At 41.0% G+C, this 72,089-nt stretch overlaps 1 protein-coding gene and 1 non-coding gene across 5 annotated transcripts; both read left to right on the top strand.

Annotated features, from left to right (window-relative positions):
* Positions 1-30,313: 30,313 nt before the first annotated feature.
* On the top strand, positions 30,314-30,420 carry LOC111920994 (small nucleolar RNA R71). The gene has a single exon (XR_002860042.1). It is a non-coding gene; the product is annotated as a small nucleolar RNA R71 (small nucleolar RNA).
* Positions 30,421-45,788: 15,368 nt separating this feature from the next.
* On the top strand, positions 45,789-51,199 carry LOC111920940 (E3 ubiquitin-protein ligase RING1). 4 transcript variants are annotated; one of them, XR_008225348.1, is made up of 3 exons: positions 45,789-47,025; positions 50,233-50,316; positions 50,939-51,199. XR_008225348.1 is itself a non-coding variant. In XM_023916504.3 (2 exons), the coding sequence occupies exon 1, from the start codon at positions 45,925-45,927 to the stop codon at positions 47,017-47,019; it is 1,095 nt and encodes a 364-aa protein (XP_023772272.1). In that variant the 5' UTR covers positions 45,789-45,924; the 3' UTR covers positions 47,020-47,025; positions 50,233-50,469. The 4 variants fall into 4 exon arrangements, 2 of the variants coding, with proteins under 2 accessions (XP_023772272.1, XP_042752933.1); XR_008225349.1 differs by lacking the exon at positions 50,939-51,199 and adding an exon at positions 50,483-50,621; XM_023916504.3 differs by lacking the exon at positions 50,939-51,199 and having other exon boundaries at positions 50,233-50,469.
* Positions 51,200-72,089: the final 20,890 nt, after the last annotated feature.

Raw genomic sequence — 72,089 nt, 5'->3', positions numbered from 1 at the left:
ACTTTGACTTAGGGCATGGTCAGGGGTAAAATGGTCATTTTACCCAAAGGTCAGCGAGCAGTGTTTGATTGAGTATGTTGTGGGAATTGCAGCCGGAGGATTTCCGGAGCAGCAGCAGCAGCAGTAGGCAGTCAGTTTCCGATCATATCAGCAGCTACTTCGAGGTGAGTTACCTTCCAGTAGCGGTGGGTCTAAGGCCACAATGCCGACCCACCAGTAGGAGATGTATGATAGATGATTGTCTTTGTGATATCATCTAGGTTTACTACTACCTGATATGTTATACGCTAGCATGATATGTTATATGTGATAGTAGTCGATTTCGGTTGTTAGGACCGAAGGGTAGTCAGACACCCCAGATACGTCTGACAGTATATGATGATATGTTTGCATGCTGACTTGTTATGTTATATGCGATAGAGGTAGTATGAGGGGGCCAGTCCCTGTGGTCGGTTGTTAGGACCGACGGGTAGTCAGCACCCCAGAATGGCTTGACATGGGCAGTCAGCACCCCAGAATGGCTTGACATGGGTAGTCAGCACCCCAGAATGGCTTGACATGGGTAGTCAGCACCCCGGAATGGCTTGACACGGGTAGGACGGCACCCCAGAACGGCCGTACCGGGTAGTCAGGCACCCCAGAATAGCCTGGCAGTATGTATGTTACGTGTTTGTATGGTATGTGGTACGATGGGGGAACTCACTAAGCTTTGTGCTTACAGTTTTCAGTTTTGGTTTCAGGTACCTCCTCAGCTAGGGGAAAGGAGCCGGCGCGGTAGTAGCATGTCACACACACACTCTCCGGTTTTCCGCATTTACGAGCTTCACTGGGATTTGTACTCTGATATTTTGACTGAATGTATGAATTGGCTTTTAGACATGGTTCACTTTGTGTTATGATTTGATCAGACAATATTTTTAGTTATTAATATCTGCTAAAGCAATGTTCTTAAAACAAAATTTTTGGTCGTGAAAATTGGGTCGTTACACCAAGTATGTGGAAGATATTCTTGAGAAGTTCGAGTTTCACGATGCTAAACCTGCGTCAACACTGATGGCTGAAAGACCTCTTTTGACTCCAGATCCTGAAGGCGAATCCGTAGATCAAACTCATTATCGATCAATGATCGGATCGCTAATGTATCTTACTGCAAGTCGACCTGACATAATGTTTGCGGTTTGTCAATGTGCACGCTATCAGGCTAACCCTAAAATCTCTCATCTTATTGCTGTCAAAAGAATTTTTCGGTATATCAAAGGAAGCCCTAATTGGGTCTTTGGTATCCGAAGAATTCTGAATTTGATCTTTATGCTTTTACCGACTGTAATTATGGAGGCTTTGAGCTTGACAGGAAATCAACCTCAGGAGGATGTCAGTACTTAGGTGACCGGCTAGTTTCGTGGCAATGCAAGAAGCAACACACTATCTCGACTTCCACAGCAGAGGCGGAATACGTTGCTACTCTCAAGTTATCTGGATCCAACATCAGTTGTTGGACTACGGTTTGAATTATTTTGAAACCCCCATCTATTGTGATAATGAAGCGGCAGTTCAAATTGCTAAAAACTCAGTCCAACACTCTAAAACCAAGCACATCGACATTAAAATTCACTTTATCAGAGACTGTTTTGAACGATCATTAATCCGGCTAGAACAGGTCCACACTGATAATAATGTGGCGGACTTGTTCACAAAGTCATTTAACAAAGCTCGCTTCGATGTGCATGTCGGATTTCTAAAAATGATACGTTTTGAGGATTAAGTTTTTTTTAATTATTATTTTTGTTTTCTCAAAATTTGTTTTCAATTTTTTTTTTTAATTTCGTTAAGAACTTTATTCTATTTCATTTTCTTTTGGTTTCCTGTTTTTTTAGGCTAGATAAAATTTTTGTTCTTTTACGTTTGATTAAATTTGCGCATCGTTTTTCATTTTACTTTTATTCTCATCCATGCACAAATTTAGGGGGAGAAATATAAAAATCAAAAAAATCCAAAAACAACAAAAATTCAAAAATTCAAAAACAATTTCGCTTGTGGGTATTATGATGGGAAATGAAATTACAAGTGATAACGAGCAATCTGAATCGGCGTAACGTACCTAAGTTGAATCGTCTACGCTCTGTGCTCGATGTGCTGGTAGGTGTAACATCCCCAAAATCGCGGCCAGAAAAGACCGATTTTCATTTATGCTTTTAAAATAATTTCAGAGTAAATCTTTTTGATTTGAAAGAGTTGCGGAATTTGTTCCCAAAAACAAAACATGATAAAGCAATGTTTACCAAAGCATTTCATAAAAGAAATGTATTTTCATTATATAATCAAAACTCGGGGTGTCATGTTCCGATACAGACCAATAAGCATAAACGATAACATTACAAGTCATTCAACAAATATATACATATACAGACTTGCAAACAAAACAACTTGATGGTTTATCCATCTTATGCCCTTGCGCCGCTTCCTGTAATACAATTAAAACTGAGTGGGTCAGGCTTGGGAGCCTGGTGAGCATATAGGGTTTTCAACCCACAATAAATAATCATATTTAATTTCCACCAACCAACAATAACCCAATTACCCATTCCCGTTATTCTCACTTTATGTCCCTAAGACAACTAACATAAGGGACCTAGTCTAAGAATATTTCATCGGGGCGACAACACATGCTTCGGGGGTTCCTCAGCAATATAAGTCAAATAAGGCAACCATGAGGGGGGTGGAGTACATCGAATGAACACCCAAGTTCATTAACACCTACAGGTGGTGAACCTGCTAATGTTCCACAAGACCGTCTAGAAAAGTCCGTGGTCGTCATCTAAACTCCGCTAGATGACTGAATCAAACAACAACGAGGCCTCTCATCTGTTTATTACACACCAACTATCTGCCCATGTTCTACCCAACATATTAGTAGATAAAATATACATTTTTATACATGGATAAAAACCTGTATAGCATGCTTTGATCAATACATATTCCACATAACAGATGAGGCACACACACATAACACATATTTCATAGAAAACAAATCAGATCCATGAGATAGAAGAGAGTGAATATACAATCACACATATAACACAAAATATACACATAACACGTATTTCGTATAAAATACTTCATAATTATGCATTAGAAGAAAGTAACCGCACACTCCCACCTATAAACAACAATATACTTAATACACTCGAACCATACTCGTATTATTATCGTGTTTATGAAAGGTAGTATACACTCACTTGATCGGAAGATGATCGGACAACACTACGACTTGCAGAAGTAGTAATCCTCAGCAGATCTGGAAGATCTTCACAAAAATCGAACTTCTCGTGGGCAGAGCTTCGGCTCGGGAACCGCACTTCTCGGGATCTTCGGGATCTCGGGACTTGCTTCGGGGCTTGAGAATAATACCGGGGATTCGGGGTATTTCTGGCATGCAAATCGATGCAAAACGGGAGAGAGAAGAGAGAAAAATAGCAAAAGAGTCGGCTGCCTTCAGATCCTATTTATAGGAGGCTGGAGCCTCGGAGTACGCGGGGTGTACTGCTCCGAAACGTCATCGCTTACGTATCCGAAGTGCTCGAGTGCGAGTGTCGACATTCCTCGGTGTACGCGGGGCGTACTTCGGATGAGTCCGATGACTCCTCTTCGGATAATGCCGGATTTTCCAATTTAATTTAAATACAAATTATTTAATAAACTTCGGAAATTCATATCTTCTTCATACGAACTTCGTTTTCGACGTTCTTTATATCCACGCGAAGGTGAGACTACGCTCTACAACTTTTGTTTAGACTCCGTCGGCTAATTTTAACTTTATTTTTATTATTTATTTTTAATAGGCCGGGACAGAAAAACTTCGTTATAAATTCATAACTTCTTCGTTTGACGTCCGTTCTCGCCTAACTTTTTATCGCTTCGATACCAACAACGAGACCTTCGATCCTCGTTTAGATTGCTTCGGCTAAAAACCCCTCGATCTCAACTCGAGTATAATAGGCTGCATACAGCTAAGCCGAAACTTCGATAAATCATAACTTCCTCATACGAAGTCAGATTTGGGCGTTCTATATATATTCGGAAACCTCGTTTCAACTACTACAACATTATCCAAAGATATCAAGTTTATTTTACACTTAAATTTTGACACTTATTTTTATTCCTTAATTAATCAAACCACATAATTAAGCAATTAAGCACAAAACACATAATACTCAAATAATACAATCTTATTATTTCAAAACGGGTTACAAAGGTTAACTTAGACGATTACATTGCTAAAAATGGCAAGCCCGGAAACACAGGCGTTACAATTCTCTCCACCTTAGAATGATTCCGTCCCCGGAATCACACATCAACAAACAAATGTGGATAGCGACTCAACATGTCACTCTCCGTCTCCCAGGTGAGATTCGACCCATTCGTGTGTTTCCATCGGACAAGCACTAACCCAACCATTTTGCGTCGCAACTTCTTAGTCTTTCGGTCAACAATTGCCTCTGGTTCTTCAATCAACCTTTTGTTCTCATCAATTCTCAATTCACAAATTGGAATTATATCGGGAACTTCTCCCGTGAACTTCCTCAAATAACACACATGAAAAGTGTTGTGAATTCCATTCAGTTCTTCGGGTAATTCGAGCTTGTAAGCTTGGTTCCCAACCCTCTGAAGAACTTTAAACGGTCCAATAAACCTTGGACTCAACTTTCCCCTTTTACCAAATCTTATAAGTCCCTTCCACGGCGAGACTTTAAGCAAAACCGAATCTCCAACCTCAAAAGTCATCGGTCTTCGCTTTTTGTCAGCATAGCTCTTTTGACGATCATGAGCTGCTAACATTCTTTCCCTAATTATTTTCAACTTTTCAGCGGTTTGATGGACCATCTCCGGTCCCATAAACTGCTTTTCCCCAGCCTCAAGCCAACAAGACGGCGTACGACACTTTTGTCCATACAAAGCTTGATAAGGTGCCATCTTAATGCTCAAGTGAAAACTATTATTATAGGAAAATTCTACCAATGGTAAATGTTCATCCCAATTACCTAGGAATTCCAAGGTACATGCTCTCAGCATATCTTCAAGTGTTTGTATCGTTCTTTCACTCTGACCATCAGTCTGCAGATGGTAAGCTGTACTTAAACACAACTTGGTACCCATTTCCTCTTGTAGACTTTTCCAAAACCTTGAGGTGAAACGGCTATCACGATCCGATACAATCGTTAACGGAACACCGTGAAACCTCACAATTTCCCTCACATAAGAATTCGCAAGCTTTTCCATAGACCATTTCTCCTTGGCTGCTATGAAATGCGCACTCTTAGTGAATCGATCAACGACCACCCAAATCATGTCGTGACCATTCTTTGTTCTGGGCAGTTTAGTGACAAAATCCATAGCAATGTCTTCCCACTTACCCATAGGCACAGGCAATGGTTCTAAACTCCCGTACGGTTTCTGATGTTGTGTCTTGACTCACGCACAAGTCACACACTCGACCACATACTTTGCAACATCAAGCTTCATCGTCGGCCACCAGTAGTAGGGTTTTAGGTCCCTATACATTTTAGTGCTACCGGGATGAATCGAGTACATGGTCTTGTGAGCTTCTTCCATCATAAGATCTCTGATTCCTCCTGTCTTAGGTACCCAAATACGATCTTGGAATACCTTCAGTCCATGACTGTTTATACCGAACACCAACGTTTTTCCCAAACGTTCCTCCTTTCGGTCATTTTTCTCAGAAGCTTCCTCTTGAGCTTTCTTTATACTTTCCACAATGGTCGAGACAACTTCAATTCTCAACGCTCTTGGCCTTTTCCTTTCAAGATTGACTTTCCGACTGAGAGCATCAGCAACAACATTAGCTTTACCGGGGTGGTAAAGTATCTCGCAGTCGTAGTCTTTAAGTAATTCTAGCCAGCGTCGTTGCCTCATATTTAATTCCTTCTGATTAAAGAGATATTGGAGACTCTTATGATCAGTAAAAAGTTTTCACTTCATTCCATAGAGGTAATGTCTCCATATTTTCAGAGCGAAAACTACCGCTGCCAAATCCAAATCATGAGTCGGGTAATTCTTTTCATGCTCTTTCAGCAGTCGAGACGCATATACTATCACCTTTTCTCATTGGGTCAAAACACAACCCAATCCAACACCAGACGCATCGCTATAAACAGCGAAGTCTTCAACTCCATCGGGTAAAGAAAGTATCGGTGCCTCGCATAGCTTCTTCTTTAGCTTCTCGAATGCTTCTTTATGCTTATCACTCCAAGCATAAGTAGCTCCTTTGTGACTTTCCGACATGGTACACAACATATGCAACTCTATTTCTCTGCAGGCTATATATGTGAAATACTTCTTATTTGTTATCCATATGCTGTCTCCTTTGCGTGACTTCTAATCCGACCTGGTACACAGCATATGCAACCTTCTTCTTCTCAACCCCTCTGAAGTAGTAAGTAATAGAATTCTGAATCTATCCTCTCTCTGAATGGTTGTCTGCTCACCCGGTGTAAGGAGTACTCTGGAAGTTCTTGACGGATGGGGCATATCAGGAAGCGGGAAACACGTTCCGGTACACTTAAAATTGAACTCATACAGATTGTATGTAGATCTCGCTGTTGGATTTAGGTGGACAACAATATCCCTAGTTGTAGTCAGTTAAATGGTCATAAGGTAAATTTATTTAAGATTTAGGAGTTATCATAATGACAGAAATTTACAATTAGATATGTGCCTGAATCATGTCATTGGTAAAATGTCCAAAACTGTCACAAATCTTTCGTGTTTAAGTGGACCACAATACTGGCAATCGATCAGACGAATATGTGAAGATAAGGGTACCAACAAGTGGAATAAGGCTGTCCAACAACTTTGATCCCAACATCACAAAAGGAGTTATAATGGTTAAAGTTTTGTTTTGTCAAATTATTTTAATTTGAATTTTATTTTTTCTTTTAAAATTTAACTTTATTTTTATTTTATTTTATTTTTAAATTTTTAGTTTTATTTTTTATTTTTTATTTTATTTTTACTTTCATAGTTTTTACTAGATTTTAATTTTTCAGCAATTAAACCTTTTATTTTTTTCTTTTTTATTGTTATTTTTATTTTTCGAAATTATTTCTAAATAATCCTCAAAGTTTTTATTTTTTATTTTTTATTGTGTTGGAAGTTGAAAAATACTGGGTAGTTATCAGGTAAGAGGGTAATTAGTGGTAAAAGGGTAAATAAGGAGTTCATTGCCGGAATCTCCTCATTCACGAGATTTTGGCCACAAACCCTATTCAAATCCTCTCAAACCTTCGAAATTTTTTTGTGTGATTTTTGGAAAACTGCTTCAACCATCACGTAGGTAATAACTTCTAGATCACATATATGTATTTTATTACGATTTTCACAGTGTAATTTGTCCAAAAATTGAAAAAACGTCTCCGACGGAGCTTACGGTCGTAAGCTTGGGCCGTAAACTCCGTTTTGCTTTCAATCTTTGTTATTTTGTTGCAATTCGTCCATTTATCTGCATCTGTTGGGGTATTATCTGTCAATTCGACGTAATGGTGTGATTTTTGCAATTATTTCGAGAATTTGTTCATCGGCCGTAAACTTCTCTTAGACCGTGAACTGGGAGTTTACGGCCCAAGAACTGGGAGTTTACTGCCTTCGAAAATTGTTTTTTTAAATACATGTGTTATTTTCATGAAATGTGTTTGTCGTGGTTTTAGGCCGTAAACTTCGAGTTTACGGCCCAAGAACAAAAGATATCAAATTTTTAATTAATTAATTTGGTAACTGGTTTTTGGCTTTAAACTCAATTTAAAAAAAAAATATTTTTAAGAAATCATTTCTCTTACAGCTTGTGGTTGAGTGCAGACAATGGCAAATTTGAAGTTTACAGACATGCACAATCTCGCCATCATACTTGCAGATCCTCCGGTGATTCACTCAGACATGCACTCAATGATTCATCGATTGCGGGAATGCTGTTTAGCGACTGTTATCACTGTCAACCCGGTTGTGTATCAGAATCTGATAAGAAAATTTTGGGCGACCGCCAGAACAAACATGGATGACGATGGCAACTTCACGGTGAAAGCTAGGGTCCAAGGACGTGAGATCGTGATCAATGAAGGTTTTATTCGAGAGGCTCTGCTTATTGATGATCAACCAAATTTCCTGATCGAAATTGGAATTGAAGATGCTCAACGAATTCTTCAAAGAATGAGCTACGAAGGAACATCTCCACCAACTCTGAAAAAGTTATTGCACCCGTATTGGAGGTTCCTGGCGCACGTGTTTGTTAGTTGCGCCCCGGGTAAGAGGTCGGGAGCAGATGAGATTTCTCAACGCACAACTGGTGCCCTCGTCTCTCTCGCTGCTGGAGGAAGGTTCAATTTTTCCAAGTTCATCTTGGACAAGTTCGTCATTAACATTAGAGCCTCCACCCAAGACACCTTCCTCTTATATCCTCGTTTTGTTCAGCTGTTTATCAACATTTAGTTTCTAGATGTGAGAAAGGAAGGAGAGACTCTCGATATGAAGTCTTTGGGTCCACACACCGTGGGACTCATTAAACAGAATCGCAGATGCAAAGTTGTGTTTCAGGGGTTATATCCACTATAAAAATTTGGAAAGTTCATAGAGCTAAATGAACCCACAGAGTCCTATGATTCTTCTGAACGGACCTCTTCTAAACCAGCTTCTGCTGAAAGGTCAACTCCTTACAATCCGGTTATTAATGTTTCTGAGGAAGAGAGTTCTGAGGAAGAAGATACACCAACTCTTGACGCTCAAATAGTTTCAGAACATGAACAGGAGTTAGGTCATATTCAAGATAATGCGGAAATGAACGTTGAGATGGGAGGGAATATTAGGGAAGACAGAAATGACTCTTTCGATGATCTTGACTTCACAGGGTTCGATAATGATGATATTGCTGCTTCATTAGCTAGCAGTGTGATGTGCACAAAAGTACTCACTAATTTTAATATTTATAACCTAACAAACTTAACTAACTATGCACTTATAGGCAGTATACCTAGTCAGATTACAGTATAGCTTGGGTAAGTCGGGTGTCGATCATAGGGGTGTTCTAATTAATTTACTTACTATTAAATTAACCTAATTTATTAACAAGTTTAAAAGGGGTTTTATCTAGTTTTACAAGATCAGATGAACTTAAATCAAATTCAATAAATAAAAATACACTCTTGTTTAGTTTGAATCCACTTCTCCCTAATGGCTAGCTAATGATTACGGATTATTGAGTTGGTTTTTAGTTGTATTAGTAATTTAGTTCTAACTTACCAATAATTAACTAATTCATGTCAAACCATGTATGTTCACACATAATTAAACACATAACTAATTATGAATGTAAATATGCTATGTAAGATTTGTTGTATAAACACAATTATGATCACAATACACGTTCTCTAGCGCAGCTAAACTTTATTTATTCTAATTACTAACTAAGATTGGTCAATCCTAGCTCTAACAATTCAATGTTCACTAAATCATTAGGTAAACAAGTTCATGCAGTTTAATGGTCACTAAGCTACACAGGACATGCAATCAAGCAATTAGATAAACAAATAATAGCATGCTAGGTTATTCAAATCGAACACAAGCAATTTCTACCAACTAAACTTAATCCATAAGCATATAACTATTCATAAGTTTAAAGCTTCATCTAGCTAAACAAGAGTAGCTAGATTCAACTGCTCATCATAGCAACTAGACCAACACAGCTAAAAATAATGAAAGACATGTTCTTATTTAACTAAAATATAAACCTTTACTCCTTTTGGTGTTGAAAACCCTCTTCCAGAACCTTTCTTTCGCTCTGAATCGTCTCCTGAAACTCTTTTCTTCTGCCAAAAGCTTTTTTCTTTCGTAATAATCAGGAGCACTTATATAATCTTCAGAAACCCGCGCCACGTCGTGGCCAGATGTGCCACTTCGTGGGCTTCAAGCAATCCGTATCCTCCAAGGAAATCCTCCGCGTCGCGATGTCTATCTTCTGGAACACTCGTGCCACGTCGTGGGCTTCATTGCCACGTCGTGAACTAAGTGTTTATCGTGAATTTATTATTTTCTTGTCTTTCAAGCCTCCCATGTTCCCCATTTTGTCACTTTTGGTCCCTCTCTTTGAGAATCCTTTATATTGACTGAAAATAACAATTTAAAATTATAAGTATCATTATTCTAAACATATTACCAATTTGTTAATAAAAATGTACCTAAATATTGCCTAAAAATAAGTATAAATATGGCCGTGCTTCAGGTAAAATCCACTATCTACCTCCATTAAGTTCCTATTCGTTGATTCTTAATACATGATGTGATAAGATTGCATTTGAATGTTTTGCAAGATCAGTGAAAAGAAAGGAAGCTTGATGAAAGAGCAAGATGAGTCTAATCACAAAGAAATGGATCTCGATCGCATGGACTTGAAGATTAGATTTTGAGCTTAGATATTTATGATAGAATTGTTAGGAATATTTGACTACATAGTTTTCAATGGATTTTGCGTTGTAAGGACAAATGTTTTCCGCTGCTTTTATAAATAAAATAAATTTTGGTTTGACTTATTTATTTATTTGTTTATTTCCTTGCAATGAAATCATTATGAAAAATTGATGTTTGCATATTTCTACAACTAATGGATATGATTCTTATTTATGTTAATTATAGAAATGTCTAGAATTTACCAAATAGGGAGAGTTTCTCATCGCCCAAGTTTCAATTGGACAAAAATTTGGAATCACGCAACTTGGTTGCATGATGAATGAGAAATTTCATATTTGGAATTTAGACTAATTCATTGACAAAGTGTCAAGTGAAGGACTAGGAGATCGAGCACACAAAGTTGCGTGTTGATCAAGTCCACCATAAGAGTAATAAAGATATTCGTCATGTTTTACTAAAAGTTTAGTAAATATGATTATACTCATAAGATTAAGTGTAATTATGAATAATAGCATGCTAGGTTATTCAAATCGAACACAAGCAATTTTTACCAACTAAACTTAATCCATAAGCATATAACTATTCATAAGTTTAAAGCTTCATCTAGCTAAACAAGAGTAGCTAGATTCAACTGTTGATCATAGCAACTAGACCAACACAGCTAAAAATAATGAAAGACATGTTCTTATTTAACTAAAATATAAACCTTTACTCCTTTTGGTGTTGAAAACCCTCTTCCAGAACCTTTCTTTCGCTCTGAATCGTCTCCTGAAACTCTTTTCTTCTGCCAAAAGCTTTTTTCTTTCGTAATAATCAGGAGCACTTATATAATCTTCAGAAACCCGTGCCACGTCGTGGCCAGATGTGCCACGTCGTGGGCTTCAAGCAATCCGTATCCTCCAAGGAAATCCTCCGCGTCGCGATGTTTATCTTCTGGAACACTCGTCCCACGTCGTGGGCTTCATCGCCACGTCGTGAACTAAGTGTTTATCATGAATTTATTATTTTCTTGTCTTTCAAGCCTCCCATGTTCCCCATTTTGTCACTTTTGGTCCCTCTCTATGAGAATCCTTTATATTGACTGAAAATAACAATTTAAAATTATAAGTATCATTATTCTAAACATATTACCAATTTGTTAATAAAAATGTACTTAAATATTGCCTAAAAATAAGTATAAATATGGCCGTGCTTCAGGTAAAATCCACTATCTAACTCCATTAAGTTCCTATTCGTTGATTCTTAATACATGATGTGATAAGATTGCATTTGAATGTTTTACAAGATCGGTGAAAAGAAAGGAAGCTTGATGAAAGAGCAAGATGAGTCTAATCACAAAGAAATGGATCTCGATCGCATGGACTTGAAGATTAGATTTTGAGCTTAGATATTTATGATAGAATTGTTAGGAATATTTGACTACATAGTTTTCAATGGATTTTGCGTTGTAAGGACAAATGTTTTCCGTTGCTTTTATAAATAAAATAAATTTTGGTTTGACTTATTTATTTATTTGTTTATTTCCTTGCAATGAAATCATTATGAAAAATTGATGTTTGCATATTTCTACAACTAATGGATATGATTCTTATTTATGTTAATTATGGAAATGTCTAAAATTTACCAAATAGGGAGAGTTTCTCATCGCCCAAGTTTCAATTGGACAAAAATTTGGAATCACGCAACTTGGTTGCATGATGAATGAGAAATTTCATATTTGGAATTTAGACTAATTCATTGACAAAGTGTCAAGTGAAGGACTAGGAGATCGAGCACACAAAGTTGCGTGTTGATCAAGTCCACCATAAGAGTAATAAAGATATTCGTCATGTTTTACTAAAAGTTTAGTAAATATGATTATACTCATAAGATTAAGTGTAATTATGAATTGATTGAAAAAGTTTAAATCAATAGCAGTACGAATAAGAAAAATCAAGTAGGCAGAAAGATAAAAGTTTCTCCATTCTAAAAAGAAAGGAGAGTACCTTTTATGCTTTATGATAGGTCTTAATGATTAAGAACCATATCTCAATTGATCCTCTAAGTACAATTGTATGTCTAACAAGAGGAATCAATAATTGAAGAAATGGTTAAATCAAGAAGTCAATTATATTTCGTTCCAAAACAAGTCTTAGAGTTAAGATTGTGACAATGAGTGACAAGTATTAAGAAGGTTTATAACATTCATCAAATGTGGAAAGTTGTGATGTCTTGGATAAGACAAAGACCAACTAGGACCAATTTATGAAGTGTTTTGATAAAAACTACACTAACTCTTGAATATTTGTTTGTCAAGAAATGTTTATTGACAAAAGAATCTTATATGTCAAGGAGCCAGTGGGAGTCTTAATGGTCATGAAAGGTTTCAAGAACAAATCAAATAAACCTTATCGGTCATCACTAGCACACGAGTTGAGGTTTACAACCTATCGTGTTGACATTATTTTCTTTCTATGCCATTCCAATTGAGTTAATTATGTATGTGAGTCCTATGAGTTCTCATTTGAATGCATAAAAGGAAAGGACCTTGATCAATGAAAAGGACATTGATAGGAAAAGGTGAGCTGCTTAACTACTTGGAAGACATGGTGGGCAGCTGTGCTACCATAAGGCAAGAAATCAAGATTAAGAAAGTTCGGTCCATATGAGTTTGAATTTGTCGTGAACTTTGGTTTTGAAAAATTCACATGGATAGGAACGCATACACCATTAAAATCTAAGTGTCATAAGATTCCCTCCTTCATGAAAATGACTGTGAGGAAATGCTTTCACTAAGAAAGATTTTAAAAAGGATAGTGACTGTGAAATTGTATTCTCGAATTCGATTATGGTTACGGTATCCCTTTCCATGATTTGAATTGTGAGGTTTGACAATTAGTCTGAATTGTTTAGACGCACATATGAGCTATCTAAGAAAAGGGTGTATAAGTTCAAGAAGCCTTGATAAAAGATTATCAAAGCATTAAGTATTAGAAACATGGACTTAAGAAATTCAATAGGTATTAATTTTCTGAAAGTTAAGATGTTTCTGAATACATGTCGAAGCTAGTGTAATAATCATCATGATAGTGGGAGCATAAATGTTATGATTGTATGATTATTATGGAAAGTATTGCAAGTTAGCAATATTAATTATAGAAAACAAAAGTTATATTTTGTAGAGTTGCAATAGTTGAAAAGTTGTTTTGCTATAATTAAGGGAGAGAATATTATGCTTCATTTCAAATCTAAAGGCTTAGGTTGTGGAATGTAAATAAATTTAGTCAAGGAAACATAGTATGTTCACAAATTTCGATTATGACTACGGCATTCCTCTTCATAGTTCAAATTTTGAGAATGTAGCACATAAAATATTATGGCAGAAGATTGATAAAGTATCAAATCTTTATGTAAGACATTATGCATCGTGTCCCATACGTTTCGGGTATAGGATGGATTGCAAATGCTATAATATTTGACCATTCTAAAATTTTCCAAATGTCTAGCGCATTTAAAGGGAAAAGGACAAGAATCGGTTTTGACTAAGATAATTAAACAACTATCAAAGGAAAATCCAAAGTTCGTCGAGGATTGGTCGCTTGTGAGTAGTTGGAAGTATAGTATTGGATGGAACATATCGACATTATTATGAATAGATAAGATTCTATTGAGAATGAGTTGTCATATGGCAAATATGGAAAGGTTTCCATATTAGGAGTTAGATATTAAGGGTCTATTTCTAGATTAGAAGTTTTATGCAAAAGGATGTTCAAAGGAATGTACTTTGAGTGAGAGACATCATATCTAAGGAATTGTAATGTAACAATCACCGATAGAGGACTTTGTAATATCGTTGGCAATAGTCTTTGTGACTTTTTGTGCTATGACATTACAAAAAGGATCACTGCATAAAATGTTAGAATCTAACGTATTCTATAAGTGGCAAGAATTCGATATTCTTTCACTTATGAAAAAGGATTAGGAGTTGTGAAATGAGAATGATTGGAAATGTGTTCAATTTGATCTATTTCACAAAGTAAGAACCATAGGTAAACATTGTGTGCATGCTAAGAGCATGGGACAAGCGTGATAATTCAAGTAAGAAGTTGATTACCCGAAACAACAAATAATGAGTAATCGATATGGTGATAAATAAAAGGTGTTTTATTTATACTCAAAGGTTTGAGGCCATATGGGATTAGTATTATCCTTGTGTTTCACTTTGCATGTTTTGACTTCCTGAATAATTTAATTGGTTGAGAACAGTCAAATTATTCGAACGGGCCACAGTCGTTCATATGTTGGAAGTAGGTATGAACAAAGATTGTCGTGAATTGGTGTGTGGAATGTCTAAAGAATATTAGACATAAGCAAATGTTTGCTGCAACGTTCATGAGTGCTTATGAATATGATTTGAGCATTGGATTAAACCCACGCTCACTTGGATCACTTCATGGATTGTTATCACGAGTGATTGGTGAGACGATAACATCTTATATTCTTGAAACCGAGATGTGTGAGTTGTATCTTGCGAATCGGTTGCACATTGATAATATGTAAACGCACCAGTAACTTGGTGTTATAAAACATATTGTTGTGTGTGATTCGGTGAGTGAGTGCAAGCGGGCATTGAATCAAAGTTTATCCGTTCCTTTTATCCAAAGAAGGATAAAAGCGATATCTTTGGGCCCTCGATGATTTAATGATGACAAACGTAAATGCTCGGCCGGGCTAGGGCTAATTTGATTTGTTCAATTAGTCAGTCGTCATAAATTGGAAGTCGAGAAATAGTACAAAGAGAATGATTAGAAATCATGTCTCACGATATCTAGAATGAAGGAATATATGATCCCTTATTTAAAGGACACGTGTATCTGATAGGATCAGAGTTGACAGCGGCTTTGGAAAGCTACGATTGCAGATCAGGATCTGAAGTCATACGCATAATAGTTATTAGACTTATCCAAGTGGGAGACTATTGGATTAGTGTCTAAGTCCATAACTATTTTGGTATGTACTTGACCCGATGGTGCATGGTCCTTTTGGGTTGCCTTCACCAAAGCAACTTGATAGGATGAATTATGGAGAGAAAGGATTAAATATGATTTATTAATATATTATGGGAATAATATATTAAAGGAGAAATCATATTGTTTAATTAATATTAGTCAATAATTAATTGGTAATTAGTTTTGTGACTAAAAGAGATTAATTCAACTTAAGGGACTGGAATTGTAATTATAAGATAATTGCAGTTTGGGCCATGGATTGACTTATATTAAGGAGTGGACGAATTCTATGGGGAAACCCAAGAGAAATCGTCCAAGGCCTTTAAGGAAAGGAGTCCATGGGTTGCTTAGGGCTTAAGCATCCAAATTAGGGTTTCCTTATTAAATAACCCTAATAGCCTCACTATATATAGAACCCTTAAGGCTCAAAAACGTGGGGAACTTCTCTTCTAGGGTTAGTACACGTATTGGGCAGCCTCCTTCCTCTCTCCTCTTCATCCTCTTGCTTTTGGTGTTTGTGAAACATTAGAGGAGTGACATTTGTGACTCTAAGCTTTCTAAAGTCAATACAAGGAGGAATTGAGATTGTTATTGCTACATAACAATCAAGGTATGATCTAAACCCTTATTATATGTTATATTGATTATCATATGCTAGATCTAGGGTTTATAGTCTTGGATAACTTGCATGTACAATAGAGAAACCTAGATCCAAGAATTAGGGTTTGTATGAGCACATAGGATGTTCTTATAACCAAAACCCATCAGAAAGGTCATGAGGTTACGGAACTGAAGGTCGATACGGGTAGGACCGGAAGGTCTACCGTGATTCGGGACGGAAGTCCCCTGAGACACTTGGATCGGAAGATCCCATAAAGTTATGGTCTGGAAAGGCGTATGTGTTGTATGGGGTATTTTGGGGAACTCACTAAGCATTTATGCTTACAGTGTTATGTGTTATGTGTTTCAGGTACTAGCGATGATCGCGGAAAGTCGCCGGCATGATCCGTACACACTGGCAGAAGAGTTATTTTATGATCTTGGGATATGTTTTATCATGATGGCATTTGTTAAATTTGATATTTGAGAATATTGAATGAGTTTTATGTTATTTGAAAAATGAAAATTTGTTTTGAAAATTCACGTTTTTACAGATTCTCAGTCCCTTGTCCAAACATCCAAACGAGTCAAAACACCATCAAAGCACACCGCCACCCGACAGGGCGGCCGGTGGCGGCAGCCAGCACCCTACAGTGGTGGTTTGAGATTTCTTTTCATTATTCCATTTTTACAATTTACAATGAAAATACCAAAATAACGCACATACACACTACACTAAAATAAACACACACACACACGCAACCACCCTTGTGGTGGCTGGCGGTGGCACGTGGCGGCAGCCACCACCTCACGGTGGTGGCAGCGGGGTCTTTCTTTGGATCTCCAGCCAAGAAAAGCTCCTTTAGCCCAAAACCATCGCAACACACGCATCTAAACACCAGAACACGCACATGGCTACCCCCCCCCCCCCCACGATGGCGAGTGACGGTAATGAAGAAATGGCAGCCACCATGGCTGGCGGCCATGGTGGTTCTTCGCGGTTATTGGCCATCAACCACACCTTATGCACAATATACGCGGCGGCATGAGAAGAAAACACATCACACCTGTGGTGTACAATGACTCGGCAGCAACAACAGCGCATATAGCCGACGCTGTCGACCACAACAGAACTTTAGCCATGGGTGATAGCGAACTCGACGAACAGAAGAAGAAGAAGAAGAAGAGCATGGCGACGCATAGACACGACGTCGATCATTGGCATTCTCGGCTTCACCGGCGGCAGGAACTACGACGATGACATCTCGGTGGTTGTCCCAATTGCTCACAACATCACCGAAAACGAAACTATGGTGGTGGCGGTCATTGGCAAGCAGCGGCGGACGAGGGTGGCTCCATCACAGTGGCGGCTGGAAATTGAAGGTGGAGATATGACGGCTGCAACCTAGTTATAGGGTTAAGGTTTGCTGTGACATATATACCCACCTCCACACCAAACTTGTTACCATAATGGCAAGACCGATCCCTCCCCATGACATTTCTGTAGCACCTGGTTCTTGGTACGTATTCTGTTATTAAATCTTCCTTTATTTTTGCATTTTTTTAGCCTTCGACTCGGCGAGTCGAAGGACTGACTCACTGATTAGAAGCGGGATGAGGCACGGAGTTTAAGTTGCGGACTCAACGAGTCGGGTCCCGGACTCGGCGAGTAGCCACTATTTGGACAAAAAACCCTAATCCAGGGGTTTGCACCCTATTTAAACGACCTTATGCAGCCTCCATTCCCTCTTTATGCTCCCAAACACTTCTCATAGCAAACCCTAGCCGTTTTTGAGGAAATCCAAGGCTTTTGAGTGATTCTTGTGAGTTTTGACCTCAAGGAAGAAGGAAGAGCATAGGAGGATCAAGAGGAGACTAAAGGATTCGAGTTTGGTTCACCATTTGCAGTCTACAGAAGCCGGAGGATTTCCGGAGCAGCAACAACAACAGTCGGAGGATTCCCGCACAATTCGGCAGCTACTACGAGGTGAGTTACCTTCCAGTAGCAGTGGGTCTACGGCTACAATGCCGGCTCACCAGTAGGGTTCGTATGTTAGATGATTGTCTTTATGATACCATCTAGGTTTGCTACTACCTGATATGTTATATGCTAGCATGATATGTTGTATGTGATAGTAGTAGAGTTTGGTTGTTAGGACCGAAGGGTAGTCAGACACCCTAGATACGTTTGACAGTATGTGATGATATGTTTGTATGCTGGCTTGTTATGTTATATGCGATAGAGGTAATAGGAGGGGACCAGTCCCCAATGTTCGGTTGTTAGGACTGATGGGTAGTCAGCACCCCAGAATGGCTCGACACGGGTAGGTCAGCGCCCCAGAATGGCTTGACACGGGAAGGACGGCACCCCAGAATGGTCGTACGGGTAGGTCGGCACCCCAGAATGGCCGTACCGGGTAGGTCGGGCACCCAGAAATGCCTGGCAGTATGTATGTGATATGATTGTATGGTATGTGGTACGATGGGGGGAAATCACTAAGCTTCGTGCTTACGGTTTTTAGTTTTTGTTTCAGGTACCTCTTCAACGAAGGGGAAGGAGCCGACGCGGTAGCGGCACATCATACACACACACTTTGGTTTTCCACATTATGAGATATACTGGGATTGTACTCTGACATTATTACTATTTTCATGTTTTGGGTATTTGGACATGAGATATGTTTATTGAAATGATATGATCATATTACATTCTACTAAAAATGTTTTACAAACTACTTAATTTAAATGAAATTTTTGGACGTGAAATTTGGGTCCTTACAAGTTGGTATCAGAGCCATGGTTTGAGGGATTCGGACACACCTTTGGGGGCGTCTGGACTCAAACCGAGGGATTAAAAGATTTTATAAGAAAATAATTTTCTAAAGAATAAAACAGAAGAGATTTTGTTTTAGAAAGAACAAGTGTGTGATGTGCGCGACCGGCCGAGCTCAAGTAAGTATTCCCCAAAGTACCCATATGAGTTTATGTTATGTTATCAGTTTCAGTAGAACAGCATGCTAGAATAGGACTAAGGATCTAGGAGTGATTCCTTATGTGCCTACTTTATATGCTTCAGCTTATGAGAGTTGCATGCTAGATTTGAGTAGACAGTAGTAGGATAGCCTGTTTAGGTTATGTCTGATAGTATGAGCTTAGCATTGTATGCTAGTGCAGCTCCTGTTATGAGGATAGGGTTGCTAGAGATTGTTTCCTTTTGTCCGAATGTTGTTTGCTTTGTGCTTTGTGGGCTTTGAGTGATGGGAGTTAGCTGTTAGGTGAATACGTTAAAGTCACATGTGATCGGGGTTGAATAATCTCAGAGTGTTGGATTCGACCCTATTGCGTAGCTCTTGTTTGAGTCCTAACCATTGTAGGGATGAGTCCCTAACTCGAAGGATTATTCGACCCTCGTTGCATGTGATTGTATTCAGGTAATGGCTAATTGGCATTACAAAGAGACCTTCAGCAACTGAGGACCGGTTAGGGTGGAGTCAGAGGTTTCCTAGGGTAAGCCTAGGATAAGAGTAGCAGAGATCAGCAGTGGTAAAAGGGATCTGGTGGAGTCAAGGCAGTCCTTAAGGAAGGTACGGATAGATGTGGAAGGTAGTATGGGCTCGTACTACTAAAAGTAGAGGATTTGTACCCGACTTGAGGAAGGCTAAGACAAGACCGGGGAACTTGTAATAGATGTGATCCCTTTAAAGATATCAGTATCACTAATAGTTGCCTGTATGTATTGCAGAATGGTGGTACTACATCAGAGGCCAACAGTTGGTAGTTCTGGAGAGGGATCGGGTTCGGGATCAGGTTCCGAGTCGGCAGATGAGAGGCTACGTGAATTCATCGCGTCAGAGAACACCAGAGGCATCCTTGAGTCGACTCCCATTATCTTCGGGTCAATCAAGGAAAGGGATAGTCGAGCTGAGGGAGGACCGCCTTAGGGCGTTCAAGAGTGACATGGCATCTGGCCAGTCAGGATCTCGCACACTTTCCTTTAAGGACTTCAGGGGCAGTGGTGCGCTGGATTTCCATGGGGTGAAGGACCCCATTGCTGCCAAACGATGGATTGCGGACATTGAGTCCGCATAGCTGACCAGCTTCTGCCCCGAGGGGTCGAAGGTGAGATATGCAGTAGGAAGTTTACGAGACCGAGATAGAGATTGGTGGGAGTCCTTCGGTGACTCATTGGGAGCCTCGGCTGTTGAGGCTATGACCTGGTCGGACTTTGTGACCAGGTTCAGGGTAGAGTTTGCGTCTGCTGTCGAGCTTCAATAGCTGGCCAAGGAGTTTTTAGATATGAGGCAGACAACGGAGACTGTGGCGAAGATCACCGCCAAGTTCCGGGAGAGGGCATTGTTGGTGCCCCAGTATGCGGGAGACGAGGATATGAGGAGGACCCGCTATCATGACATGCTGCGAGCCGACATATGGGAGCATGCTAGTTTTTCAGCTTGCCCTACCCTAGAGTCTATGATTGCCAGGGCGAGGGAGAGGGAGATTGATCTGGAGCATGTCCGGAAGAGGAAAGTAGAGGTGGGGCAGTCGATGGAGGCTTCAGGGAAGTAGCCCAAGGGATCGGATGGTAGGCCGAAAGACCAGTCAGGACCGGGCCGCTGCAGGAAATGCGGCAGGCCACATGAGGGGGCGTGTAGGATGGGATCATCGGGCTGCTACAAGTGCGGAAATACGGGGCATTTCAGCAGGGATTGTACTGCCCCTGCATCGGTTATTCAGATGTCTGAGTTGCTGTGTTTCCATTACAACCAGAGGGGCCACAAGAAGGCCAATTGCCCCCAGTTGACAACAGCATCAGCATCGGTGAAGGCGCCAGCTCTAGCGACCCTGCAGATTACTGATGGCCGGCAGGGCAAGGCAGAGGCTCCAGTGGTGGGGAGCCGGGCATTCCAGTTGATTACCGAGGAGGCACGCGCTGCACCCGATGTGGTGACGGGTATGACTTCTTATTTATGCTATCATGATATGCTGCTGTGATTTTGATATTATATGTATGTGCTTTGTTTAGGATCGCTCCATGTGAACGGTATTCCAGTTCAGGCATTGTTTGATTTGGGTGCTACCCGTTCGTTTGTTTCTCTTGTGCTCAGCAAGAGATTTTCCGAGTCTCCAGGCATGTTGGATTGCCCTCTATACGTAGAGATTGCGGATGATCGTTTGGTGCGAGCATCGATGGTGTTCTGGGATTGTGTGCTGAGGTTATTTGAGGAGCATTATCTAGTGGATCTGGTTCCCATACCTTTGCGGGGGAATAAGGTTATTTTCGGTATGGATTGGTTAAGCCCCAATGGGGCAGTGATCGACTGCGCGCAGCAGTTGCTGCGGATCAGGACCCCAAGTAGGGGAGAGCTGGTCGTTCAGGGCGAGAAGCCACAACGAGGACCAGCCCTATGTTCAGCAGCGAGAGCTAGGCGTTACCTCCATCAGGGTTGCGCAGGTTATGTCGCATATGTTATGGATACACGGGAGGCGGGTAGAGCAACAGTGGGCGAGGTGCCCGCAGTATGAGAGTTCGTGGACGTATTCCCCGAGGAGCTGCCTGGGATACCTCCAGAGCGTCAGGTGGAGTTTAGGATCGACCTAGTCCCTGGTGCGGCTCTGATAGCCAAGGCACCTTATCGGTTGGATCCTCCCAAGATGCAAGAGTTGTCTACGCAGCTACAGGAGCTGCTAGAAAAGGGATTTATCAGACCAAGTAGTTCGCCTTAGGGAGCCCCGATTCTATTTGTGAAGAAGAAGGACGAGCTGCATCATATGTGTATAGAATATAGGGAGCTGAATAAGGTAACGGTGAAAAACCGTTACCCACTCCCGAGGATTGATGACCTCTTTGACTAGCTACAGGAGCATCTTGGTTCTCCAAGACTGATCTGCGTTCAGGATATCATCAGATGAGGGTCAGGGAGGAGGATGTGCAGAAGACTGCGCTTCGGACGCGCTATGGCCACTACGATTTTGTGGTGATGCCCTTCGGGCTCACCAATTCCCCTGCCACATTCATGGACCTCATTAACCTCGTGTGTAGACCGATGTTAGACCGGTCAATGATAGTGTTTATTGATGATATCTTGGTTTATTCCCAGACGCGGGAGGAGCACGAGGAGCACCCGCGGGAGGTGATGGAGACTTTGAGGAGGGAGAGCTTGTATGCCAAGTTCTCCAAATGTGAGTTTTGGTTGCGCGAGGTACAGTTTCTTGGGCACCTTGTCAACCAGAACGAGATTTCGGTAGACCCGGACAAGGTGGAGGCTGTGATGAGATGGGAGGTTCCGAAGTCTCCATCTGAGATTCGGAGTTTCCTGGGATTAGCGGGCTATTATCGGAGATTCATCCAGGATTTCTCCAAGATAGCCGTACCGTTGACCAGGCTAACAAGGAAGGTCGTGGTCTTTTGTTGGGGGCCTGAGCAGTAGGCAGCGTTCGAGACACTGAGACAGAGATTGTGTGAGGCGCGAATCTTAGCCCTGCCAGAGGGCATGGAGGATTTTGTTGTGTACTGCGATGCGTCCATCTCAGGTTTGGGCGCGGTGTTGATGCAGAGAGGGCATGTTAACACCTACGTGTCGAGGCAGCTGAAGCCTCACGAGGCGAATTACCCGACGCATGACTTAGAGCTGGGGGCTGTTGTGTTCGCCTTCAAGATTTGGTGTCATTACCTCTATGGGGTTCGCTGTACCATTTAGATGGATCATAAGAGTTTGAGGTACCTCATGGATCAGCCGAATCTAAACATGAGGCGGCGTCGGTGGATGGATGTGGTAAAGGATTACGATTGCGAGATCCTTTATCACCCGGGTAAGGCCAATGTGGTGGCAGATGCGCTTAGACGCAAGGAGGCGACGATCAGGGGTATCTGCATGCGGTTGACAATAGTGACTCCGCTGTTGGAGCGGATTCGGGAAGCTCAGCTGGAGGCTATAAAGGAGGAACATCGGAAGAGTGAGCGGATTGTGGGGCATGTTTCCTCCTTCGACTATGATAGCCGAGGGTTATTGACTCTTCACCGTAGGGTGTGGGTCCTTTATCATGGAGGCGTGCGCCAGATTTTGATGGAGGAGGCGCACAAATCCCGATTCTCTATTCATCCCGGGGCGACGAAGATGTACAGGATCTTCGTCTGGACTATTGGTGGCCCTGCATGAAGCGGGATGTGGCATGGTACGTTGAGCGGTGCTTGACCTGTGATGTGCACAAAAGTACTCACTAATTTTAACATTTATAACCTAACAAACTTAACTAACTATGCACTTATAGGCAGTGTACCTAGTCAGATTACAGTATAGCTTGGGTAAGTCGGGTGTCGATCACAGGGAACGGTGTTCTAATTAATTTACTTACTATTAAATTAACCTAATTTATTAACAAGTTTAAAAGGGGTTTTATCTGGTTTTACAAGATCAGATGAACTTAAATCAAATTCAATAAATGAAAATACACTCTTGTTTAGTTTGAATCCACTTCTCCCTAATGGCTAGCTAATGATTACGGATTATTGAGTTGGTTTTTAGTTGTATTAGTAATTTAGTTCTAACTTACCAATAATTAACTAATTCATGTCAAACCATGTATGTTCACACATAATTAAACACATAACTAATTATGAATGTAAATATGCTATGTAAGATTTGTTGTATAAACGCAATTATGATCACAATACACGTTCTCTAGCACAGCTAAGCTTTATTTATTCTAATTACTAACTAAGATTGGTCAATCCTAGCTCTAACAATTCAATGTTCACTAAATCATTAGGTAAACAGGTTCATGCAGTTTAATGGTCACTAAGCTACACAGGACATGCAATCAAGCAATTAGATAAACAAATAATAGCATGCTAGGTTATTCAAATCGAACACAAGCAATTTTTACCAACTAAACTTAATCCATAAGCATATAACTATTCATAAGTTTAAATCTTCATCTAGCTAAACAAGAGTAGCTAGATTCAACTGCTCATCATAGCAACTAGACCAACACAGCTAAAAATAATGAAAGACATGTTCTTATTTAACTAAAATATAAACCTTTACTCCTTTTGGTGTTGAAAACCCTCTTCCAGAACCTTTCTTTCGCTCTGAATCGTCTCCTGAAACTCTTTTCTTCTGCCAAAAGCTTTTTTATTTCGTAATAATCAGGAGCACTTATATAATCTTCAGAAACCCGTGCCACGTCGTGGCCAGATGTGCCACGTCGTGGGCTTCAAGCAATCTGTATCCTCCAAGGAAATCCTCCGCGTCGCGATATCTATCTTCTAGAACACTCGTGCCATGTCGTGGGCTTCATCGCCACGTTGTGAACTAAGTGTTTATCATGAATTTATTATTTTCTTGTCTTTCAAGCCTCCCATGTTCCCCATTTTGTCACTTTTGGTCCCTATCTTCGAGAATCCTTTATATTGACTGAAAATAACAATTTAAAATTATAAGTATCATTATTCTAAACACATTACCAATTTATTAATAAAAATGTACTTAAATATTGCCTAAAAATAAGTATAAATATGGCAATATCAAAATACCCCACACTTATGCTTTGCTTGCCCTCAAGCAAATTTAAACTTAACTCTTAATTACTAACACCACACAGAACAATCCGACTCTAGTTCAGCCATTATGCCAAGACCTCAACGCATGCTTTTGTGTCTAAAATATTCCTAAAGTACCCCCATACTTTAAATACTCACAATCTTCATAAACAGTCGCCCACTTTTTCCGAACAATGCTCATTTTATGCAACCCTCTGAATCCATCCTCAGAAAACCTCCTTATCCTCAAGGTATTTTTAGTTGAGCAACCTAAGCATACATAATCTAGAATTACAATCATTGATACCACTATAGAGCTCTTTTGGAATTCTTCATTTCTTTGACATTTGATCTTTGATTTCTTTGAATTCACCACCTTATTTGATTTGATTTCTGATATCTTCAACTTCTGAATTTCTTGGAATTTTGATCTTTTGATCTTCACTTTATTTGCTCCAAAATTCTTCACACTTTTCTCGTAATTATTTTTTTTTAACATGTACCTCACTTCTTTTTCACTCAAAACCTACATGTTTAAGCAGAGGCGCTCAACCTCAACCTTTATCGGTTAATGATAATAATTTTCCTGGATACATTTCAGGTTTAGGCTGCTAAACATATTGCATCCCTCAAACCAAGCGGGGTTATGTTTTTGTTCCATGATTTCACTAAAATAAGGGAGGCCACAAATGCACTATAACGTATATTGGCTCAACTAAACATTTGAACTTTCATCGGATCATCCCACATAATACTAGCAATTATAGCTCAAATTATTATTACTAGATTCAATTATTAAAAAGTTCAAAATTTTCAAAATTTTCAATTTTTACTATCAAATTCTATGATTTTCTAGCAATTTACTTTTTCTACCCCTACCCCACACTTATTTCATACAATGCCCTCATTGTATGCATAAAAATAAATCAAAAATAAAGAAAAGGGAGAAAAAGGAACAGACTCCCCTGGGATAGTGGCGTGAGCATCTCCAAAAGTGTGGAAAACGTGCATTTGGACTTCCAAAAATAGAAACTTGGTGTAGAACTGGTTGAATACGTAAACAAACCACGAACATGACTCGAAACTTCAATTCTTCAAAGTGGGTATTTGTAAGGAAAAATGTGGGCAATGATAAACTGGGACACGTCGTGGCAGGTAACTGATCACGTCGTGATATGGGATGAAAGCGCGAACACCAAAATGCTAAATTTCTTCAAAATGCAAGAACGCCACGACGTGGCGTAAGGATTCCACGTCGTGGAAACTGGGCATCAGCAGAAAATGGCTTATTTGTTTTATTTACCTAGCAACTTTGACCAATGGTTGACTGGTTTCAGATGCTTCTATACAAATATATTTCCCAACTGTAACCTCTCTCCTACTAATATACCCCACACTTATCTTGAATTGTGGGTTCCAACTCACGACTCTAAGCTTCCTTGACTAGACAAATACAACTCGAAAGTTAACCTTTTATGCTCCTTAGCATTCCAACGCTAATCTGAAAAATGGAACAACCCAAAAGAAATAAAAAGTAACATCATAGTTTAAGAATGTTTTACATTACACACCAAATTCAAACATAAAAAAACTACTCAAAAACAAAACAAAAGAAAAAGAAATAAAATCAATCATCATCTTGATCTTGTGCTCCACTTGGCCCTGCCCCGTCATTCTGCGAACACCATAGCTCCTCCCATGTCGGAAAATAGGGATACTGTGGTGGCATAGAAGGTGGTCGGGTCACACCCAAATGTGAATAAATACCCTCAATAAGCTGGGTATGGTAAATGGCATGCCCCCGTAAATTATCCAAATACGTTCCCACCCGACTCTGAAAAGGGTCGGTGGGCACTCCCTGCACATACTGCGAAGCAGCACGTTCTCTCTCGACTTCACCTCTAGCCCGCACATTCCGACGCCGCGGTCTGGCTGGTGGTTGCTGTCCTGGCTGCACCTCCTCTTGCTCGTCATCTATCGGCGGTATAACAAAACGACCCCCGATATTCACCACCGCCCGCATAACACCCAAGACTTGAACGGTCAAGTCTGTGTCCGGGAATCGAGTAAGATTCCTCACGAAGTCATGGGTCAAAATATGATATGACCTAGCCAGGCGAGTAACCAAATGCCCCCCAATAATCGGGTTCCCGGGCCTAGAATTGGCCGCTTTCTTCCCCATGAACCTCGCCAACATATAAGGTAAATCATAGCAAACTCCCGGGGTAATAAGAGTCCATAAATAAAACATATTCTGAATGGGGACTTTATCACCATGATGCTTGTGATTTATTGAAAAAGTGATAAGGCGGTGCAAAAATCGGAAAACAGGATTCCGAATTTGTGACTCACTCGAGTCACGAGTGTTGTACTCATGGTTAGAAATGCCCCGCCAGAACTGCACATCCAAAACACCGGGGTTAAAATCCCGAACGCAACCAAGCAAGAACGGTATGAAAAATGGAGATTGAGTCTCCACTTCGGTATAAAGCCCCATACACCAAGCGAATTCCCGAAGACTACACTCTCGATACACACCACCCAAACGAAACATAAGTGCCCGGTTGTAGGTAAAATCAATAGTGCGTTCCTCGAAGCATACGGTAGAGAAAAACTCCACCGATAATTCCCGGTATACGGGTTCTTGGATGGCAAACAAATTCCTCCACCCGTGACAAGTGAACGAAAATTGGTCCCCTTCGTATGTTTTCGACCAATAGCGTGTCAACTCAGCAACCATTCCCACTCCACCAAGCCATCCCCAATCGATAATTGGGGCTATCGCAAACTCCCTATTGTATAGCCATCCTAGCCGATTCTCGTAAGTAGTTAACAACGGTCGGGGAATGTTTTGAGGAAACTGGTATAAGGGATGTATACTTGCTACATCTATCGGGTTTTCCTCCTGTAGAACAGCTCGTCGTGGTCCCATTTCTGCATACAAAATCAAACCAAAACAGCAAACATCCAAAACATTAAAACAATTTATACTGTTCTACCAGAAGTCACGACGTGGCCAGGCTACGCCACGTCGTGGTCCGCAGTCGGTCACAGTTCTAGGATCGGTCCATTTATATGCCATTTCTACCAAAATTAGTGCTTGGGGTTTGTTCCTATGGACATTTAAGGGATATGCAATCCAAAATCGACCACTAGATTCAACCAATTTCGTGAATCATACAAACCCTAACCATGAAAACTTGAAATTGGAAGAACTAACTACAAAAAATGAGTAGAATACATACCAAGTAGAGTAAATTGACAAGATCTTGCAAGGAAATTTGAAATAAATTAAGAAATTGGCTGTGGGGTTTTGTTGTTCCCGTTCATGCCGCAGCTTCCAAGTGTGATTGGGGCTTATTGGTCAAAGGGTTTTAAGGAAATGGTCCCCCCTGAATTTTTAAAGGCCACGACGTGGCTGGCTATGCCCACGTCGTGGACCTTAAATCTGCTTTTTAGTCCCGTGTTCCCATTTCGACCCACGACGTGGCTGGCTATGCCCACGTCGTGAAAACTCGTCTTTTATATGCCTTCTTTGCATTTCATTCATTATTTAAAGTTCCCTACAACTAATTGTTTACTAATTATCAATTATTAGATGATGAATTGATGTCTTTCCTAATTTCAAAACAAAATTAAAAGAAAAGAAAAGAAAATGCAAACCAAACTCGGGTTGCCTCCCGAGAAGCGCTTCTTTTTCTTGGAGTCGTGAGCTGGACTCCATGCCTTCTACGTTGAATCTTCGGAAGAGTCCACCATTAAGATCTTTTGTTCCTTGAACCGCCGCTTGTAAGCTTGAACTCGTCTTTTATATGCCTTCTTTGAATTCTCCTTTTTTGCTTTGCCCTCTTCTTCAAGCTTGCGTTTTGTGCCCTTAGTTTGCTCCTTGCACTCCATAGCATCCTCCTCTTCTTTCACCACCGGCCTTGTTACTCTTGACGTGACCTCCTCTTCATCACTTGTCATTTCCTCATCCTCTTTGCTCACCCATGAAGGCGGACTCTTGTAAGCTATGACTTCAATCAAATACGGAACAGATGCCCTCGGTTTTGTCCTTTTGAGTTGATGAACTGCCTTTATCTATTCTTCCATAAGCTTTTCCATTTCTTTCAGTTCATTCTCTTCATTAATTGTGAACACCTCTTCTTTATCTTCTTGAAAGTCATCTTTTATCCCAAAGACTTCTTGTTCATCTCCAACCCTCAAAGTGAGCTTAGACTCGCGGATATCAACAAGGGCTCCAGCAGTGTTAAGCAATGGCCGACCAAGGATTATTGGAACATTCGGATCTTCTTTCATGTCCAAGACTAAAAAGTCTATTGGAAAAACAAATTTTCCAATTTTCACCAAAATATCCTCCACGATGCCACGGGGTTGTGTCACCGAACGATTCGCCATGTGAATCTTCATTTTTGTAGCCTTCATCTTCTGAATCTCCAATTTTTGATAAAATGAAAAAGGCATCAGATTAATGCTAGCCCCATAATCGGCTAAAGCATTAACCTTTATTTTATTCCCAATCTCACATGGAAGAGTGAGGCGTCCAGGATCCCCCATCTTTTCTGGTGTTTCTCCCAACACAGCTTTTGAAGGTTGTTCACTTAGAATCACTGTAGACCGCTTCTTTAATTGCCTTTGAGTGTCTATCAAGTCTTGCAGTAATTTCTGGTTCTCGGGGGCTTTGGATAAGGACTCGGCAAAGGGGGTATTAATTAGGATCCCCTTCACATGCTTTACAAATTCTAAATGCTTCTTCTCCAGTTTACTGAGTGTAGCTCGGGTGGGAAATGGCAAAGGTGGATGATAAGCTGGAACGGGCTCAAAGTATTTTTGATCAGACATGCGCCACTTCGTGGCTAGAGGAGTGTCACGTCGTGGCGAGCCTGGTTCAACAATTTTTCCACTTTCAATCCTTGATTTCTAGGGCTGCTGCGGTTCTTCTTCCAATACCTCCAGGAACTCAGATATTGTATCTTCTTCAATATCGATGGCCATTACGTGAGATTGGGTCTTTACTTCGGGATTCTTCGGGGACAATTTTTCATGAGCTAGAGTGGCTAGTTGACCAAATTGTACTTCAAAGTTATGGATGGAGGCTTGTTGGTTCTTTATCAAAGTTTGTTGTTCCAAAATGGCGGAATCAGTGGCATCGTGTCTCTTTTCCGAAGCCTCCATAAACTTCATCAAAATGGTCTCTAGGTCGGGTTTCTTCTCGGTCGGCGGCTGCTCCTTTTGATAAAGGCCTCGACCTGTCTGCCTATATTTCTCTTCTTTTTGCTTCTTATACTCTTCATATGGCAGCCACTCCCTCTTCGGTTTCCTCCAGTCATCATCAAACTTATCCCCACTAGAGTAGCACACTTGAGCTTTTCTGTTCCCAAACTCATCTACATTGCAGTCCTTGGTCAAGTGTGGACCACTGCATCTCTCGCACCCCACTCTTATGGCATGTATCGACTGGTCCATTTGTGTTATCCTGCGATACATGTTATTCAGCATGGCCATGACAACTGCAATTTCTTCAGTTTGGGCCCCTCCACCGCCTTTGATTCCATCTTGCATTGGGTTGTGGTATTCCCGAGAGTGTTTCGCGAATTCTTCAATTAGCTCCTTGACCTCTCTTGGATTTTTCTTTGTCAACGGTCCTTGAGAATCAAGGAGTTGTCTTGTCATCACATTGACCCCATCATAAAAGATTGACATCTCTTGCTGCACATTTAGGTCATGTTGAGGGCAATTTCTAAGCAAGCCCTTGTACCGCTCCCATGCTTCGTATAGTGACTCCCCCGGTTGTTGCTTAAAGTTGGCTATTGCCTTCTTGAGTTTGACTATCTTGGATGGCGGGCAAAACTGGTCTAGAAATTGCTCACACATTTGAGCCCAAGTGGTGATTGTACCCGGTGGGAGTGCTTTCAACCACTCCTTAGCAGCTCATTTGAAAGTGATGGGAAGCATCCTAAGCAAGACTGTGTTTCTGTTGACATTTGGGACATTGAAGTAATCCGCAATGTCGTTGACTTCATCTAGATGCTTGAAAGCATCCTCATGATCTTTCCTGAAAAATGGGATGTCCTTTAGTGCGGTCAATATGTGTCCCTTCAGCTCGAATGTGGCAGTGGCAGGTATTGCAGGTTGGACTAAACTGGGACCCACATCTTCTCGGATCCGCTTCTTGTAAGCTCCCATGGACATTTCTTCAATCGCTGCCATCTCGTTCCTTGGCTCGTTCTCGGGTTCGCTCGTGTGTTCTTCAAATTCTGGCTCGGTATCGCTTTCGGACTCGGTTTGGACGGGTGTATGATCCAAATGCTCAAGATTGCTCTTGTGCCTCGCTGATGAACTTTACTCTCCTGTCTTCTTTCCCGACTTCCTAGAAAAAGCCGACTTCAATTCTTGCAAGGGCGTCTTTTTCTTGTGAAGTGCAGACTCGGGGTCTTCAAGTGGTGGCACCAAGTGTGTGTTTGAGCTTCTGGTCATGAACTCCTGCAACTTGCTAAACTAAAAACGTAAAACTGAACTAAAATAAGAAAAACTAACTAAAAACTAAAAATTTAGTTTTCTATCTGTCCACGTCGTGGCAGGTTTTACGCCACGTCGTGGACTCTGTGTCTGACAAAAAAAAATTATTTTGCTGAAAAATTAACTTTTTGTGGTTTTTTATTCCACAAAAATGATCGATCAATTTAATGCAAATAAATAAGCTAAAAACTAAGTCGTTCCCCGGCAACGGCGCCAAAAACTTGATGTGCACAAAAGTACTCACTAATTTTAATATTTATAACCTAACAAACTTAACTAACTATGCACTTATAGGCAGTGTACCTAGTCAGATTACAGTATAGCTTGGGTAAGTCGGGTGTCGATCACAGGGAACAGTGTTCTAATTAATTTACTTACTATTAAATTAACCTAATTTATTAACAAGTTTAAAAGGGGTTTTATCTGGTTTTACAAGATCAGATGAACTTAAATCAAATTCAATAAATGAAAATACACTCTTGTTTAGTTTGAATCCACTTCTCCCTAATGGCTAGCTAATGATTACGGATTATTGAGTTGGTTTTTAGTTGTATTAGTAATTTAGTTCTAACTTACCAATAATTAACTAATTCATGTCAAACCATGTATGTTCACACATAATTAAACACATAACTAATTATGAATGTAAATATGCTATGTAAGATTTGTTGTATAAACGCAATTATGATCACAATACACGTTCTCTAGCACAACTAAGCTTTATTTATTCTAATTACTAACTAAGATTGGTCAATCCTAGCTCAAACAATTCAATGTTCACTAAATCATTAGGTAAACAGGTTCATGCAGTTTAATGGTCACTAAGCTACACAGGACATGCAATCAAGCAATAAGATAAACAAATAATAGCATGCTAGGTTATTCAAATCGAACACATGCAATTTTTACCAACTAAACTTAATCCATAAGCATATAACTATTCACAAGTTTAAAGCTTCATCTAGCTAAACAAGAGTAGCTAGATTCAACTGCTCATCATAGCAACTAGACCAACACAGCTAAAAATAATGAAAGACATGTTCTTATTTAACTAAAATATAAACCTTTACTCCTTTTGGTGTTGAAAACCCTCTTCCAGAACCTTTCTTTCGCTCTGAATTGTCTCCTGAAACTCTTTTCTTCTTCCAAAAGCTTTTTTCTTTCGTAATAATCAGGAGCACTTATATAATCTTCAGAAACCCGCGCCACGTCGTGGCCAGATGTGCCACGTCGTGGGCTTCAAGCAATCCGTATCCTCCAAGGAAATCCTCCGCGTCGCGATGTCTATCTTCTGGAACACTCGTGTCACGTCGTGGGCTTCATCGCCACGTCGTGAACTAAGTGTTTATTGTGAATTTGTTATTTTCTTGTCATTCAAGCCTCCCATGTTCCCCATTTTGTCACTTTTGGTCCCTCTCTTCGAGAATCCTTTATATTGACTGAAAATAACAATTTAAAATTATAAGTATCATTATTCTAAACATATTACCAATTTATTAATAAAAATGTACTTAAATATTGCCTAAAAATAAGTATAAATATGGAAATATCAACCTGCAGGAAGGTCAAGGTCGAGCATTAGAGACCTTACGGCAAGATGCAGCCGTTGAATATCCCGCTATGCAAATGGGAGGATATTACGATGGATTTTATCACGAAGCTTCCCAGGACCGTGCGGGGAATGGATTCGATATGGGTCATCATGGATCGATTGACCAAGAGTGCCCACTTTATCCCGATGCAGGAGAGCATCTCGGTCGAGAAATTGGCCGATATCTATATCAAAGAAGTGGTGGCCCGGCACGGAGTGCCAGTTTCGGTGATTTCGGATAGGGATGTGCGGTTCACGTCCAGGTTTTGGAAGAAATTCCACGACGAGTTGGGTACTCGTCTGCATTTCAACACCGCCTTTCACCTGCAGATGGATGACCAGAGCGAGCGGACCATCCAGACTCTGGAGGACATGCAGCGGGCTTGTGTTTTAGACTTCGGAGGTAGCTGGGATACCTACCTTCTGTTGGCAGAGTTCTCGTATAATAATAGCTATCATGCGAGCATCGACCGTCCTACTTTCGAGATGTTGTATGGGAGGAGATGCAGGACCCCGATATGATGGGGCGAGGTTGGCCAGAGAGTCATGGGGAGCACCGAAGTAGTGCTCGAGACGACAGAAAAGATTCAGCAGGTCCAGAGCAGGCTTCAGACTGCTCAGAGTCGGCAGAAAAGTTATACCGACAAGTGCCGATCAGACCTGGAGTTCCAGTTCGGGGATATGGTTCTCCTGAAAGTGTTGCCTTGGAAAGGCGTCATTCGATTCAGGAAGCGGGGCAAGTTGGGCCCAAGGTATATTGGACCGTTCAGGGTTATAGCCCGGGTGGACAAGGTGGCCTATAGGCTGGATTTTCCAGCTGAACTCAGTCAGATCCACAGTACTTTCCACATCTCTCAGCTGCGGAAGTGCCTAGTGGACGATACAACGGTGGTACCCTTGGAGGACATTCAGGTTGATGTCAGTCTAAATTACATCGAGTGGCCTGTAGCGATCCTTGACCGGAAGTCGAAGGATCTGAGGAACAAAAGAGTAGAACTCGTGAAGGTGCAATGGCAGCACCAGAAGGGGTCGGAGTGGACTTGGGAGCCGTTGGATGAGATGATGGAGCACTACCCCGAGCTGTTTCAGGATCGAGGGGCAGCTTCGAGGATGAAGTCTAAAATAAGTGAGGGAGATTTGTAGCACCTGGTTCTTGGTATGTATTCTGTTATTTAATCTTATTTTATTTTTGCATTTTTTTAGCCTTGGACTCGGCGAGTCGAAGGACTGACTCGCCGAGTATAAGCGGGATGAGGCACGGAGTTTAAGTTGCGGACTCGGCGAGTCGGGTCCCGGACTCGGCGAGTAGCCGCTGTTTGGACAAAAAAACCCTAATCCAGGGGTTTTCACCCTATTTAAACGACCTTATGCAGCCTCCATTCCCCCTTTATTCTCCCAAACACTTCTCATAGAAAACCCTAGCCGTTTTTTAGGAAATCCAACGCTTTTGAGTGATTATTGTGAGCTTTGACCTCAAGGAAGAAGGAAGAGCATAGGAGGATCAAGAGGAGACTGAAGGATTCGAGTTTGGTTCACCATTTGCAGTCTACAGAAGTCGGAGGATTTCCAGAGCAGCAACAGCAACAGTCGAAGGATTCCCGCACAGTTCGGCAGCTACTACGAGGTGAGTTACCTTCCAGTAGCGGTGGCTGTACGGCTACAATGTCGTCTCACCAGTAGGGTTCGTATGTTAGATGATTGTTTTTATGACATCATCTAGGTTTGCTACTACCTGATATGTTGTATGTGATAGTAGTAGAGTTCGGCTGTTAGGACCGAAGGGTAGTCAGACACCCTAGATACGTCTGACAGTATGTGATGATATGTTTGCATGCTGGCTTGTTATATTATATGCGATAGAGGTAGTAAGAGGGGACCAGTCCCCAATGTCCGGTTGTTAGGACCGATGGGTAGTCAGCACCTCAGAATGGCTCGACACGGGTAGGTTAGTGCCCCAGAATGGCTTGACACGGGAAGGACGGAACCCCAGAATGGCCGTACAGGTAGGTCGGCACCCCAGAATGGCCGTACCGGGTAGGTTGGGCACCAAGATGGGGGGAACTCACTAAGCTTCGTGCTTACGGTTTTCAGTTTTTGTTTCAGGTACGATGGGGGGAACTCACTAAGCTTCGTGCTTACGGTTTTCAGTTTTTGTTTCAGGTACCTATTCAGCGAAGGGGAAGGAGCCGGCGCGGTAGCGGCACATCATACACACACACTTTGGTTTTCCGCATTATGAGATATTCTGGGATTGTACTCTGACATTATTACTATTTTCATGTTTTGGGTATTTGGACACGAGATATGTTTATTGAAATGATATGATCGTATGACGTTTTACTACAAATGCTTTACAAACTACTTAATTTAAATGAAATTTTTGGACGTGAAATTTGGGTCGTTACAATTTTCTTTCAAAATAAGGCCATATTTTACAAAGCAGCCCCAAGCATCCAAAATCCTTTCACAATTAGTCCATAAGTTACCATTTGAACCCCACCATCTAAAACCCTTTACAAATTAGGTCCGAATGATCAAACTTCAGCTATGTTAACATTTTTAGTCCCTCCTTCTCATATTCTTTTCAACTTAAGTTCCAATAATTACCACGGAGCCCCTGACTTCAAGAATTCTTGATAACTAATCCGAAACTTATATTTTTAACCCCCTAAACTTTCAGTTATTTATTTTAGGGCTACTAGTCGTTCATTGATATATTTATTTATCTAATAAATAAACGGGTGTTACAACTCTCCCCCACTTAAATTCGATTTCATCCTCGAAATCATTTCTTACCATCCCTTACACGCCAACCACTCTAGTGTCATGGCAACAATCCTGGGCACACCCTGGCCTTCCCAGGTAATCGTGACCAATCTTTGCAAGACCTAAAATTCTCATATGAACGAATTTCTCACAATAAGATCACATCCACTCCGTCTAAAATCTGCTGTCTTGAGATGGTCTGAATCCCCGACAGACCACTCATATTGAATCTTTATCGTTGAATCTAGTCTGATTATCCCTCAACCGACTATTCAACTTCTGATAGTTCGAGATTCCCACTATAAAATAGGATCACAAACCCAATTATCCCTGCAGATCACTTATACTTGGCCAAGGCTCAGCTAATCCTACTGTGAGTGACTTGTCACTCCCCAAGCAATATGTTACCCGGTCCGTACTTGCAACCCAAAACACAGATACTAAGACTGCCCAAACACTGAATCTACCTGAAACAGCATGCTGCTACATGGCTGTTTTCCCAAAACTATTAAGATCTTCCTGGTCTCAATTCATCCGTCAGTCATCTGAATTACCGGGTTCCAGCCTAGTAGCCGAGCTAAAAGGGCTCCGACATAGTCGTATCACACGACTTCCGAACGAAATCCTTCTCTGAAACTAGTTGCCACTAGTTATCATGTCACTATGGCTCTAACAACCTCCTGATCTAACCGATCGGGTCCATGCGTCGAATCCTATCATCATCCAATCCAAGATTAAAAGTGATTGCTACATGACTACTGGTAGGCTTATATCACCAACGACCTTAAGCAATCTCTTGCTTCCTTGATCTCATAACTGTAGTGGCATTCCTACAGTCTTATCACTAGCTCAACCAGATCTAATCCGTCTAGGTGATTCCGGAATCCAATCCGTGGATTTCTATATCCTTACTGCTACACCCGAACTGGTGGGTACTGTTGTTCCTTTCACAATCTATGAGTGCATTCATGCTATCTATCAGCCTAGTGAATGCTACGGCTGCACTCGCAGACTTACAAAACTCTATCACTATCTGCTAACCTTGTGAACGCTACGGCTACACCCGCAGACTTACAACACTCCTCACACTACCTACTACTAGTGAATGCTACGGCTACCCTTACAGTCTTACAACACTTCCCATGCTAACTGACTACTAGTGAATGCTACGGCTACCCCCATAGTCTTACAACACTTTCCATACTACATGATCGCTAGTGAATGCTACGGCTACCCCTGTAGTCTTACAACACTTTCCATACTACCTGATCACTAGTGAATGCTACAACTACCCCCGTAGTCTTACAACACTTTCCATACTATTTGACTGCTACGACTACCCCCATAGTCTTACAACACTTTCCCGACCGGGTCGAACACGCATTCGATCTAACACACCACTGAACTTGAGTCCTAAATGGAGCTCTACCTTGGTTCCCAAAATCTGTTGTTTGAGAGTCTCGAGGGTTGTCTGTTGCTCAGGCCCCTAACGAAAGGTCACCAACTTCTTGGTCAGTCGAGTCAAAGGAACCGCAATCTCGGAGAAGTCCTATATAAATCTCCGATAATAACCCGATAGACCTAGGAAATTCCGAATCTCAGATGGAGACCTCGGAATCTCCCACTGCATCACGACCTCTATCTTGGCCGGATCGACCAGAATACCCTTCTGGTTGACAAGGCGCCCGAGAGATTGCACCTCGCGCAACCAGAACACACATTTGGATAACTTTACAAAAAGTCTCTCCCCCACTTAGATTCGACTAAAGCTTCACGGTACGCGGGAATTGAAGGATTCCTAATCCTTCTTACTTCCTAATAGTCAACTGCTGATAATCTGAGTTTACCAATGCTTAGGATCAATTACCAATCAAACCTTAAGATCACCCATCCTCTCATATCTTGAAGAGTACTACTGAAAATCCGGTACAGTCTGACACCTCAGTCCATCTCCCATGATGTCAACTGAAGGCCTTAATCTTCACTCTGGCTTACGAATCCTTATTCCCACTTTCATTCTTGCAGTATCACTGAACTCTAACCGAACACAACCCATGCGATAAATGCAATTCTCTAGAACATCCAAGGACCAACTACTTCTGCATCTAACACCCGCAACTGATATCACCATCTTCATGCTACTAATCCTATCTTAGAAATAGTAGTGCCTTGAACTCCAAGGTTCTTCCATGGAAAATGTCGACCATATACAAACATATGATAGAATCACTGAACTATGACTTCACTGGAGAACGATACCACTAATTCCCGACCAAGGATCTCCCAAATAATACTCCTGCACAAATCTCGACAAAGATCTAGAATGATAACGGTACATGCTGAACCCACTCCGCAAGGTACGTCTCTCTGTGGGTTCATCAAGGACCTTTCGACATGCAGGATGGCATATATGATCCTTGATGACACAGACACTAGCAGAAAATCGACCCGAGATCTGACTTATCCAAACTTACTCACAATCCCAAAGCGATACGTATCCCCGACATCCATATAGCAACAGTAAAAGATAACATACCTGCAACATTTGTAGGAACACTGATCACCTTCAGCTGACATGTTCAACCCAGCTACTTGTAGCAGCCTAAACCCTTGGAATGTCAAACCCCCTTGCGCACTTTCCCGTACATGTTGCATTGACTCCGACCCTGCTGGCCTTCCACCCGATGATCAGAAGTCATGGGTTTCTTCCCGGGACCCTATACTATACACACCTAGCACGAACCTCTCTTCTCAAAGTGCTCCAAATCGATCCCGCATCCTCAGACTTAAAAGTCATATTCTCTAGGGTCTGACACCCTGTCACACTCACTAGCTTAGTGGCCAATGACTAAGCTGCAACAAATGGGACATCCTCTGTCCCCAAACCGATTCAATAACTCCTCCCTGAAGCTTCTCAGATTCTCCAAGACTCTCACCGACTCGAGTATGGATCTTGTGCTTTCAGTAGTACGGGCCCAATACTACCTTCCACACCTATCCATACTTTCCTCAGCAATCCTCCCGAATCCTCCAAATCACTTCCTTAAAATGGTACCCAAGACTCACTGAGCCTCACTACTAACCCACTGAAACATATCCTAGGCTTCCCTAGTTTCCCGTACCCACCCAGTCCTCAACTGCTAAAAGATTCCCAGTAATATCAACTAGCTACCTCATGAATATAACCACATGAAACAGAGATTAGATAATCCTTCGAGTAATAGACCCATCCCTAGAACGGTTGGACTCAGACAAGAGTTGCGTAATAGGGTCAAATCTATCACTCTGAGATTATCCAGCCTGTGCCACATGTGACCTAGCATATTCACTTAATAGCTAGCTCACATTACTAAGAGTCCCAAAAAGCACAAAGCAAGCAACATTCAAACAATGGAAAAATCTAACCATCATATTCCAATCAAACTATTATGTCCTCTAATCAGTAATCTGTACATGCAATTCAAAGGCTCATACAATCATGCATAACTTAAATAGGCTATCCAATCACTGACTGATCAGTACTAGCATGCAAGTCTACAAGCACATACAATAGGCATATAAGGCATCCTCTTAGATCCTCAGCCCTAATCTAACATGAAGTTCTCATAATCATATCATATCATAACATCACATGTATGGGTATCCTGGGGAAAACTTACTTGAGCTCGGCTGATTGCACGCATCACACACCTTGTTCTTTTCAAAGTTCTGCTTTCTTTTCAAATTCTTTTCAAACTTCTATTATAAAATGATTTTACTTTTGAAAATCTTCATACCAAGTCCTTAGTTTGAGTTCAGCCACACCCGAGAGCATGCCCGAATCCCAAAAAACCAAGGCTCTGATACCAACTTGTAACGTCCCAAAATTGAAGACCAAAAATTTCATTTTAGTTATGTCATTACATAAAACCATCAGTATAGAAACATTCATAATAATGTCTCATGTCAAAACCCAAGTGTCAGTAATCCCAAAACATAGTATCATAAAACCATATCAGAGTGTAATCCCCAAGGATCTCATGTGTGGAAAACATAGTGTGATGCGTTGCGATCGAGCCGACTCCTTTCCTTTGAGACGAAGTACCTGAAACCAAAACTGTAAACCGTAAGCACGAAGCTTAGTGAGTTCCCCCCATCGTACCACATACCATATAATCACATAAACATGCATATACTTTCAGGCATATGTGGGTGCCCGACCTACCCCTTCGGTCATCTCGACCGGATACTGCCTAATATATCTGGGTGTTGGCCTCCCCTTCGGTCCTCTCGACCGGATACTGGGGACTATTTCACCCCTCTACTACTACCACATAACATATATCACATAATTGTATTCTATCTAACATGACTGGGTATGACTACCCCCTTTGTCCCTATCGACCGGAAATCTTGGGGACTGTCTCCCCTACTGCTACTAGCATATAACATCATATCATACTAGCACATAACATATCAGGTAGTAGTAAACCTAGATGAATATCACAAAGACAGTCATCTAACATACGACTCCTACTGGTGGGCCAACATTGGTGCCTTAGACCCACCGTTACTGGAAGGTAACTCACCTCACGCTGCTGAAGTCCTGTAGACACAATCCCACACTGCTGAAGTCCCACAGGCTCAACCCCAGCTGCTGGATGACAGATTCCCGAACTGTCGACACCAAAACAACACCCAATTAATAATTGGGTCCCAACACCTAACCATAATACATACTTGGATAATTACTACATTACCCCGGGCTTGGCTTATTTAAGTCCAAGGTCCAATCCATAGGCCCAAAGCCATCTAGGAATCAAAGCCCAATATATGGCCCAATTTTCCAAATTGGGCCTAAACCTCTACATGGTCTCATTCTAAGGCCCAACCAAAAGTCCAGTCTAACCTTTGACAGTCTAAAGGTCCAATATCATATAATCATTAAGGCCTAACTACGGTCCATCTATGGCCCAAATTTCCAAATTGGGCCTAACTCCTAATATGGGCCTTACCCCCAAGTCCATTAATTATTCTAGTCCATTTGCTTGATCTTGGATGGCCCATTAATACTCAATCATCAAGGCCCAATAGAAAGGACCAACAACAAACCCAAGTGAAATTAGGGTTTCACATGAAATGACGATTAGGGTTAAGTGTCTCTCCCTTAACCCATTAAGGACTTAATCCATTAAAGACTTAACCAATTAAGTCCAATATTAACTTATCTCGATTGCAAATGATTATTAATTAATACATTAGGTTCATTAAATAATTCTGATGCGGTCCCGATAAATCCCAAATTAGGGTTTAATGACATTAGGGTTCTCCAACCCTAATTAGGGTTTCCAACCCATCTTAGCCCAATAGGCCCAATTGATATGTCTTTTGATCAATTAAGGTTCATTAGACTCATTAAGGTCTCACTAGGCCCATTAGTCATCTGTTTGGGCTTTTAGGTACATTAAGCTTCATTGGGCCCATTAGGGTTTATTAAGCCTATTAAGCCTCATTGGGCCCATTAGGGTTTCTCAGTCCCTTGTCCAAACATCCAAACGAGTCAAAACACCATCAAAGCACACCGCCACCCGACACGACAACCGGTGACGGCAGCCACCAACCTACAGTGGTGGTTTGAGATTTCTTTTCATTATTCCATTTTTACAATTTACAATGAAAATACCAAAATAACGCACATACACACTACACTAAAATAAACACACACACACAACCACCCTTGTGGTAGCTGCGGTGGCACGTGGTGGCAGTGGGGTCTTTCTTTGGATCTCCGGCCAGGAAAAGCTCCTGTAGCCCTAAACCATCACAACACATGCATCTAAACACCATATCATGCACATAGCCACCCCCAAGGTGGCTAATGACGACAATGAAGAAATGGCATCTACCATGGCTGGCAGCCATGGTGGTTCTTCGCGGTTGTTGGCCATCAACCTGTAACGACCCAAATTTTTAAGTCCAAAATTTTCTTTTTAAATTAACTGATTCATAAAAACGTTCATAAGAAAATACTGTGAAATCACATCGTCTCATAAAACAATGTATCATGTCTGAAAACCCAAGTCACAAAATAATAACATGTCAGAGTACAATCCCAAAATATCCATAGTGCGGAAAACAAAGAGTGTGTGTATGATGTGCCGCAACCGCGTCGGCTCCTTCCCCTTCGCTGAAGAGGTACCTGAAACCCAAACTATAAACTGTAAGCACGAAGCTTAGTTAGTTCCCAATCGTACCACATACCATACAATCACATAGCATATATACTGTCGGGCAATTCTGGGGTGCCCGACCTACCCGATATGGCCATTCTGGGGTGCCGACCTACCCGTACGACCATTCTGGGGTGCCGACCTACCCATGCGGCCATTATGGGGGTGCTGTCCTACCCATGTCAATCCATTATGGGGTGCTGACCTACCCATGTCAAGCCATTCTGGGGTGCTAACCTACCCGTCAGTCCTAACAACCGACCCTCGGGGACTATTCCACCCCCTACTGCTACTATCACATATATCATAACATAAACATACTATTAGACATATCTGGGGTGTCCGAACTACCCTTTGGTCCTAACAACCAAACTTGGGGACTATTCCCCTCCTACCACCACTATCACATATAACATATCATGCCAGCATATAAACATATCATCACATACTGTCAGACATATCTAGGGTGTCTGACCTACCCTTCGGTCCTAACAACCGAACTCTACTACTATCACATATAACATATCATGCAAGCATATAACATATCAGGTAGTAGCAAACCTAGATGATATCACAAAGACAATCACCTAATCATACAACTCCTATTGGTGGGCGGGCATTGTGGCCGTAGACCCACCGCTACTAGAAGGTAACTCACCTCGAACAAGTAGCTGCTGATAATCCGTGTGGGAAGTCTCTTTCTGCTGCTGCTCCGGAAATCCTCCGGCTATAATCCCCACAAACACTTAGTCAGAAACTGACATCTACTCTTAGGGTAAAATGACTATTCTACCCCCAATCAAGTCCAAGTCAAAGTCAACTTCAAGTTGACCCGACTCGCCGAGTTGGGCCGTCAACTCGTCAAGTCCCTATCCCTTAACTCGTCCTCATCCATGATTCGACTCGTCGAGTTTGGTGATGACTCGATGAGTTCCTCTTCTATAAGAACATCGAATGATCCTTCATCCGACTCGCCGAGTTGTGTGAACAACTCGTCGAGTTCACCTTCCTCTGATGAACAAGTCTTGAACTCGACTCGCTGAGTTGTATGAACAACTTATCGAGTTTATCTTCAGTCTTAAGGAGATTGCCTTGGACTCGCCGAGTCTGTTCTAGTACTCGTCGAGTCCCATGAACTCCAGGTCTAAAACTAAGTCCAGTGTGTTGGGTCACTCTTTCTGCCCTGCTACAACCCTTATAATCACCCAACTGAGTCCTTTGACCCTCAACATATATGGGACTCAAAGCCTTGGACTCGTCGAGTCCCAGGAACGGACTCGCCGAGTTGGCAACGTCCACACTCTAAATCCTCGATTTCTGATGTACAACCTTTGATCAAAAGATATATCCAAGCTTCTACAATCGATCTAGCACGTAAAGTTACAAACTTTACGTGCTTGCATGGGACTTTGAGCTCAAAAAGACATAAAACAAGCTCTTATGATGCATGAGACCTTTCATGGGTGCAAAAGCAGTCCCAAACTGCCTTGTGACTCCTTTAATGACGTGATTCAGAAGCTCTAACCCCCAACCATGTTTGCAATCATGGTTGGCCGTCAAAAGTGGCTTTATAAAAGCCCTAAATCTCCCCAAAAAGGGATCTAACAAATGAAAGAGCATGGTTACAACTTTTTACCTTCAATGAATTGTAGAAGGTCCACAAACTCGGGTTCCCTTGGTCTTTACTTGCTTCCTCAATCCTTTCTCCTTCCTTCTTAAGACTACAAGCACCAAAATCCACCAACAAGGCTTAGATTGCTTCAATAACGGCTAGGGTTTCAATGAGAGGTGTTCAGGGAGCATAAGGGACGTTGTGGCCGACATAACATTGTTTAAATAGGGTGCAAACCCTCAGATTAGGGTTTTTGTCCAGACATGGTCTAATCGTCGAGTCCGGGACCCGACTCGTCGAGTCCATCACTTAAATCCCGCGTCCCGTCCCGCTTCTGCTCGACGAGTTGGTCCTTCAACTCGCCGAGTCCAAGGCCAAAAATGCAAAATACTTAGAAAGAAATACGTACCAAGACCCAGGTGCTACACAACCACACCTTATGTACGATATACGCAGCGGCAGGAGAAGCACACACATCACACCTGTGGCGTACAACGACTCGGCAGCAACAGCGGCGGCTACAGCCGACACTGTCGACAGCAACAGAACTTTAGCCATGGGTGATAGCGAACTTGACGAACAGAAGAAGAAGAAGAGCATGGCGACGTATAGACACGACGTCGATCGTTGGCATTCTCGGATTCACCGGTGGCAGGAACTACGACGATGGCATCTCAATGGTCATCCTAATTGCTCATAGCATCACCGACAACGAAACTATGGTGGCGGCGGTCTTTGGCAAGCAGCGGCGGACGAGGGTGGCTCCATCGCAGTGGCGGCTGGAAATTGAAGGTGGAGAGATGACGACTGCAACCTAGTTCTAGGGTTAGGGTTTGCTGTGACATATATACCCGCCTCCAGACCAAACTTGTTACCATAATGGCAAGACTGATCCCTCCCTATGACATTTTCTTTCAAATTAAGGCCATGTTTTTACAAAGCAGCCCCCTAGCATCCAAAATTCTTTCACAATCAGTCCATAAGTTACCATTTGAACCCCACAATCTAAAACCCTTTACAAATTAGGTCCGAGTGATCAAATTTCATCCATGTTAACATTTTTAGTCCCTCCTCCTCACATTCTTTTCAACTTAAGTTACAATAATTACCACGGAGCCCCTGACTTCAAGAATTCTTGATAACTAATCCGGAACTTATATTTTTAACCCCCTAAACTTTTAATTATTTATTTTAGGGCTACTATTCGTTCATTAATTAATTTATTTATCTAATAAATAAACGGGTGTTACAGTAAGCCATCTTTTTTAAGAGCAATCTCCTTGAGAAAACACTAAAAACTCCATCTAACTTGACCGTCAGAGCGTTCTTCCGGGAGCCTCCTCCCGGGAAGCGGCTGACGGCTGTTGTTTTGTGTGGCCTTGCAGATACCTGGTCGCATCAGGAATCATATATGGTAAACTTATATTTATGTTACTTTTATTGATTTCATTACATTCAAACAAGAAGTTAAGATCATTCAATACATCATTTCATTCAATATATCATTTAAAGAACATCTTTCAGTACATTATTTCATCATATACACAATGATTAACAAAATAAATCCTATGGTAAACTTATATAAAATTTCCTTCATTGCAATAACATCAGAGTACTTTTCCTTCTTCATTTGTTCCATGTCTTCTTTCACCTTCTATACTTTTGTCTTCAATACTACTAAATCAGCTTTCATTCCCTCCACCATATCGATTACAGGCATTTGTGCAGGTTCTACATCCAACCACTTCCAATATTTGCATTTACCCTTCAAAACAAACAATTCAAAAAGATGAAGAAATTCAGGAATAACGAATCCAGAAAAGATGAACAAATTCAGGAATAACGAATCCAAAAAGAGGGAAGATTCAAATGAAATTGCACACCATGAAATGTCTCCTTGGATTCTTTGGTGTTGTTGATGTTAAAATACATGCAGAGAGCCCACAACCACAAGCTTTTGTGTTGTTTACTGCTGATTTCTTGCTAGATCGATCGAGGAGAAGCTGTAGGAGGTAGCCATCATCGGGGTATCAGGACACAATAAATGAACCACCAACGTCCCTCTTTTAATACCAACCTTATTAATTAGCCCTACATGCCACCTCATTTGCCACGCAGGATAAAAAAGATACCTGAGATCGATTCAACCGTTGAAACCGATAATAAGCAGTCGGAAGGGGAAAATCAACATGAATCAACAAGTTAAATGACTATTAGATTACGAAAATAAGTTTAGTGACCAAATGTGACCAAAAACAATAATATATTACCCTGTGAAGTTATTATCCGAAGAAAAAATAATGGATATTTGATTTCCCAAAAAATAATGGTATTCACCGTAAGGACACTATAATGCAACATGCAAAATTTTCAAAAAGGACCATCAGTATAATAAAATTCTGATAGGGATCATCTGTGGTCTTTTTATAAAATACAGGGACCATTTATATAATGATGTCTTGATTTTATAAAGATTCATAAAACCCTTTATTGTGATTTCTATTGTTTGGTCAGAGTGTTTTACAATCGACGCGCCACTCTTCAAACACGACGCAGCACACTTTCTTCTCCCTTCTCTGTAAAAAATTATAGCAACCGCCGGCTCTGTACCCTTTTCCCATTGCATCAACGCCATGTCTCAAGGAGTCTATAGCGGCGGAGACGGTGACGGCGGCGGAAACACTCATGGGGCAATCTCTAAGTTATACTTTTGTTACCAGTGTGAACGCACGGTCTCTATTAGACCTTCACCTACCGACTCATCCGAACTCTTTTGCCCCGATTGTAGTGGTGGCTTCCTTGAAGAATACGAAAACCCTAACCCTAGCCCAACGACGCAAAATCCGTTTCTCGCCTTTGATGATGATGCCTCTCCTTTTGCTCCTTTCTCCAGTGGGTTTCCCCTTGTATTCTCCACTACATCCCGTGGCTCCGGCGCGGCTACTGGCGATTTTCAGAATCCGACGGATCTCTCTGCTCTCTTTGGCGGTCCTCTTTCACGATCTGGAGGCTTCCAGAACCCTGGTGAGTTCAATCCTTTTGCATTCCTTCAGAATTATCTCAGCACTCTACGAGCAGGTGGCGCCAACATCCAGTTTGTTATTGAAAACAATAGTGATGGTGATCCGTCGGGGTTTCGTCTCCCTGCGAATCTAGGAGACTACTTTATTGGCCCGGGCTTAGAGCAACTGATCCAACAGCTTGCTGAAAACGATCCTAATCGATATGGCACCCCCCCTGCGTCAAAATCTGTGATTCAGAACCTACCTAACATCAAGATTACTAGTGATCTGTTGGAGTCAGATTATTCTGATTGTGCGGTGTGTAAAGACAGCTTTGAGCTTCATGAGCAGGCCAAGCAGTTGCCGTGTAAGCACGTTTATCATCAGGATTGCATCGTACCGTGGTTGGAGCTACATAACTCGTGTCCTGTTTGTCGGTATGAGTTACCCACTGATGACCAGGAGTATGAGAACAGGTCTCGCGAAGGTTCTACTGGTGGAACTTTGGGTGCTGCAGGGCCAGGGGTGGCTTCTGGCAGTGGTGATCCTCAGGAGAATCCCAATACCCCAAATAGTATGGAAAGGAGGTTTAGGATTAACTTGCCTTGGCCTTTTACTGGGTTTGGCACATCTGCCGAGTCAAGCAATAGTGGAGCAGGTAACAACAACTCAGGCAATTCCAACTCAGGAAGTGGTGGTCAGGCAAGACAGGAAGATCTTGGCTGATGATCGGTTAGTATAAATCTGCATACTTTATATTGTCAAATAGTTTACTTACCCATTACATGTGCCTATATAATATGTTACAGATTAGCAAAAAAAAAAAAAAAAAAATTTTATTGGGGAGTTGATTTTTGCTAATTGTTAACATCTAAGTAAAGAATTGGGTTCCTGTTCTTTTGAATTAGAAGGCATGTATGTCATATGTAGAAGTAGGCCTGGCAATGGAGCGGGTTTTGACCCTGATCCGATCCAAACCCTTAACAATTATATGGGTTTGGAGCATATTTTTGATCCGTTTACCCGTTAACGACCCGTACCCGCTAACCCTTTTATTAAAAGGGTCGGGTATGGATCAGCACCGATCCGCTCTGTTTATAACCCGCCCCATATAAAATTTTAGAAATATAAATTTATATTTTATATTTGCCTAAAGTTTACATTAAATTCCAATCAGAAATCCAAAGATAAAGGCCAAAGACTAAATTATTTTTACATAGGAGTCAAGGACTCAACTTCTAGACTTCCAGTCTTCTACTCTTCTCCCAAGATTCATGATTTCATTTCATTTATATTTCATCATGTAATCACCAATTTCATTTATAAATCAATAAGGTTATTTATCAACCGGAAGAAAGTTTTTAATTTCTATTCTCTATCAATGCAATCAACGGTCAAAAACCAATCGGAAGTAACTAAAATAATGATTTTAATTCCAATAGAAAGTTCTTGAGTACATAATGTGTTTTCTAAATCAAAACTTAGTTTTATTTAATAAATGTGATTTTATGATTTAAGTAAAATGTGTTTTATTATGCAAAAAACGTACGGGTTACGGGGCGGGTTTGGATATCTGCTGATTTGGTGGATAAGGGTATGGGTTTGATTATTCAAAACCCTGCGGGTTACGGAGCGGGTTTGGATCGGATTTTGAAATTTGTTAAAAGGGTTTGGATCAAGGTCGATTCGCTCCAAACCCGCCCCATTGCCAGGTCTATGTAGAAGCACTACTAAACCACAATTATGTGCACTGCACACACTCTGATGTTAATATTGGTCAGCACTGTGCTATTGATTATATGATGCTCAAATAAAATGAATGGTAACATCCAAGGAAATAATCCTTAAATTAGTCAAGGTTTTTAAACTTAACATTGATAGAGCATTACACAGTTCTTCACTAAAGGAAAGGTTTCACTGGTTTCCTACAGTCTCAGAGATGGGAATGCATCATGAATCTAATATAAGGAAATCTTGATTTTTCTATTGATATCAAACTCTTAAAAGAGTAATTTTCATTGTGGAAGGGTCTTGCACTTGCTCTTTTGATGATTCAGAAATGAACATTTGAAATTGTTTGTGTATACATAAAATCTAATTCTTGAGCTTGTTGTCTTATTAAAAATAATGCCTCATAAATAAGCCAACAACATAGGTAGGCTGTAGGCATGCTATATTTGTGTCTGAAATTACCAAATTAGTTGCATATCATTAGCAGCAGATGAATTTGAAAAAAATTGGGACCTTTCTCAAAAGTCAAACCCAACAATAGAACCTATTTTTTACACTAATTTTGGTGTGAAGTTGTTCCAAGTCTCCAACCCACCAGGCCAACTCCAAATTTGGTTAATGTTTCACTAGTACAAATTGGACTTTATTATTTGTATAATAATAGTCTGTATTCACTGTTGTGCTATGCATGTTTTATAGAAAAGAAAAGGGTAATATGGGAGGGAAACAAAGAGCATCTTTGATAGTGGACTGGCAATTTGGGCATTTTAGGTTTATTTATTTGTTTTTTTGTTACAGGGGTTTAGCCTATAAGATATTGGCCATCGGGAGAGTGGCTTTTCGAACATGCCAAAATATCCTTTGTTCTTAATCATTTGAATACCATTAATCTTTCAGTGTTTTGGTATGATTTTCATTAGTTCAAAGTGAGTTCATAGCATATTGTTACTTGTGATATTAAATGGATGATAATATTTTATTTACACAGTATACTAAATTTGATTTTTATGTTTCAAACTTTAATAAAAATGTACTACTTTTTTATTCTTTAAAACACAGGTTTTATGAAGTTTGTAAAAGCTAATAAATCCGAGTGTTTTTTTTTTAAAAAAAAAAAAAGAAGAAGAAGAAGAAGGTATACCAATTTTTAAGAATTTGTTTTGGTTTAAAAAATGGGGTTATGGGTTGGAGATGGTGTTCCTGTATTTTAGTATCTTGTTTTGAGAAGTGCATTCATTATGTAGAATACAAATTTTTTTATGGATGTGATGTGATGTTACTTTTACTTGATCAATGATCATCACCAGTGAACATGCATGAGTTGCTTGCAGTGTTCGTAGTTTGAAGAGTAAATAAAGTTGAGCTGTTGAGAATTGAGATGTTATTATTATTATTATTATTATAACAAACATAGTTTTGAGAGTAAACTTTTCATGTTTAAGGGCTGGGGTATTTTGGGAATTGTAGAAGATTAATTAATAGCACTGACTTGTGATGGAATGGCTGAAGCTGAATACCTAATGACTGTGTTAATTAATACAACTGTTTTGAAATAGCAGCTGCTGTCCCTTGTTTCTGTTCTATTATTGTATTTTATATGGTATAAATAACTTACTTTACTATACTATACTATAATAAGTATATAAAGGTTTTATGTATATTTGTATTGTAACAGTTGTGCATGATTTTTGAATTTGATATTTGTTTTAATGTTGCGTTTTTAATATAGGGTTAAGTTGCATATTTTAGTTAGATTTAGAAAATAAATGGCACAATGAGCATGAGTCATTTTTTGTTTGAGTAAGAATTTGGAGGTTGATGAGTTGTAGTGAAAAACAGATGTGTTGAGCATTGATGATCGTATATTAGTACCTACTGTCTGTGAGAGGAAAGGACGATGAGTTTGTTTGTTGGTATCTAATTCTATGATATGAAAAGTGAAAACAACATACTTATTATTATTATTATTATTATTATTATTTAGTTGAAAATAATAAGGATTTGATATCCCTCCCTGTGGCTCTACTGTACTATTGACTATTGGTATAAATATAAATATAAATATAATACATAATGCATTGGTTGTTTGGTGGTTATGTTATGTTATGTGTCTAAATATGCATGCATGTTGGTTTTGTTTGTTGAATAAGTTTTATTTGATTTTTTTTACTGTATTGATGATGTAAAGATTTTAATGTTTTTGTGTAGTGGAATGAAGGAAGAATGGACCATTGGAGTGGTTGGTTGAACATACAATACTACTGCGAATTCTGCATCTTCTTCTTCTTATAGGTTGGTTGGTTAGAGATAGATTATATTTTCAGATAATGCATGCTACTACAATATTATTATTACTACTATTTTTTTGTTTTTCTAGACACGCTTGTTGTGCATCTTCTGTTCTGTATAAAAACCATACATGTCATGATTTTTTTTTTCTTTTTACATCCTCCTGCAGTTGTTTGATTTCATTTCAGTGCTTGGTTGGATTTTAAGCATCACTCCACAACAAAACCTGAATAAAATACACAATTCCTTGAGCCTAATGTTTTTACTTGACAAAACCTAAAAGTCGATTTCAATCAGACCCACAGCCACAGCACAGATCGGCTTTGCCATTTAATTTAATTTATTTACTGTACAACTCAACATTTGCAACATTTGTAGTTGTACGAGTATCCGCGTCTTTACTTCATACAAATCGATTGTGGCGTGGCGTGGCGTGGCATCTGGCATGACAATCTTATAACTTTAATTATTTTTTTTTATAAAGAAAAAAAAAACTTTCGCAATTCATTCAATTTGTAATAAACTTAAGGAAATTAATGACTAACTCGGACAAGAGAACAACTTATGTAGAAATCTAATATCTCAAATTATTGATGATTACGTTTTTTTTTTTTTTGAATGGCAGAAGTCTTTTCATTCTATACAAAATCAAAACAACTAGCAAGCAAGATGCTAGCAATTACAAAGTACAAACAAATTTTGGGCTACAAGACCAAGCAACCCAATCCACACATTGAAATTTTGCTATATGTTTTGATCAAGTAAAAATACTAGCTTGGATTTTATCCGCTACTTTCATAGGTGTTGTTTTTGATTAATTGAACACCAACGCATTCGTAGCCTTTCAAATGTGAAAAATAATCGAGTAAAATACTAGCTTGAATTTTATTTGCTACTTTCATAGGTGTTGTTCTTGATTCATTGAACACCAAGGCATCTGTAGCCTTCCAAATGTGAAAAAAAAACCAAGTAAATCAAAGCTAGAAGCAACTTTTCCTCATACAACTTTTGGAGCGATAGTGGAGAGCCAAAACTTGTCCACTTCCACATATGTGCAACAAAAGGACATGGGAAAAATGTATGTTCCGACTTCTGATTTCTCATCATTTGAGTTACCCACAACACCAAGCGACCGAGGAAATGTAATTATCCTATTAACAAGATTATTTGCCAAAGGAATAGTTGGGCTGTTATTTACCAAGTGACCATTCCTCACTGACTATCATATCATCGACATACATGAGACGAGAAATGGTTGGGCTATTATTCGTGAGGAAAATTCCATGAAAGATGTTATTATCATAAGCATCCTTCATAGACATGTAATCGTTCCATGAAGAGAAGGAAAACGAATATAGAGAGCGGGTCACATTGCCTAAAAAGATGGATGCTCGACTGAAAGAGAAAGAACCATGGATCTAATTATGACGTTTTCTCCAAAATTTCATTTCTTGTATCACCGAATCCCAAATTTCCTAATTAGTCAAGCCAAAGTCTTTATCAAAGTCAATTTTAAAAAAAAAACATCATCTCCTTTCTCCCAAGTACAATTTCATTTACTCTAAGGGGCATGCCGATAATATCGGCCATAGTGATTGTCCGCACTAATAATCAAGACCAATTAGTCTTATTCTCTCTCTAAAAACATCCTGATAGTCTCATTATCTTTTAATATTTTCTCTCCCAAGAGTGAGACTAAATTGTTACTTGGAGATACCTTATATGGAGGAGGTATTTAAAGTGTTTTAGGGTCGTCTTGATTGAATAGTATGCTCCAAGACCTATTGATGACAAAATAATATCTAAGGTTCGTCACAGTCTGAAAAGGTGTCATGAGATTACAATCTGACACCTAAGTCAGTGAGAGCTAATTGAGAGAGTATCAGAGCATTTTTAGAGAGATAATGTGACTAAATCATTAGATGGAGATACCTCATATGGAGGAGGTATTTGTAGTGTTTGAGGAAGGGGCCCAAGCATGTCACCATTATACAATTTTTATCATGCCTTCTTGTTACATGTGATTGTGGGAAGCTTATAGTACTTCGTTTGGAATCAAACAGGATACTTTTTGAACCCTTATATTGCTTTGGGCCCAAGTATACGCTGGCTCGGTCCAACCTTGAACGTTATTGTGGAATTGCTTCTCGGCTTCGACTATGGTCATAGATTCAATTGTGTTTCAGTTCGGTCGTGGTCATATTAGGGCGATACACTAATAAGTCTGCCAGTCCGATAAGTTTAGCGAGCTCTCGTGGCAAATATGCGATTTCCATACTTATATTTCTCGATTTTAGAAATATTGTATGATAAATTTTGCCTTGTCGACAATATGGTAAGTGCCAGATAAGTTATGTCAATTATTGAAAAAAAGGGTTATGATTGACTTTATATAGCTATCAATGTGAATATTACATGCATTTTTTGTTTATATGGTAGATTCACATATAATATAACTATGTTATATGGTATATTCAATTTGTTACTAGTTATATGGCGATTATAATTATGGTATTGAATGGTTCGAATAAGTAAATAATTATATGATATATTCACATGTGAATATTACATTATATATTCAAATGTGAATATGCATGTAGCGTTAGTTCATACTAATAATGATTTATTCACACATGAATAATACTTGCTATATTCATATGTGAATATTACATGACTACGTTAATACATGTGTACTGTACACGGGTTAATTAAAAGAAAAATTAAATAGGACATTGTAAATGTTAAGGATTCCTAAAACTATGTTTTTTTAAAGAATTAGACAGAAGTAAAGAATAAGTAAATCCAGTCAAGTAACAAAACAATATTATTCAAAATAAACATTTTAAGAGAGAGGTCTTCATATTGTTGCCGATATAAATTTTTTTCATAGAAAAAGCTTATATTCGTAATTGTCTATCTATTGCTTTTGTTGAAATAGCAACACTAAATTGCATATTAAACTATTTTCCCTTATAAATAATCGACAAAATATATTTTATTAAAACATGTATACTTTCAAATACTATCAAAATAACTCTTATCAAATTGACAAAATAGGTTCTATTAAAACATGTATATTTTCAAATAAGAATAAAAATAACTCATACAATACAATGCTGATGAATGTGATTAGTTTCATTTACACAAATAGTTTCTGAGAGGTAATTGATTTGTCCTTTTTACTGCATTGTTGTGACCATTACACAAACACGTGTATATTAAATCCTAAAAATGATGCAAAATTATCATATATAATTATCCGAAATTTCTTGAAAATTTGCTCGATTTGTTACTTATATTTTAAATGTCATTGCATTAAATCTTCATAATTATCAAACAACTTCATGTTATTGAAAATGCCAAGTAGGCTGCATTGAAGGAGACGTGATCCTAAATAATATGTTTAGTTTGATAACATTTGTATATTTCTTTGGATTAAACGGGTAAACAAAAGAAATAACATAATTCTATATAATTAAGTAATTTGATGTAATTGCTCAAAACAAATTTGGATTAATTATCGATAATATGGCTAGTTTGATAACATTGATATATTTCTTTGGATTAAACGGGTAAACAAAAGAATTAACATAATTCTATATAATTAAGTAATTTGATGTAATTGCTCAAAACAATGGCTTGAATAATCCAACCTTGCAGATTAAGGATAATGCCATAATCCCAATGTTGAGAAGAACTTACTCCCAACACCCCTTAGTTGTATATTGGAAAAATAAAAAAAATTCTGCCTCACTGTTTATAAAATGCCAATTATACCCTTCATTCTTGGAACTAATTTGACATCCAAAATAGACCAACTTCGTCACTTTTTTTTACTGTGAATGCAACACTTCCTAATAAAAATTTTCAAAAAAAAAAAAAAGACCAAACAAGCCCTTCCTTAGTAAACCAATCCAACCATCTTCAACCTTTTTTTTTTTGAGATAAATTAAATATCTAACATGTACTCCCAAAGTCAACTCTCTATCAAAAAATTTCTAAGTATTCCATTCCTCCAAATCTAATATTTATAAAATACCACATACACTCTTCCATCTTCAACCTTTTTTTGATAGTGAAACTGATCAGGATATATCCATTAAGCCTCTCCAATTTCCCTTTTTCTATCCATAAGCCACACACTTGGATTTCATTAATGCTAAACTAATAATTCATACCTTTTACCAACCAATATCATTATTGGCAGCAAGACTGAGTGCAAGCTTGTTGTCGATGGTACCAAAAGGACCTTCGATTATCGTCTTGACATCATAGTTTCCATCAGAGTACCATAATCTGTGGCACAAAGTGAAAACATAACATTCAAACCATGTTAAAAAAGATAGGTATTTAACATATCGATCCAAGTTAGAAGATATTAGAAGTCCATATGAAGTCATTTTGTTTCAAGTTGCATTTAATTGCGAATGATGCTCTCTGAATTGCAATACAAGGGGATTTGCTTCATATTGATGCCATAGTCACAAAGTTGACTTTGAATCCAGATAACTTGTGAAGTACAAGAGGCAGCGACTATGTACTCTGCTTCAGCAGTTGATAGGGAGACGCAAGTTTGTTTTTTAGATTACAAACTTACAAGTTTGCCATCAAGAAATTGACATCCTCCCGTTGTACATTTTCGATCTAATCCGTAACCTCCGAGATCAGCATCCGAAAATGCTTGCACAAAGAAACCTGAACTTGAAGGGTACCATATTCCTAGTGAGGATGTTCGTTTGAGATACCTGAAGATATTCTTAACATCAGTCATGTGGGGTTCACGAGGATTCGCTTGAAACCTGACACAATAGCAAACAGAAAACATGATGTATGGATGACTAGTTGTTAGATACATCAATGAACCTATCATTTGACGATAGAGTGTCATATTAGCAGCTGGTTTGTCCAGATACAAGGTTAGTTTCGTTCTGAATGCCATTGGAAACTTCACCTTTGAATCTTCCACCATTCAAAACTTAGAAAGTAAGGTCTTTATATAAGTCTCCTAATCGAACCCATGAAGCTCATCTCAAACTTAGTTTCCATCAACTTTTGGAATTCATCAGTTAAGCTGGGGTTAGTTGATCCGAAGATGATGTCATCAACGTAAATTTGGACGATCATCAAGTGGTTACCATCTTTATTGAGAAAGATAGTTGGGTCGACCGATCCTTGTTTAAATTTATCCTGTTTTAAAAAGCGAGTAAGAGTTTCATACCAGGCTCTTGGAGCTTGCTTTAGACCATAAACTTCTTTGTCCAGAATATAACAATGGTTCATATATTTTTCGTTTATGAATCCTGGTGGCTGTTCCACATACACTGCTTCTAGTTCCCCATTTAGAAAGGCACACTTGACATCCATCTGATATACTTCAAAGTTCTTGTGTGATGCATATGCCAGAAAGATGCGAACATATTCCAACCTTGCAACTGGTGAAAAGGTTTATTCGTAGTCATACTTGATCATGCTCAAGATGGAGATCAGATAGTTTGTCTATACTAAACTCTATGGTTCATCATTGGAGATGCAGGAGACCGCCAGGCGGCGTGAGATCGAGATTGATTTGTAGACAAGGGAGCAGAGGCTGGCCCCGACGCAGTTGCATCCTGTGCCAACGCGGTTTTGGACCGCTGATGTCAGATCTGGGGGTCGAAAGGGCCACACTTGTGGGAAGTGCTGCTAGGTGCATGAGGGTGCTTGCTGATCATCTTCTTGGTTCCATAATTGTGGCCGGCAGGGCCATATGGCGAGGGATTGCCGCTAGCAGGCCCCAAAACTCAGTTCCAGGATTTGTTATCATTGCGACAAGGTTGGCCATGTGAAGGTCAACTGCCCATCGCTTGCTGCTAGACCGACGCAGGCTCCAACACCGTCTACGTAACACCCAAATTTTCAAATAATTTTTCACATTTTAAAAACACACTTCCATTCATAATTGTTATAAAAATATCATTGTATCACATAATCAATTTATAACATCACATCCCAAGATCATAATATGTAAAAGCTCCTCAAGTGTGTACTGATCAAGCCGACGCCTTCCCTGCGATCCTCACTGGTACCTGAAACACATAACATAACACTGTAAGCATAAATGCTTAGTGAGTTTCCAAAAATACCACACACAACACATATTAGCAACTCGAGGCTATAACTCTGGTTGACCCTCTGGACAATGTGTCACAGTGGGACACTCCAGTCCCATAACTTTGTGGGCCCTCTGGCCCTAATTCTGTGGACCTTCCAGTCCTAACTCTATAAACTTTGTAACATACATATCATAATCGCATAGAAATCATATCATGCAAAAGTATACAAAATACTCTGTCACATAACTCTGATTAACACTCTAGGTAAAGTAAAGTGAGAAGACTCACCTCGGGTAACTCGGTAATCTCGAACTCTGTAAAATCTGGTCTAGCCTCCGCCTAATCATATGAAATAAACACTCTAAATCAATACATCTCTCCAGGCTAGACTATTCACTCTCTTAGTACTCTCAGAAGGGTAAAAGACCATTTTACCCCTCTCATGGCTCAAAGACCCTAAAGTTGACCAAACCCTAAAAGTCAACAAAAGTCAACTCTCCGGGTTACGCTGCGCGTACCAAACATGTACGCTAGGCGTACCGGGCGTCCTCACAGAAACAGGGTGCGCGACCCCTTACGCCGCGCGTACGGGGATTACGCCCCGCGTAACTCCCAGTTTCAGACTCTAAGCTTTTGGGGTCTTAAACAATTAAGACCCACGTTTAACTTCTAGATCTGACCATTTCTAAGTCTCTTAATCCATAAAGTTGGTGACTTTATGCCTTTGGATGGCTGGACAAGTCACTAACACCCATAACATTCCATTTCTCAACTCTAGAAAGCTCATAACTCAAGCATGACCTCATAACAACGACCAAGATGGAAACTTTATGGATCTATAACACAAATATCACTGAAATGGGACAGATCTAGGCCCATGGAGTACATTACACTCATAAATTCTCCACCTTTGGGACTTTTAACCCTAGAAATGGTCCATGCAACATCAAACCAAATAAAGAGGAAAGTTTTGAACTTTATACCTCTAAATGAAGCTCCTTTCTCTGTAGATCTCATATCCAAACTTGCATTTCAAGCCCTAGCCTCCACAAGCTCTTCTCCTTCTTCTTCACTAACACACCAAGACACTTTTAGCTAGGGGTGCAAACGAGCTAAACTACTCGTGAGCTACTCGAGATCGAATCGTTAAAAGCTCGACTCGAGATCGATTTTAAACGAGCCCAAGCCGAGCTCGAGCTTAATATTAGGCTTGATTATTAAATGAGCTCGAGCTCGAGCCTCTGTTACTTGGCTCGATTAAGCTCGCGAGCTTAAACGAGCCTGCATATATATAATAAAAAAAATTATTTTTATTTTTATATATGAAAATAAATAATAATTTAATAAATACCATTTTAGGAAATTAGAGTATATCGTATACGAGCCGAGCCCAAACCGAGCTCGAGCCCATACAATTCTTAACGAGCCGATCTCGAGCTTTGTACCATGAGGCTCGAACGAGCCGAGCTCGAGCTCAAGCCTATAAATAGTTAAACGAGCCGAGCCCGAGCCTGGTCAGGCTCGAGCTCGGCTCGGCTCATTTGCAGCCCTACTTTTAGCTCCAAAACACACACACTCAAGCTAAGGACGATTGAAGGCTCTCTCTTAGGGTTTCACTCTCTGATATGGAGGCTGAGAAATGAGCCTTAGCATCCTTTAAATAGTGCACAAGCCAAACATTTAGGGTTTGCATCTGGACCTGTTACGCCCAGCGTAACCTTGGGTACGCCCAACATACCCAGGTGAGTCCGCGTCCAAATGAAGCGCATGAGTACGCGCAACGTACTCCTAAGTACGCCCAACGTACTCATTTGCTACAAGAACTCTCTCAAGGGACCAATCTTGATAACTTGACAAAATGGAAGGGTTAAATAGCTTTACCTGAATTTCGGGATGTTACAATTCTCCCCCAATAGAACCAGACTTCGCCCTCGAAGTCTCATGCCGAAAACAACTTCGGATGCTGCTCCCGCATCTCTGACTCCGTCTCCAGGAGTCAGCTCGGACCCCTTCCGATGCTGCCACTGGACCTGAACCAGAGGCACCTCCTTGTTCCTCAGAACGTTGACCTTCCGGTCCAAGATCGTGATCGGTCTCTCAACATAATTCAGCCCTACGTCCACCTGGATATCCTCCAACGACACCACTGCCGACTCGTCGGCTATACACTTCCTCAGCTGAGACACGTGGAAGGTATCATGAATCTGGATCAACTCCACAGGTAGCTCCAATCGATATGCTACCCTGCCCACCCTCGCGATCACCCTGAACGGTCCAATGTACCGGGGCCCCAACTTGCCCCTTTTTCTGAATCGGATCACTCCTTTCAAAGGAGACACTTTCAGGAGTACGAAATCTCCAACATGAAACCCAAGCTCGGATCGACGCCTATCCGTGTAACTCTTCTGGCGACTCTGGGCCGTCAGCAACCTCTGTCTAACCTACTGTATCTGCTATGTCGTATGAATCACTATCTCAGTGTGCCCATCACTCGCTTTCCTACCTCTCCCCAACAGATGGGAGTCCGATACCTCCTCCCATACAACAACTCAAAGGGAGGCATACCAATGCTCGAATGGTGGCTGTTTTTATAGGAAAACTCAGCCAAAGGCAGATATTGTTGGAATAGTGTCTAAGGCTGCAACTATATTAGGCAAGTATTTGACCCGATTGTGCATGGTCCTTTTGGGTTGCCTTCACCATAGCAACTTGATAGGATGATTTATTATGAGAGAATAGATATTATTAATATATTATGAGAATAATATAAGGAGTAATAATATTGTTATTTGATTAATATAAGTCATAGATTAATTAGTATTAATTTGGTGACTTAAAGAGATTAATTAAATAAGAGGGTGTAAACTGTCAATTGTTTGATAGTTGCACTTTGGGCTGTAAATCCTTAAGGGATAGAGGTTGGACGAATTCTAGGGCTTGGGATAGCCTCAAATTCGTCCAAGGCTTATCTTTGGTAAGGATTAGGATTACTTAGAGCTTAAGTTATCCAATTAGGGTTTAAGGGTGAAACCCTAGGAGCCTTACAAGTATAAATAGACCCCTAGGGCATGAGAAATCGGTATCTCTTCAAAAGAAAAGAAACCCTGGCCGATTTCTTCCCTAACCTCTCTCTCAAATCATCCTCCTTGCTAGTTGGTGTTTGTAAGCCATTAGAGGAGTGACAATTGTGACTCTAGAGCTCCAAGACAACAAGATCAAACAAGAGATTCAAAGGTAAACTTCTAGATCTGATTTTGTATTGTTCTTATACTCAATTAGCCATTAGAAGTCTTGGATTCAAAGCATGTTTAATTAGAGAAACCTAGATCCAAGCATTAGGGTTTGCATGTGCACATAGGAATGTTCATATGGCCAAAACCCATCAGTGGTATCAGAGACTAGATTGGTTTCTATTAAATTGTTGCTTGTTTGTTTGAATCTTACTTGCAAAATTCGAAATTTGTGTTTCTGAGTCATGGAGTCGGCGAGTCCCATAGTGGACTCGACGAGTTGGCCTGACTCGGCGAGTCCAGAGTGGGTACTCGGTGAGTCCGAGCGTCAGGAAGGGCCAAATTCGGGATTTTTTGATATTTATCTTATGGAAACTTGTCTTTATCATATTAGATCAACCCTAATCCGATTTTTTGATATATATGACTATAATCTTGATCTAATTAAAGATATTTATCAATTAATAAAATATTTAATTTCCTTATGTGATAATTGATTAATTATTTTGATTAAATTGGTAAATTATTTTGCAAGAAATCCTTAAATAAATCAAATATGGATAATTATGGAATTAATTGTTAATTAAGATTATTTGTTATTTGATCCTCCATTTTTTTAAAGTTTTTAAACTTGCCCTCAAGTTTTGAAATTTATGTTTTGTGATTAAAAGTTTTAATTTAGAAATTTAAATTTCAAACCCTAGAATTTTACAAGTTTAAAATACAACCCTATACTAATATAATATTATAAGATTAATATATATATATATATATATATATATATATATATATATATATATATATATATATATATGGCCTCATTCACGAAGCCGATCTATAAGGTGGGTATAAGGTTGCGGCCTATAAAATGACGCTTAATGGGTGTACACTCACACCCACCGCTTGCTTGATCAGTGGAGGGTCGTTAGTCGAACGGGTAGGATAGGGCAACCTCATCCTCTCATTAAAAGTATAATATGAAATACAAAGTAACTACATGCTTTTTAAAATTTCCCAATCTTAGTTACTTTAGGAAAAGTGAATTGATGCAATTCCATGAAATTACACTTTGCACCTTTGCTAAGAAGTTAGTGGAGCGTGTGTGGTTTACCGACACACTAATTGGTTCTAAGCAAAGGTGGCAAAGGGTGATTCATTGTTTATCATAGTTCGATGGAGTGTGTGTGGTTTACCGGCACATCGAATAAGTGATCGTTACAATGAAGGCACCATGTGAATTTGCATGGTAATTCACACCCGCTTTGTGATCCTCGGTATCCTAGTCACAAACAAGAAGGGCATATCGAGATTTAAACATGCCATTGAAAAGTTTCAATGAATCTCATCTAAACCTAGGAATTCTCAAATTCATTTAGAACTTAAAGTTAGGTTTTCATGGTGGAGAATTAGTGAATCGTCATTCACTTACCTTCAAATTGTTTGCATGTTAGATTACGGCATCCATTTTCTAATATGTAAATATTGTTGTTGGATCCTAGCCCTAATTTTTTCTTATTGGGTGATAATTAGGGATTCATATTCTAATCTATCTTTGTCCTTTCTATTTGTAGATGTCGAACGCAAACAATGCTGCTGCTAGTTCTTTCACATTGATGAGCCTTTGTCAAAAGGTCACTTTCGATGGGACGAACTTTAGCGAATGGATAAGATACATTCGCACTATTGCTTGCTATGAGGATAAGGAGTATGTCCTCGATGAAAAGCTCGAGAAAATCAACCCTGAAATCGCTACTCCGGTTGAAATGACCACTTTTGAAACTCACGAGCGTGATGCAACGAAGGTTCATTGCATCATGATAGCCACTATGAACTCCGAATTCCAAAAGTCCTATGAGGACATGTACCCATACGAGATGCATCAAGACTTATTGGAGAGATACCACCAAAACGCGAGACAAGAGCGTTATGAGATTTTCACTAACATGATTTTCGCTAAGATGGGTCATGGAGAGTCTCTTACCGTGCACCTGCAAAAGATGCAAAGGTATGTCGACCGTATTCGCAAGTTGAATGTTGACTTTGGGGAAGACTTGGCGATCGACATGGTGCTTCACTCTTTGCCTCTAAGCTACAATCAATTTAGGATGACCTACCACATGAACAAAGAGGAGGTCACCCTAAGCAAACTCCAAGGTCTCTTGAGGGTCGCTGAGAGCAACTTCAAGGAAAAGTTTGTTGCACCAACTCCCAATCCACCCACTACTCCTGTTTTGGCTATTGGACAAGGAAAGGGAAAGAAGAGGAAGGCTTCGTCTAAGAACTATCGCAAGGTTAAAGCCCGAGATGGTGCCTCTTCTAGTGGGACCAAAGTTGATCCTGCTAAGCCCTGCCCTAACCCAAAGGAGGCAAAGTGCCACCACTGCCACAAGATAGGACATTGGAAGAGAAGCTACCCAGAGTACCTGCAAGCCATCAAGGAAGGAAAGATCAAGCCGTCTTTCGCAGGTATATACACAATTAAATCTAACGATTCATTTCATGCTATTTCTTGGGTTCTTGATACCGGTTGTGGTTACCACATTTGTTCTAATGTGCAGGGACTAAGAAGAAATAGGGATGTGGAGCATGGAAGGATTAATATAATCATGGGGAATAGAAGATCGTCACATGTGACCAAGATTGGAGTGTATTCTTTAGTGCTTAGGAATGGTTTAAGTTTAAATTTGAACAATTGTTGCTATTCGCCAGAAATGGCTAGAAACATCATTTCATTTCATGGTTTGTTTAGACAAGGTTTTAGATTTTCTTTTAATAATGAGAATGGTTCTATTTTGGCTTATCTAAATGGTGTATTTTATTTTGAAGCAATACTGTGTAATGGAATTTATGAAACTGTTATGATTGTTGATAACTTAGGAAATGATGTTTTGAACATAGATTCTTCCAATAGTATGGATAAAGCATCCTAGTGGCATTGTCGTCTTGGACATGTCAACAAGAAACGCATAGCCCAACTCCAAAAGGATGGAGTGTTGGAGTCATTCGACCTTAGGGAAGATGACACATGTGAGTCTTGTTTGCATGGAAAGATGACTAAGTCACCCTTCGCTGGTTCTTGCGAAAGGGGTAAGGTTCTATTAAACTTAATACATACCGATGTATGTGGACCGTTTAGATCAACCACGAAGGATGGGAACCGCTTCTACGTGACTTTTACTGATGACTATAGTAGATATGGGTACATCTATTTAATCAAGCAAAAGTCAGAAACTTTTGAAAAATTCAAAAAGTTTAAGAATGAAGTGGAGAATCAATTAGGCAGTAAAATCAAGATGCTTCGATCCGATCGAGGAGGAGAGTACCTAAGTCTTGAATTCCACGATTATCTCAAGGAGTGTGGAATAGTTTCACAATTGACACCTCCTAGGACACCGCAGTTGAATGGTGTGGCAGAAAGGCGTAATCGAACCTTATTGGATATGGTTCGTTCTATGATGAGTCGTGCTTCACTATCAATCTCTTTTTGGGGGTATGCCTTAGGGACTGCCGCCCATATCCTTAACCGAGTCCCTACTAAGAAGGTTGCCAAAACACCTCACGAGATGTGGACAGGGAAAGCTCCCTCGTTAGCACATATCAAGGTTTGGGGTTGCAAGGCTTTCGTAAGACGAGATACTCACAACAAGCTTGAACCTCGTAGTGAGCGATGTATTTTCATCGGCTACCCACAGAAATCCTTTGGATATCTCTTCTATAGACCGAAGGACATTGTTGTCTTTGTTGCGAGGAGAGGAGTTTTCCGAGAGCGAGAACTCATAGGCCAAGGAGACAGTCGGAGGCAAATCGACTACCACGTTAGCCTTGCCCGGGTGGTATAGGATCTCACACTGATAATCCTTTACCACGTCCAACCATCTCCTCTGACGCATGTTCAGGTTGGGCTGATCCATCAGATACTTTAAGCTCTTGTGGTCCGTGTATATGGTACACCGAACCCCATACAAATAGTGACGCTAGATCTTGAGGGCGAACAACACATCCCCCAACTCCAGATCGTGGGTAGGATACCTCGTCTCATGAGGCTTCAGCTGCCTCGATGCGTATGCTATCACATGCCCTCTCTGCATCAGCACCACACCCAGTCCCGATATCGACGCGTCACAATATACCACAAAGTCCTCCATTCCCTCTGGAAGGGCCAAGACTGGGGCTTCGCACAATCTCTGGCGAAGTGTCTCGAATGAGGCCTGCTACTCCGGGCCCCAATTGAAAATCACGCCCTTCCGGGTTAGTCTGGTGAGAGGAACAACAATCCTGGAGAAATCCTGGATGAATCTCCGATAATAACCAGCAAACCCCAAGAAACTCCCGATCTCAGAAGGGGATCTCGGCACCTCCCAACTCATCACCGCCTCAATCTTGGCTGGATCGACCAATATTCCATTCTGGTTGACGAGGTGTCCTAGAAACTGGACCTCTCGTAACCAGAAATCGTACTTGGAGAATTTGGCGTAAAGCCTCTCTGATCTCAGAACTCCGAGGATCTCCCTCAAATGCTCCTTATGCTACTCTCTGGATCTCGAATACACTAATATATCATCAATAAAAATGATCACTGAACGATTCAACATCGGCCTGCACACCCTGTTCATGAGATCCATGAACGCCGCCGGTGCATTGGTGAGCCCGAAAGGCATTACCCCAAACTCGTAATGCCGTAACGAGTCCTGAACGCTGTCTTCTGGATATCCTCATCACGCACCCTCACCTGATGATATCCAGAACTCAAATCAATCTTGGAGAACCAAGACGCTCCCTGCAACTGATCGAACAAATCGTCGATCCTCGGTAAGGGGTAATGGTTCTTGACCGTCAGCTTGTGCAACTCCCGGTAATCAATGCACGTGCGGTGTGAACCATCCTTTTTCTTGACAAAAAAGATCGGCGCTCCCCATGACGAGCTACTCGGCCGTATAAACCCCTTTCCCAGCAGCTCCTGAAGCTACGATGATAACTCCTGCATCTCTGGAGGTGCAAGGCGATAGGGCACTGCCCCCGGAACCAAATCGATACGGAACTCCACCTGCCTCTCAGGAGGCACAACCGACAACTCCTCGGGGAAAACATCCGGGAACTCACGCACTATCGGGACCTCATCGACCGACCTCGGTCTCTCTGCACCTACCCTCGTATCCACCACATAAGCCACAAACCCACTACAGCCCTGCTGTAGACTCTGCCTCGCTCTCGCGGCTGAACAAAATGCCGACCCAGAACGGGTACCCTCGCCATAAACCGTAAGAACTCCCCCACTAGGGTCTCGTATGGTTACCAGCTGTCGCTCGCAGTCGATAACCGCTCCAAATCTGCTCAACCATTCCATGCCCACGATGACACAGACATCTCCCATAGCAATCGGGACCAAATCAATCGGAAACTCAACGCCGAAGCTCTCGAGTACACATCCTCGAATCACATCAGTGGCATACACTGCTCTCTCGTCAGCTATGGAAACTCGCAAAGGTCGACTCAACGCCTCTCGACGAATACTGATGTGCTGACTAAAGGCTAACGACACAAAAGACCGACTCGCACTCGAGTCAAATAACACCAAAGCAGGTACAAAACACACAAGAAATGTACCTAAGCATATCACAATATAAGCGTAACACCACAAACTCAAAATAACAGATGAAAGAATACATACCAGCCACAACATCTGGCGCTGCGCGGACCTCCTCTGCTGTCAACTGGAAGGATCTCCCGCGACCCTTCGACGCCTCGGCCTTCACCGGCCGATTCTTCGTAGCTCCAAAAGCAGCAGGGACAGATCCCTGAGAAGCTACCTGAGCTGACCCTCGTAACTGCGGACACTCGGCCTTCCGGTGTCTGGTCTAGTTGCAGTGAAAACAACCTGCAAACCCCTTGGGGCAATCATTGGCCATGTGACCCTCCTTGCCACACTTGTAGCAAGACCCTGCTCTGCACACCCCCTCATGACTCTTGCCGCACTTGCCACAAGTGCGGCCCTTCTGGTTCCATGATCTCGAATCGGCGGGCTTAGCCCGCTTGGCAGCCGGTTGGGACTGTTCCGGTCACCGATCCCTCCCCTGAGACTCCGCTTCCTCCCTAGCTTGAGTCTCGAGCTCAATCTCGCTCTTCCGGGTGTTTTCCTGAAGCTCAGCAAATTTCCGGTACGTCGATTTCGCCAAGAACTCTCGTATATCCCTCCTCAGAACACTCAGATACCGACTCATACGTGCCTGCTTGGTAGACACATGCTCAGGGTAGAACATTTCCCTCTCATGAAACGTCCTGGTGATCATAGTAACAGACTCAGTACCCTACTTGAGGTTCAAGAACTCCTGGGCCAAACGCTCCCTTTCCACCGGAGGAACGTACTCATCAGGAAACATAGCGGTGAACCTCTCCCAGGTCACCGCAACAAGCTCTGTAGAAGAACAATGCGCTGTCACAAACTTCCACCAGTCCTTCGCCCCCAAGCGAAGCTGGTTCAGCGCGAACCGAACTCTCAGATGCTCCGGACATGAACATGTGTAGAAGCACCCCTCAATGTCAGAGATTCAACTCATCGCGACTATCAAATCTTGAGTCTCATCAAACTCTGGTGGCTTCGTGTTGCTGAACTCCCGGTACAGCAACACGTCACCCCCTGCGACCTGGCAGCAGCAACGGCCGCAGTGGCTGCAGCAACAGCAAGAGCAGCATACTGCTCATCAAAAGTCTCAATCAGTGTGGTCTAGATAGACCCGAACATATCTGGAATCTCAGCACGGGTGGCAGCATCCACCTCATCAAGAATCATCTGGCGGAGCTCCTCATCGCTCACACCACCTCGCTTGTCCCTGGCCTGTGGCGTGTCCCAACCATGATGTCTCTCTGAAATACAACACAAGATATCAGAGACTTGCTCAAGTGTAGACACACTTGATATCCCATTCCTACTTGATCCCTGGTCCCCTAAGGATTCTTACTTGAGCTGCGCACTGATCCGGTGCCTTCGGTAGTACGGGCCCAATACTACCGTCCACACTGCATCACTATTCACCCCAAGTCCTCCTCCTAGGATCCCAAATCCCAAGTACTCTAGTATCTCTATACATAGTCTACTCTCTAGCAAATCTCTCATAAGCTCCTCGTTGCTATCTATTCGCTCTCAAACATCTCCTAGCAGCAAAATCCCAAGGCTACGGCATCACAAATCAGGCCACTCTAGTCCTAATAAGAATACCTAGCCTGCTCTAGCATGCATATCATATCATAACATATCTTATAACTCATAATGTAAGGGAATTTTGGGAAATCACCATTCGGGCGCTGGCTGATCGTACACACTGCTCTGCTCTGCTCTTTTCAAAAACTTTTTGCTGTTGAGAAAAATTTTGTGAATATTTATTTTGAAAATCTCTCAAATCCTCATTTTGAGTTCAGATACGCCCGAAGGTGCACCCGAATCCCTCAAACCAAGGCTTTAATACCAACTTGTAACACCCAAATTTTCAAATAATTTTTCACATTTTAAAAAGACACTTCCATTCATAAATGTTATAAAAATATCATTGTATCATATCATCAATTTATAACATCACATCCCAAGATCCTAAAACGTAAAAGCTCCTCAAGTGTGTACCGATCAAGCCGGCGTCTTCCCTACGATCCTCACTAGTACCTGAAACACATAACATAACATTGTAAACATAAATGCTTAGTTAGTTTCCCAAAATACCACACACAACACATATTAGCCACTCGAGGCTATAACTCTGGTTGACCCTCTGGTCAATGTGTCACAGTGGGACCCTCTAGTCCCATAACTCTGTAGGCCCTCTGGCCCTAACTCTGTGGACCTTCCGGTCCGAACTCAGTAAACTCTGTAACATACACAACATAATTACATAGAAATCACATCATGAAAAAGCATACAAAATACTCTGTCACATAACTCTAATTACCACTCTAGGTAAAGTAAAGTGAGAAGACTCACCTCGGGTAACTCGGTAATCTCGAACTCTGTAAAATCTGGTCTAGCCTCCGCCTAATCATATGAAATAAACACTCTAAATCAATACATCTCTCCAGGCTAGACTATTCACTCTCTTAGTACTCTCAGAAGGGTAAAAGACCATTTTACCCCTCTCATGGCTTAAAGACCCTAAAGTTGACCAAACCCTAAAAGTCAACAAAAGTCAACTCTCCGGGTTACGCTGCGCGTACCAAACATGTACGCTGGGCGTACCGGGCGTCCTCACAGAAACAGGGTGCGCGACCCCTTACGCCGCGCGTACGGGGATTACGCCCCGCGTAACTCCCAGTTTCAGACTCTAAGCTTTTGGGGTCTTAAACAATTAAGACCCACGTTTAACTTCTAGATCTGACCATTTCTAAGTCTCTTAATCCATAAAGTTGGTGACTTTATGCCTTTGGATGGCTGGACAAGTCACTAACACCCATAACATTCCATTTCTCAACTCTAGAAAGCTCATAACTCAAGCATGACCTCATAACAACGACCAAGATGGAAACTTTATGGATCTATAACACAAATATCACTGAAATGGGACAGATCTAGGCCCATGGAGTACATTACACTCATAAATTCTCCACCTTTGGGACTTTTAACCCTAGAAATGGTCCATGCAACATCAAACCAAATAAAGAGGAAAGTTTTGAACTTTATACCTCTAGATGAAGCTCCTTTCTCTGTAGATCTCAGATCCAAACTTGCACTTCAAGCCCTAGCCTCCACAAGCTCTTCTCCTTCTTCTTCACTAACACACCAAGACACTTTTAGCTCCAAAACACACACACTCAAGCTAAGGATGATGGAAGGCTCTCTCTTAGGGTTTCACTCTCTGATATGGAGGCTGAGAAATGAGTCTTAGTATCCTTTAAATAGTGCACCAGCCAAACATTTAGGGTTTGAATCTGGACTTGTTACGCCCACCGTAACCCTGGGTATGCCCAACATACCCAGGCGAGTCCGCTTCCAAATGAAGCGCATGAGTACGCGCAACGTACTCCTAAGTACGCCTAACGTACTCATTTGCTACAAGAACTCTCTCAAGGGACCAATCTTGACAACTTGACAAAATGGAAGGGTTAAATAGCTTTACCTGAATTTCCGGATGTTACAATTCTCCCCCACTAGAACCAGACTTCGCCCTCGAAGTCTCATACTGAAAACAACTCCAGATGCTGCTCCCGTATCTATGACTCCGTCTCCAGGAGTCAGCTCGGACCCCTTCCGATGCAGCCACTGGACCTGAACCAGAGGCACCTCCTTTTTCCTCAGAACGTTGACCTTCCGGTCCAAGATCGCGATCGGTCTCTCAACATAATTCAGCCCTACGTCCACCTGGATATCCTCCAACGACACCACTGCCGACTCGTCGGCTATACACTTCCTCAACTGAGACACGTGGAAGGTATCATGAATCTGGATCAACTCCGCAGGTAGCTCCAATCGATATGCTACCCTGCCCACCCTCGCGATCACCCTGAACGGTCCAATGTACCGGGGCCCCAACTTGCCCCTTTTCTTGAATCGGATCACTCCTTTCCAAGGAGACACTTTCAGGAGTACGAAATCTCCAACCTGAAACTCAAGCTCGGATCGACGCCTATCCGCGTAACTCTTCTAGCGACTCTGGGCCGTCAACAACCTCTGTCTAACCTATTGTATCTGCTCTGTCGTATGAATCACTATCTCAGTGTGCCCATCACTCGCTTTCCTACCTCTCCCCAACAGATGGGAGTCTGACACCTCCTACCATAAAACAACTCAAAGGGAGGCATACCAATGCTCGAATGGTGGCTATTGTTATAGGAGAACTCAGCCAAATGCAAATACGTGTCCCAGCTCCCTCGGAAATCCAACACACATGCCCGAAGCATGTCCTCGAGCGTCTGAATCAACCGCTCACTCTGTTCGTCCGTCTGTGGGTGGTAAGCGGTACTGAAATGCAGCCTAGTACCCAACTCCTCATGGAACTTCTTCCAGAACCTGGAAGTGAAATACACATATCGATCTGACACAATCGAGATCGGTACACCATGCCGCGATACCACCTCTCTCACATACACCTCTGCCAGCTTCCCTGCGGAAGAGCTCTCACTGATAGCAAGAAAATGAGCGCTCTTTGTCAGTCGGTCGACGATCACCCAAATTGCATCGACGCCTCTCGCAGTCCTCGACAATTTGGTGATAAAATCCATGGAAATCAAGCGGGCGCCTTCCCGCGAACCTCACTGGTACCTGAAACACATAACACAACATTGTAAGCATAAATGCTTAGTGAGTTACCCAAAATACCACACACAACACATATTAGTCACTCGAGGCTATAACTCTGGTTGACCCTTTGGTCAATGTGTCTCAGTGGGACCCTCCAGTCCCATAACTTTGTGGGCCCTCTGGCCCTAATTTTGTGGACCTTCCGGTCCTAACTCTATAAACTTTGTAACATACATATCATAATCACATAGAAATCATATCATGCAAAAGTATACAAAATACTCTGTCACATAACTCTGATTAACACTCTAGGTAAAGTAAAGTGAGAAGACTCACCTCGGGTAACTCGGTAATCTCGAACTCTGTAAAATTCGGTCTAGCCTCCGCCTAATCATATGAAATAAACACTCTAAATCAATACACCTCTCCAGGCTAGACTATTCCCTATCTTAGTACTCTCAGAAGGGTAAAAGACCATTTTACCCTTCTCATGGCTCAAAGACCCTAAAGTTGACCAAACCTTAAAAGTCAACAAAAGTCAACTCTCCGGGTTATGCTGCGCGTACCAAACATGTACGCTGGGCGTACCCGGTGTCCTCACAAAAAAGGGGTGCGCGACCCCTTACGCCGCGCATACTGGGATTACGCCGCGCGTAACTCCTAGTTTCAAACTCTAAGCTCTTGAGGTCTTAAACAATTAAGAACCACGTCCAACTTCTGGATCTGACCATTTCTAAGTCTCTTAATCCATAGATTTGGTGACTTTATTCCTTTGCATGGCTGGACAAGTCACTAACACCCATAACATTCCATTTCTCAACTCTAGAATGCTCATAACTCAAGCATGACCTCTTAACAACGACCAAGATGGAAACTTTATGGATCTATAACACAAATATCACTGAAATGGGACAGATCTAGGCCCATGGAGTACATTACACTCATAAATTCTCCACCTTTGGGACTTTTAACCCTAGAAATGGTCCATGCAACATCAAACCAAATAAAGAGGAAAGTTTTGAACTTTATACCTCTAGATGAAGCTCCTTTCTCTGTAGATCTCAGATCCAAACTTGCACTTCAAGCCCTAGCCTCCACAAGCTCTTCTCCTTCTTCTTCACTAACACACCAAGAAACTTTTAGCTCCAAAACACACACACTCAAGCTAAGGACAATGGAAGGCTCTCTCTTAGGGTTTCACTCTCTGATATGGAGGCTGAGAAATGAGCCTTAGCATCCTTTAAATAGTGCACAAGACAAAAATTTAGGGTTTGCATCTGGACCCGTTACGCCCAACGTAACCCTTGGTACGCTCAGCGTACCCAGGCGAGTCTGCGTCCAAATTAAGCGCATGAGTACGTGCAGCGTACTCATTTGCTACAAGAACTCTCTCAAGAGGCCAATCTTGACAACTTGAAAAAATGGAAGGGTTAAATATCTTTACCTAAATTTCAGGATGTTATAGGCTACTTTGAGGATCACTGGTGGGAGTCATGGCAGGGCGGAGCCCCCGAGAGCTCGAGGTCACGCTTTCTAGCTTACTGCCGAGGAGGCTAGAGCAGCTCCAGATGTTGTGACTAGTATGTTTCTATCCGTTATTTTTTTGCATATGTTTTATGTTATGCTTATCTGTGTGCCTCTATTAGGTACATTTCTAGTGAACTCTTTATATGCTCTAGTGTTGTTTGACTTGGGTGTGAGTCAGTCTTTTGTGTCCTGATCGTTCAGTAGGGAGTTTGATATGCCCACTAGGGAGTTAGAGTGTCCGCTGCGAGTTTTTATCGCCAACAAACACGAGGTTTCTACATCTTCTGTATATTAGGGATTTGTTCTGGAGATCTTCGGGGTGCCTTATCCGTTCGATTTGATCCCTATCTCCATGGGGGATGTTTGTGTGATTGTGGGTATGGACTGGCTAAGCCATTTCGGTGCCATGATTGATTGTGAGGGCCAGTGTGTGGTAGTTAGAACCTTAAGTGGGGGAGAACTGGTTATATACGAAGAGGGCACAAGGATAGGTTCATGGTTTTGTTCTGCAGCCATAGCTCGACAGTATATTCAACATGGGTGTGCGGGTTATTTGGCTTATGTGGTGGATACACGTGTTGGGGGTCAGGTTTTAGTATAAGAGGTTTCGCTCGTCAGGTAGTTTGCCGATGTATTTCTGGAGGAGTTACCCGATGTGCCTCTTGAGAGGCAGGTCGAGTTCAGGATTGACCTCGTGCCAGGTGCGGCCCC

The sequence above is a fragment of the Lactuca sativa genome, chromosome 8 (assembly GCF_002870075.4).
Source record: "Lactuca sativa cultivar Salinas chromosome 8, Lsat_Salinas_v11, whole genome shotgun sequence".
Lineage (NCBI taxonomy): Eukaryota > Viridiplantae > Streptophyta > Magnoliopsida > Asterales > Asteraceae > Lactuca > Lactuca sativa.
The sequence above is the reverse complement of the archived record's forward strand: the minus strand, read 5'-3'. Positions and strand labels throughout refer to the sequence as shown.

Bases quoted from the DNA above. Each gene is read 5' to 3' on its own strand.
- LOC111920940 (XM_023916504.3), top strand. From the start codon at position 45,925: ATGTCTCAAGGAGTCTATAGCGGCGGAGACGGTGACGGCGGCGGAAAC.